The sequence below is a fragment of the Staurois parvus genome, unplaced genomic scaffold (assembly GCF_062004578.1).
Source record: "Staurois parvus isolate SC_StPar_1 unplaced genomic scaffold, SC_StPar_1.0 ptg000044l, whole genome shotgun sequence".
Taxonomy (NCBI): Eukaryota; Metazoa; Chordata; class Amphibia; order Anura; family Ranidae; genus Staurois; species Staurois parvus.
The window spans coordinates 5219020-5291108 of record NW_028317840.1 but is presented as its reverse complement, the minus strand read 5'-3'; positions in this window follow the sequence as shown (position 1 = coordinate 5291108).

The following is a 72089-nucleotide window of genomic DNA, read 5'->3' as shown; positions in this document are numbered from 1 at the left end:
TGCCTTGGCAAAATGTTTAAAAATTTACCAAAATCTGGATTAAGCCTGCCTTTAAATTACACAAAGCCACAGGTTTTCATTTTGCACCATAACGGCATTTAGCTGCTGGTATCCTAACAATCAAAGACATCATCGATTAATAAGGAGGACATCAGGCCCCTGCACAGCAACCATGTTTACCTCGCCCCTGCCCTGCTCATCAACACTGGGGTCACATTAACTGAGTGAGGGAGAAAATAAACATTGGAACATTAATCAGTACCAGTGTGCAAAGGTGTATTTGCTTTGGATAAATAAATCACATCTAATGTTGGATGTCCTAGTGTGTGGGTGTTACTGTGTTCTCTAAAACTATTAGTTTAATGTTTTAAATTTTAGAATGAGGTGCCTCAAGATTGTGCTTTGACTAAAAAAAGGTTGGAAAACACTGGTCTATGGTGTCTAATTTCATTGCTTCATAGAATTCAGACATAAAATGATCAGGTCCTGGGGTATTAGCATTAGGAAGGCTGCAAATTATGGAAAGTATTTTTGTTGTGGTATAAGGATTGTGTTATATGCCCAATTAGGCAGGAGACAACTGAGGCAAAAGGAGCTGTGATTAATGTTAGCCCCTTTTGTCGTGCATGAGGAGTTCTCAGTGTATAGACATTTGTAAAAGTCTTCAAGAAGGCCATTTATTTCTAGAGGGGTAATAACTTTCCTGAAGGGGAGACTAGTTTAAGTATAAATGTGGGAGCATGGATGCCCTTTGCTAAATGTGCTAACAGTTCCCCGTTTTATTCCAATATTTGTAGAACTGTTAATCACAGTAGAAGGATATGATACGTCTCTAACCACAGGTCAAAATTCAGCTGGGCCTTTCTGAGTTTAGCACTAGCATGGAAATATTGGTCTGATCTCTGTTAGCACTTGCAGGTAAATTTTTTTTGTAGTGGTTCAAGCAGTCCCTGACAGCCAGGTGCTCTTTTTCCCATGAATCGCACTAGATACCTATACATTTAGTGGCCAAAATATCCAACAAAAGGTACTCTAGTGAAGAGGCCTACAGGATTCTGGCCATGTAAGGTGAGAGTGAAGGGAAAGCCTCACTGACAGAACCAGGCTCAGAATACGAACCTGTAGACAGCAGCGACATCCTGAAAGATAGCTCAGACAATGGAGTAGAGGTCCCTGCTAAGGTCAGGCATACCAATCCCTGTTCCCTAGTTGCTGAGGAGGTACAATTGCATGATGTTTCTCCTATGCAGCAGAGCGCCAGAACTAGTGCTGCTCTACCTTTTGGTGAACTGGTTAGCACCAGCGGCCTAGTACATCCTGATCTTTTACATTTTACATACCAGCACTGCAGTGTCACTTGGTGATGTGGCGAGTCCCATAAGTGCAGTGCAAGCTGGTGCAGTGGCTAGCACAAGTAGTGCCCCACAGCCACCAGGAATTCAAATACAGGCCCGTAGAGTCCGTAGTGTCCTTCTGGATGTGCTTGTAAATCCTGATTGGCAGCCCACAAATTCTGCAGCACCTGTACTTCAATCATTCACTGCCCAACCCAGAATTGAGATGGAAACAGAAAATTTAACTACTCCCCTTGATTTTTTTGGATCTGTTTTTCACAGAAGATCTGTATGGATTGATTGTTGTTTCAAAGCTATTTACATGCACAACAGTTTATCACCACCAACCCAAATTCCTTGCAAGACCATTTGCATGAAAAGCTACCATCAAATGTACCATTGCACAAAAACATGGCAGTGTACCAGTGGACAAAAACATCTATAACTGTAAGAGAGTTCCTGCAAGAGGAATCGCGATCGGGAATGTGCATGCGCGAAGGAGATCCCGCAGAAGAATTGCCAGGCGCGCAGGAATGCACACGTGCACACGCACGGCGAAGATTGGTGCCAGACGGGCTATTTGAGGTGTGCCTCTGCCCAGATTCAGTGCTGACTGGTCTTCAGCTCCACCCTGTGTCCTGCTTGTTCCTGTGCGATTCCTTTGGTGCTGACCCGGCTTGTTCCTGACCCGACTCTGAGTACTCTCCTGCCCCCCAGTTCCTAACTTTGGCTCTGATCCTGACTTTGGCTTTTTCCCCCTGCGCCTGTACCGCGCTGCCCAACTGTTATGACCTTGACTACCCTACGATTCCGCTCCAGTCCTGTGTCCTGGCTACATACCTGGCGCTGTGGTGCATCTGGCAATCCACTGTACCTGCCTGGTCCATTTCTACAGTACCCAAATCAGAGGATTTCCTGCCTACCAAGGTCATCATCTGCAAGAGCCACAAGCAAACCTCTGGCGCTCCTGTCCCCCTGGTCCCTAGACTCCCTCTGTTCCAACCTCAGCGGGGTCAGGGCTAGTGACACAAGTGAGGCCGACCTCGTCAATTCAGTCTCCTATCAGGTTCGTGACAGTACCAGTCAGCCAATGATGGAGTCTGAAAGGGAGGCCTTACAACTGGGGGACATTCTCCAAGCTGTGACTTCTTTGTTCAACTTGATACTCGACCTACAAAGACATTTCAAACACCTGGAGAGTAAACTGCGAACCGACTCTAATGTCCTCCCAGATACAGTAACCTTTGGCACAGCTACTCAAACAGAGACCAGTATGTTCCTTGAAACCTATGTCCTACCGGAACCCCGGGTACCTATGCCTGAGTTCTTTACAGGAGATCGCCAGAAGTTCAGGACTTTTCGTAGCTCCTGTGAGTTATATTTTTCCCTACTCCCCAGGACTTTCTCCCCACCAAATACTAAAGTGGGGTTTGTCATCACCCTTCTTAGAAATGAACCCCAGTCCTGGGCATATCATCGTGAACAGCATGATCCGGCACTAATCTCTGTGGATTCATTCTTTTCAGCAATGGCACAGATCTATGCAGATCCCTTCTGGCGCCAAACTGCGGAATCTATGATCAGTAAGCTACATCAAGGCCAAAGGCCTGTGGAGGAATATGTCACTGACTTCCGTATCTGGATTTCCGATACTCAGTGGAACGAGTCTGCTCTCCGCTATCAGTTCCTCCTTGGTCTTTCTGACACCCTGAAGGATGAGCTGGCCCGAGTGGGGGTACCAACAAGATTGGAAATTCTGATAGACCTAACGATCCATATTGACCGTCGGATCCGGGAAAGGTCGAATGAAAAGACTAGTGGCAAACTTCTGTTATGCCCTGAAGTTGGGCCCGCTACGAATGTTGTCTCATCTGAATCACCCACCAATCCAGCTAGAAGGAGCTTTTGGAGACCACAGTTATCCGCAGCAGAACGCCTCCAATGGCAGAAGTTTAATCTCTGCCTCTATTGTGGTGAAGCACGACATTTCATGGCTACCTGCCCGATTAATCCTTACAAACCTTCTCCCAACTGCTTCTACATGATGCATCTGCAGGGAACAAGCTGAACGCACCTCTCTTTCAATCTGCAACTACAACTAGCCAAAAGGATTATCACGGTCCCGGCCATCATCGACTCAGGTGCCCTGTAGCTGCTTTATGGACTCTCATTTTGCTACTCAGAATCAGATTCCCCTCCGCAGTAAAACTCAAAGGCTTGCAGTTCATCTGGCAGACGGGTCTGGTATCAGTTCTGGTCCGGTAACACAAGAAACCTTGCCAATATTTTGCTATTCTCTCTCAGGACACCAAGAATTCCTATGTTTGGATATTATCACCTCCCCAATTTTTCCAGTTATCCTCGGTATGCCTTGGTTAAATCACACAACCCAACCATCAATTGGTTGTCTGGAGAGATCTCTTTCCCTTCGGAATATTGTCGGTCTCACTGCACTCTCAAATAGACAGGTGTGACAAATCCTCTTCTCAGTATCCACTCTGATCCTGAAACCATGAAGCTTGTCCCTACAGCATATCACGAGTATCTGGATGTGTTCAACAAAAAGAGTGCCAACACCCTTCCTCCACATCGCCCCTATGACTGTCCAATTGAGCTCCTGCCTGGTGCCGAAATTCCTTTCGGTAGAATTTACCCTCTATCCAAAGTCGAATTAAAGGTCCTCCGGGGGTATATAGACGAAAGCTTGGAAAAAGGGTTCATTCAGCCATCTACTTCACCAACAGGAGCCAGCATATTCTTTGTGGAAAAGAAGGATGGCACTTTGAGACCCTGTATAGACTATCGGGACTTGAACAAAATCACAGTCAAAAACCGTTATCCCCTGCCTTTGATCCCCAAATTATTTCAAAGGTTACGAGGAGCATGTTTTTTCTCAAAGTTAGATCTGAGGGGCGCTTACAATCTAGTGAGAATTCGGGAAGGGGACGAATGGAAGACAGCCTTCCGAACCAGATTCGGGCATTTTGAATATCTGGTAATGCCTTTTGGTCTTTGTAATGCCCCAGCAACCTTCCAACACCTAGTGAATGATGTATTTCGGGACTACCTGGACCTATTGTTGATCGTTTATCTGGATGACATCTTGGTTTTTTCATGTTCCATCGAAAGTCATCGTGACCATGTGAAGAAGACACTAGATAGACTACGCAGCATCACCTCTACGCAAAAGCCGAGAAATGCGAGTTCGAGAAACAATCTATCCAATTTCTTGGGCTGGTGATCACTCCTGAAGGCATCTCTATGGACCCTCAAAAGGTGTCCGCCATCTTAGAATGGCCTATCCCTGAAGATAGGAAAGCAGTGCAGCACTTCATAGGATTCCCGAACTTCTATAGGAAGTTTATCAAGGACTTCTCTGGAATCCTAGCACCAGTGACACAGCTCACCAGGCAACATATTCCCTTCAAATTGACTCCTGAGGCCTAAACAGCCTTTGAGCAGTTGAAGACCATGTTCACGACCGCACCCATCCTGAAACATCCAGACCCTGCTCTGGCCTTCATCCTTGAAGTTGATGCTTCGGAGAACGCGGTAGGAGCCATCTTGTCACAAAGGCAGGGGCCCAAATCTCTCCTGCATCCTGTTGCTTTCTTCTCTCGGAAAGTGAGTGTTTCTGAAAGGAATTATGATGTGGGAGACAGAGAGTTACTTGCCATCAAGGCAGCATTAGAAGAATGGCGCTACTTACTAGAGGGAGCAGCCTATCCTATTCTTATCTTTACTGACCACAAAAACCTAGAGTACCTGAGAAGAGCAAAACGACTCAGGCCACGACAAGCAAGATGGGCACTATCTTTCTCACGCTTCGTCTTCCATCTGACTTACCGTCCGGAATCAAAAAATGGTAAACCCGATGCACTCTCCCGCATGTTTCCTGACCCAGTTGTGCAGTCTGAACCTGACATGATCTTGCCTGCCAAGAACTTTCTACTTCTACAGACCGATCTCGTAACTCAGATAAAAGAAACCATGGACAAGTTTCCACCTCCCATAGATATGCAACTGCAATTTAAGGATGGCCTGTACTTCCACAAAGGACAGATCTTTGTGCCCGGAGAACTTCGAGCGCTCATTCTTCAGAGATACCACAACCATCCCTTAGCAGGTCACTTTGGGATTCGCAAAACATCTGATTTAGTCTCTCGCTGTTTTTTGTGGCCTAACGCAGTAAAGGATTGCCAGGATTATGTGAGATCTTGCACAGTCTGTCTGAGGAACAAATCTGATAGAGCCAAGACTTGGGGCCTGTTGGAATCCTTGCTCGTACCAGAAAAGCTTTGGAGCATGATTTCCATGGATTGTATTGTGGAACTCCCCCCATCTGAAGAATTCACCACTATTTTGGCAGTAGTTGATCGCCTGTCCAAGATGGTCCACTTCATTCCCTTGAAAGGGACTCCTTCTGCTACAGAAACTGCTTCCGCTTTCATCAAGGAGATCGTAAGGCTACATGGCGTTCCCTTGAATATCGTGTCTGATCGAGGGGTGCAATTTACATCCAAATTTTGGAAAGCTCTGTGTGAGGCATTAGAGATCAATTTACGCTTCTCCTCCGCTTATCGTCCACAGACAAATGGACAAACGGAAAGGACAGATCAAACTCTGGAGCAATATCTCCGATGCTTCTCATATTCACAGGACGACTGGGCATCACCCCTTCCTCTAGCGGAATTTGCATATAATAATTCCATCTATTCCGCCACCAAACAATCCCCCTTTTACTCTAATTACGGATACCATCCCTCCTTTCTTCCAGAAATACCAGTGGAGGCCACTGTTCCGGCGGTGCAAGAAAGGATGGAGTTCCTCGGGAGGAATGGCAAATTGTTACAAAAAACAATTTCTGAGGCTCAAGTGAGTAACAAAAAATTTTTTGATAGAAAGAGAAGGGGCAATTTGAAATTAAAACAAGGAAATAGAGTCTGGCTGTCCACGGCCAATCTGAAATTAAGTTGTCCATCAAAGAAGCTTGGTCCAAGATACCTGGGACCATTTACCATCAAGAGAAGGGTTAACCCTGTGGCATTTGAATTGGAGTTACCAGCTAACTTGAAGATCCCCCCCGTATTTCATTGTTCTCTATTAAAACTACATGTCCCAAGTGGGTTTCCCAACCGGAATTCAGAGGCACCTGCTCCACTGCTGGTGAAGGGAAATGAAGAGTACGAAATGGAGGCTATCTTGAATTATAGGAATGCGCGATCGCGCACATGCACGCACATGTGCACACGCACGGCAAAGATTGGCGCCAGGCGGGCTATTTAAGGTGCGCCTCTGCCCAGATTCAGCGCTGACGAGTCTTCAGCTTCCCCCTGTCTCCTGCTTGTTTCTGTGCGATTCCTTTGGTGCTGACCCGGCTTGTTCCTGACCCGACTCTGAGTACTCTTCTGCCCCCCGGTTCCTGACTTCGGCTCTGATCCTGTACCGCGCTGTCAGACTGTTATGACCTTGGCTATCCTACGACTCTGCTCCAGTCCTGTGTCCTGGCTACATACCTGCTGCTGCGGTGCATCTGGCAATCCACTGTACCTGCCTGGTCCATTTCTACAGTACCCAAATCAGACGATTTCCTGCCTACCAAGGTTATCACCTGCAAGAGCCGCAAACAAACCTATGGCGCTCTTGTCCCCCTGGTCCCTAGACTCCCTCTGTTCCAACCTCAGCGGGGTCAGGGCTAATGACACAAGTGAGGCCGACCTCGTCAATTCAGTCTCCTATCAGGTACGTGACAATAACATTGTCCAGTGCACAAAAACACATGCCACAGTGTACCAGTGTTTCAGCAACATCTGCAGTAGTGTCCCATTGCAATATCAACATATTTCAATGTCTCATTCCAACATCAACTTCTGTCGGTGTCCCTAGTGGACCATCTGTCACAGTGTACCAGTGGTAGTGTGATGAGATGCTTTTAGGGCAGAGGAGACATCTGGGGTCTACTAGACCCTAGATCTCTCCATAAAGAGTACCTATCACTGCCTATTGCAGTCACAAGTGAGGTTTACATTCCTGTGACAGCAATAAAAGTGATTACAATTTTTTAAAGAAACTGTGTAAAATAAATAAATAAATTGAATGTACCTGTGTTCCCCCATGCTCGTATGCAAAGGTGAACACAAGCATTGGTCTCATACGCATACATAAATGGCAATTGCACCACACATGTCAGGTATTGCCGTGAATATCAGAGCAAGAGCAATAAATCTAGCTCCAGACCTCCTCTGTAAATCTAAATTTGTAACCTGTAAAGGCTTATAAAGTGTCACCTATGGAGTTTTTTAAATACCGTAGTTTGGCAACATTGTAAAACTGTGTGTTAGTTTTAAAGAGTGACATGTTAGGTATCTATTTACTCAGGGCAAAACCAATATATTTTAACAAAACAATTTGGGTATTGTATTGTGTTTGTGTGGATTTAAATTCATCTTAGTGTATATTTTCACCAAAAATCATGTTAAACAAACTGATGCACAAATACTGTGTGACATAAAAAATAGCAAAACCCTCCATTTCATTCTCTAGGGCCTCTGCTAAAAGATATATACATACACACTGATTTTTACTTGTAAACAAAAAGTGTCAGAAAAAGGCATGGTCTTATAGTGGATACTGCTTGAAGGTGCTCCTTGGATGTTAGGCATCTCTATGTGGCTAAGCTGTGAAAAAGTCTTACAGGAGGAGTAGGAGAATGTGTTTTGGGGTGTAGTTGTGAGTATGCCTCTATGCCATGTGTGAGAAATAACTTGTTAATATGATATTTTTGTGGAAAAAAAGATTTATGTTCTTCACCTTCCAAATTGTGGAAAAAAATTACATTTTCAAAAAACTCCCCATGCCTCTTACTAAATAGCTTAGAATGTCTTATTTTTAAAATGGGTAATTTGGGGGGTATTTGTACTGTCCTGTCATATTAGGTCCTCAAGAAATGACTCAGTCAGTACATCAGGATTGATTTTCAATTATAGGTACCATAGTTTGTAGACTGTATAACTTCCACACAGACCAAATAATATGCACTGACTTGGGTTATTTTTACCAAAGAAATGTAGTGGTATACATTTTGGTCATTTTTTTATGAAGAAAAATTACTTATTTGCAAAATTTCACAACAAAAACTAAGAAAAATTATTTTACTGGGCTAACGTTATTCTGGATGATATTGGAGGGCAATGAAGGAGTCAAACAAAACTGCTGAATAAAGAGTACCACAAAAGATTTTTGACATTCTTATTTAACTACGGGGTCATGGATTTTTGGTGATTGCATTTGAAAGGTGAAGCAGGTGTAAACACAAGGGAAATGAAGCATGAAGGCACAAATTGAGAGTATAAAGAAGAGCACTTAGCACTGGATGGGACTTTGTAAAAAAGTGCATTGAATATTCACTGGACAGTGTAACACTGTTAGCATTGGGTTTTAGGGAGGGATATTGTAGCACAAATATTAATTTATCTTTATAGGTTTCGGGAAATTGTGGGCACAATTTTAATACTGTTGGTAATTACTGTGACAAGTACTTAACATTGGCATATCTATTATTATTATTATCTCGGAGGTATAGTATATTTGTATTTATTTTTTATTTGAGATCATTGGTTTAAGTGCTGCACAATTTGTATATACCAAGCAAAGATGCTTCAGCTCAAACAGCAGAAAGTTGTAATTTACTGTAGGTAGTAATAGTGATATCAAATTAATGGCTTCCAGCAGCAGCTGAAGGTTTGCCTTACTGTGTAGGATAAGACTCTATTTAGTTCACCTGTCCATGGTACTGGTAACATCAAAAGTTCTCACAAATCCTGTGTAGAGGAAAACACGAACCCCATCCCTGAATATTGCAGCATTATGTAAAATGTTTAAAACTTTGGTGTAAATCAGTGTTTCCTAATACATTGGTTTGTGTGGGTCACCTCTTGACTATATGTCCAAGTGCAAAATCTGAAGATCAATGGTGAGTGATAGCACACAGACTATTAATATACACTGCTCAAAAAAATTAAAGGAACGCTTTGAAAACACATCAGATTTCAATAGGGAAAATATCATGCTGGCTACCTATACTGATATGGACTTGGTAAAGTGCTAGGAATGTAAGGATGCCCCATCATTTGATGGAAATGAAAATTATCAACCTACAGAGGACTCAATTCAAAGACACCCCAAAAATCAAAGTGAAAAAATGATGCAGCAAGCTAATCCATTTTGCTGAAATTTCATTTCAGCAACTCAGAATGGTTTGTATGGCCCCCACATGCTTGTATACATGCCTTACAACATGGGGGCATGCTCCTAATGAGATGATGGATGGTGTCCTGGGGTATTTCCTCCCAGATCTGGACCAGGGCATCATTGAGCTCATGAACAGTCTGAGGTGCAACATGGCAGTGTTGGATGGACCGAAACATGATATCGCAGATGTGTTTTATTGGATTTAGGTAAGGTGAGCATGTGGGAAATTCAATGGTATCAATTCCTTCAGCCTCCAGGAATTGCCTGAATACTCTCACCACATGAGGTTGGGTATTGCCATGCACCAGGAGGAACCCAGGAGCCACTGCACTAGCATAGGGTCTGACAATGGGTCCAAGGACTTCATCCTGATACCTAATGGCAGTCAGAATGCCATTGTCTATCCTGTAGAAATCTGTGTGCCCCTCCATGGATATGCCTCCCCAGACCATCACTGACCCACCACCAAAATGGTCATGCTGAACGATGTTACAGGCAGCATAATATTCTCTACGGCTTCTCCAGTCCCTTTCATGTCTGTCATATGTGCTCAGGGTGAACCTGCTCTCATCTGTGCAAAACACGGCACCAGTGGCAGACCTGCCAATTCTAGTGTTCAGTGCCAATCAAGCTCTATGGTGCCAGGCAGTGAGCACAGGGCCCACTAAAGGATGTTGGGCCCTCAGGCCACCCTCATGAAGTCTGTTTCTGATTGTTCTGTCAGAGACATTCATACCAGTGGCCTACTGGAGGTCTTTTTAGTAGGACTCTGACAGTGCTCATCCTGTTCCTCCTTACACAAAGGAGCAGATACCGGTCCTGCTGATGGATTAAGGACCTTCTATGGCCCTGTCCAGCTCTCCTAGAGTAACTGCCTGTCTCCTGGAATCTCCTCTATGCTTTTGAGACTGTGCTGGGAGACACAGCAAACCGTCTTGCAATGGCACGTATTGATGTGCCATCCTGGAGGAGTTGGACTGCCTGTGCAACCTCTGTAGGGTCCAGGTATCGCCTCATGCTACCAGTAGTGACACTGACCCTAGCTAAATGCAAAACTAGTGAAAAACAGTCAGAAAAAATTAAAAGGGATAAAAAATGTCAGTGGCCTCCACCTGTAAAACCATTCCTATTTTGGGGATTGTCTCATTGTTGCCTATCTAATGCACCTGTTGTTAATTTTATTAACACCAAAGCAGCTGAAACTGATTAACAACCCCCTCTGCTACTTAACTGACCATGTCAATATCCCAGGAGTTTAATTGACTTGATGTTATACTCTGATTAAAAAGTGTTCCTTTATTTTTTTTGAGCAGTCTGTTATAGTACAGAAACCTATAGGAAGCTAGAGTGCATGAAAGGCTGGGTAGGAGGCAATTACTAAGACAGGATTGTGAGGAGAGGAGCTTAATTTTAATAATGCTTAAACACAACAAATGTGACTAGGAATCTGTAAATTATATCTGAAATTATTTTCCCACATAGTGATAGAAAAAGATTCTCTACTAAAAGTACATCAAAGTCATTACCTTGTGCACAGACCCTTCCTGTGACAAACACAGCAGTAACTATAGCAAATCATCTACAGCGGGATAAAGAAGATAATACCCTTAGAAATCATCTAAATGACAGTTAAAATTCTTGCTATTCAGCAACCTTATTCTGGCACAACCTAGTAAAATATGTTCAACTTTGCATGATATAAAACTTCCCCACACAGCTAAAAGGAAAGAGCACTGGTTTTAAGTTTCTGAGCAATTGAAACAGACAAACAAACCTTTAATGGAAAAAAATATTAAGGGTATTTTAGATGGCCTCATTTTTCAGTTCCTAACAATCCTGACCACACCTGGATAGTGTTAAATGGCAATAGCAACCTTTTATAATAAGAGTACAAAAATAAATCCTAAATAGCAGTTATAAGTAAATCAGCATTGGGTTCGGAGTCCTTGAAGGCACTTTCAAACAGGACAAGATCCATGTGTCTGCAGAAGCTAATTCAACACAATAGTGGTTCAGCTGCACAACACTGCCTCAAGAATAATTTCACAACCTAACCCCAGACAACTCTTGATACATAAAGAACCAGATCAATACATGTTTACCACACTGAAAAGAGAACACCATATTCAAGACAGGCTCCAGACTATTTTTGATCACACCAAACTGACCGCTTTTAAAGACCTCAACCCTCTCACTATCTGTAAATTCCGGGCTTGTTGTCCTATGTCCTCAATTACAGGTTGGGTGGAAAGATCTCACTACACTTGCAACTCTCCATCTCTTACTGAGCATCTAACCTACTAAAACTTCACCATGCAATTTCTATCACCCAATCAGAAAGGGTGATAGAAATAACCTCTCCTAACCTCTTAAATTGTCATTACCCGGCTTTTCCCCTTCCACCTGGTCTTATACTGTAGGTCTTGCATTTAAATCATTCTTTCCTTGGATCCAAGCCTTGTCTTTATTTCTGGAGACTGTATGTTGGTGGTACATAGTCTCTTCTGTGTAGGTACATACAGTAATTTACAATATAAAAAATAACAATATATCTGGCAGTCCTTTCTGGTCTGACTTTTAACAATAGGCAGAATGTGAATTTATGTCCTCCCATTATTATTCTAATTTAGTTCACCTGAAATATGTAGATGGAAGGGGTTAGCAATAATTGAAATTATGCTAATACATATAATAATACCACAGGGGAAATAAAGTTAACTGCTATCACCCTGTGTTATCCTTTACTTTAGCTACACCATGCTAAATCTTGTTTAACAAATAATAAGGAAACAAATTAAATGTGAACAGCAACATATATAATACAAAATAGGGAACTTAATTATGGTGGCATGTGCTACCATAATTAAACTGCCATTTTGTATTTAATATATTGCTGTAAAAGTGATACCTAGGTGTGATTTCCAGTAACCCAAATAACAATTTTTTTTGTCTCTATAAAACAGGTTTATGTAGGATTCACCAGACTTGAGCACCCTTGGTGAAGGAGCTAAGCTTACATAGTTTGGCAAAAAAACAAGCTAATATCTAATACTTTTTTGTGTGTTAGCTGTTTTATGAGCATTCTAAAAATTGTGTTTAAGATGTCTAGCAGTTTGCCCATTCAATCACAAGTATAGGCAAAACTAAGAGGCTGTGTTTGAGCATTTTGAAAGCATAGCTAACCCATGCTTTGCTTTTAATTTCTTCCTGTAGCAAATAAACAGTTAAGCTCAGATATCCCAAATAAGAATTGTTTTTGTATTTGTGAATGTATTGGCTTTTAAGTCTGAACTATTGCTCAGTGTCACATAGAATAACAGGGTCTATCACAGTAGTGAATGCCTGTTTTTGGCTTTTAGCACTGGAAGGTGGGTTGAGATATACAGTGGGGCAAAAAAAGTATTTAGTTAGCCACCAATTGTGCAAGTTCTCCCACTTAAAAAGATGAGAGAGGCCTGTAATTGGCATCATAGGTAGACCTCAACTATGAGAGACAAAATGAGAAAAAAAATCCAGACAATCACATTGGTTGATTTGGAAAGAATTTATTTGCAAATTATGGTGGAAAATAAGTATTTGGTCACCTACAAACAAGCAAGAGTTCTGGCTCTCACAGACCTGTACCTTCTTCTTTAAGAGGCTCCTCTGTCCTGCACTCATTACCTGTATCAATGGCACCTGTTTGAACTTGTATAAAAGACACCTGTCCACAACCTCAAACAGTCCAACTCCAAATTCCACTATGGTGAAGACCAAAGAGCTGTCAAAGGACACCAGAAACAAAATTGTAGACCTGCACCAGGCTGGGAAGACTGAATCTGCAATAGGCAAGCAGCTTGGTGTGAACAAATCAACTGTGGGAGCAATAATTAGAAAATGGAAGACATACAATACCACTGATAATCTCCCTCGATCTGGGGCTCCATGCAAGATCTCACCCCGTGGGGTCAAAATGATCACAAGAATGGTGAGCAAAAATCCCAGGACCACACGGGGGGACCTAGTGAATGACCTACAGAGAGCTGGGACCAACGTAACAAAGGCTACCATCAGTAACACACTACGCCGCCAGGGACTCAGATCCTGCAGTGCCAGACGTGTCCCCCTGCTTAAGCCAGTACATGTCCGGGCCCATCTGAAGTTTGCTAGAGAGCATTTGGATGATCCAGAAGAGCATTGGGAGAATGTCATATGGTCAGATGAAACCAAAATAGAACTGTTTGGTAGAAACACAACTCGTCGTGTTTTGAGGAGAGAGAATGCTGAGTTGCATCCAAAGAATACCATACCTACTGTGAAGCATGGGGGTGGCAACATCATGCTTTGGGGCTGTTTCTCCACAAAGGGACCAGGACGACTGATCCATGTACAGGACAGAATGAATGGGGCCATGTATCGTGAGATTTTGAGTGCAAACCTCCTTCCATCAGCAAGGGCATTGAAGATGAAACGTGGCTGGGTCTTCCAACATGACAATGATCCCAAACATACCACCCAGGCAACTAAGGAGTGGCTTCGTAAGAAGCATTTCAAGGTCCTAGAGTGGCCTAGCCAGTCTCCAGATCTCAACCCCATAAAAAACCTTTGGAGGGAGTTGAAAGTCCGTGTTGCCCAGCTACAGCCCCAAAACATCACTGCTCTAGAGGAGATCTGCATGGAGGAATGGGCCAACACACCAGCAACAGTGTGTGCCAACCTTGTGAAGACTTACAGGACCTCTGTCATTGCCAACAAAGGATATATAACAAAGTATTGAGATTAACTTTTGATATTGACCAAATACTTATTTTCCACCATAATTTGCAAATAAATTCTTTCCAAATCAGCCAATGTGATTGTCTAGATTTTTTTTCTCATTTTGTCTCTCATAGTTGAGGTCTACCTATGATGTCAATTACAGGCCTCTCTCATCTTTTTAAGTGGGAGAACTTGCACAATTGGTGGCTGACAAAATACTTTTTGCCCCACTGTATGTTTGTTGCAGCATATGTGTTATTTTAACTAAATGTAGGTCCTTTAGAAACCAAGGTTCCACAGTATAGAAAATGGACACCTTGAGCATTCACAGCTTATTATTCATTGGGGGCATCACAGAACTGCAGATGTTATCATTCACCTTCTTCCAAAAGTAAAATTATATTCACAGCTTAAAGGAAACCTTTGTTTTTCATATGCAGGGATAAGCAATGACTTTATTGTAATGCCCAGGCTAGCTAACACTAATAATCGTCTTTCCTTCTTTCCTTCACAATTTACAGATCTGTTTATCAATGGGAGCCAAGATAAATATTTTAGGGCATACTGAATCATATGACTCATTCTCCTTCCTTCCAAGTGACAATGCTAGTGCATGGCATTTGGATGCTCAGTCACATGAGTACAGAATCCTTAGCCCTGTGTAAGCGGTGACCAACTCGAAGCTTATACAGGACTTGTTCACTTTGCTTTTGGCAGTAAACAGTACATAAGTAAGTTAAAAATATAATGCTAGATGGGCTGGCTTTAATGTAAACCTGCCATGACTCAAGTTAAGGTGTAATTTTACATATTTTACTTTGCATATCTGAAGAGAATACATATGCTAAAAAAAATAACCTTCCAATGTAGCATCTGTAGCTTCTCTGTTGCTTCCCCTGCAGAAAGAACAAAACCTGCCCTCCAGTGGGCAAACACTAAATACCACTGTTCAGATCATATTGACATGGATAAATCTTTGGTTTCAGAAATAAACTGACCTATTATGTCTAAATACAGATTACCTGTGGATTTTTTCTAATAAATTATGATGCATATTGTCATGGGAACAGTCCTTCAAAAATGACTTTTTAAGCTTCCCTTCAGGGCTGTTGACTGGATTGCTTTTTAATGGACATGAATATAAATTAGATCATAATCCATATAGATGAGAATTGCATTTGAATTTCTGAATTTGTGTCTGCCGTCACATATTTACATGCTAAAAGTTATTTTCTCTGCCGAGAATCAATTTTATCCAAGTCAATGCAGACAAAAGTTGCGCTGAATAATCGAGCAGCCTATTCTTTTTGTTAAGTTCTGATCCCACTCTTATTCTTATTCCCAAATCCATTGGGATGCCATGACAAACTAGAATAGAAATTTTGAATAGAGTTGAGCTGAATAAAGATACTCTGGGTTAGTGGAACAAAAAGTATAATACAAAGGGAAACGTGAGCACTACCTACAAACACTAATGTAACTGGTGTGAACTATTACTTACTGCATTGCAATCCAAAAGTATATTTAAACTTATCTAGAGTTATTAAAAGAACATAGCATTCACTTGACAAGCTAGAATCGACATCTGTTATAAAAAAAATTAGTGCTTCCTAAACATAACGTCTTATTCATGTTAAAGCAGATTTGAAGTCCTGCTGTAAAAACCTGTGAGCAGGCAGGCTGTTTTGGCAGAAAAGACATGCATTGTCTCTTCTGCAGTAAAATATCCCTGCCTGCCTGCTCAATGTCTCCTTCGGCACTGTAAACTTAGCTGCACATGCGCAGCTCAGATTACAATGCTGGGCTCTCCAAGCGCTGGCATAACAGCCTCCTTTGCATGCACAGAAGTGACGTCATCCCCTGCTGGTCAATGAAGAGGCCCAAAGACTAGCACTCAGAAGAAGATGCCAGCGCAGGACCATTGGACAGGCAGGCATGGAGACTTTAACTCTTTGTTCATCAGAAATTATTTACATGTTTCCAGTTTTGTATAATTTTAGTGATCTAAAACCAATCACTAAAATTTCATATATGCTTTAACATGTTAATGTTAACCCTATTGAGTTCCTGCATTCTTAGCTCATCACATGTGCCTCTTCTGGAAGCTACAAGTAGCTTTACCAACACACATTGTACAGGTATGGTCCCTGTAGGCACTATCAGGAATCTGGTCCAGAGACATTATGTGTGGCCGATACTGGAGTGTGTGCAAGTGGACAGAAATTTGCTAGAGGCTGGAAGCACCAGCATCAGCACTAAGATACAAAAAAAGGATAAAAAAAAGGAAATGACAAAAGTGTTTTATGGGAAAAAAGGACATGGAAATTGTTTATGATGCACAGTACATTAACAATCTAATTGCCATTCTGCCATTTGCAACTGAACCCTTCTCTCTGTAGTTTCCAGGTTTTTCCAGTGCTTCCAACAAAGAGAAAATAACTTTAAGCATGTAAATATGTGACGGCAGACATAAATTCAGAAATTCAAATGCAATTCTCATCTATATGGATTATGATCTAATTTATATTCATTTTTTTTAACTACTTAAGCTCTTTCGATGCGTGTAGTACATACAGCATTTCATGTTATTAAAACAAGTTCATGGCCACAGCAGCAGCTGTGAGCTTGTGTCTCTTTTGTACAGCTGGCTGTCAGCTTTTATGTAAAAGTGATCAGGCGCTGTAGAGTTGCCTGATCAACTTTAATGGATTTGCAACTGAACCCTTCTCTCTGTAGTTTCCAGGTTTTTCCAGTCCTTCCAATAAAGAGTAGTGACAAAGAATAACCTTCATTCCCAGGTGTCCTTTGCAGAAGTGTGAACAGGAATTGCTCAGCTCTGACCACATACAGTTCAGAGTCGTCAAAGTTCTGGGTAAACAGATATTAGAGCACAAGTCTATGAAAGGGGATTAAGGCACCATAGCGGGGACACTGTGAAACTGCACTCACTAATGCCTAAAACATAGGCAGGAGCCACAGACTTAAAAGTGAGTAAGCACTTGCACAATTAACTTTTTGTAATCCATGGCCATACTTTTACACTGTTGTCACTAGAGCACTTTGGATACAAATTCTGTGTGCAGCAATTCTGAGCTGGTACCGCAGAGCATGTACCAGTCTCCACCAACTCAACAGCTCCACCATCTCACTCCCAGTGATAATGTTTGTATGTTGCTATTGGACACAGGAAATGCACTTCTCCTTAACTTCATGCTTATTCTCCTCCCGAGACCCCGCATTATCCATGACTCTCAGGCTAGGTCCTAAGTACTCTGTGCCGTGAGTTCAGTCAAGTAGGTGGGGAACAGGTCGCTAGTGAAGGGGCCAAAAATAACACTCTTTCACTACTAGAGCATCTATCACCCTTGCTATGTCACCCATTTCCTGGCTGGATGGCTGCTTTAGAAAGTGACACAAGTACAGTAGTCTTTAGCAACAACAATATAGCCTCCTTAGGACAGATCTCTGCTCATTAAACCCCTGTACTGTATCCTTTCTAACCTTTCCAGTCCCATGTTATAAGTCCTGTTCTTTTGTTACACCTTACATGCACCCCTTTAGAGACTTCAGAAAAGGCAATTTAGATGAACCATAAATATATTTTACTAAGGTAATTGTAGGTAATAAGTAAACAAGTCTCAAAGACGTCTTCCATACATTCTCCTATATAAAGTTCTGTAGTGTCCGAAAGTAGTGCCCCATGAGGTAGTCATATCTTAGACAGTCTATATTAGGCAATAAATCCACAAGAGGTAGCAATAATCCATAACAGAGTCCAGCTTAAAGTAGTACAAGTCCATAGATTCCAGACCCCAGTGGGAACCCCAACTAGACTCCCCCCAAGGGATGGTTCAGACCAACAGCATAACAGCTACATGTTGTCAGTATTTCCCCTGGAGATCTTCTTAGGGTACTAATAAGCCCTTATTTGTATGGTATGACCAGCATGGGGTGGTAACCTTCTTGAAAACCTGTACAGCAGCATTATCCCTTTCGTTTCAGGAGCTACCAGCTCAGCAGGTCAACCTAAAGATGCAGTGCAACAATTCTACATTGCAACAATTAGGTTTGACACATAAACATTGTTGACCTAATTAACCTTGGAGCACAAATGTGGTAGCCAAAAAACCTTTAACACACAGAACATTTTAGAAACACCTGCTTACAATCCTGTGCTCAATCGCCTGGAGTAGAGTGCAGGGGAAATATTTGGGATCTAATAGACCAATGAAGTCGCCATACAAAAAAAAACAATCATCTGCCCACTGCTATCACACAGGGCATTACCATTTGAGAAAGAAGGAAAGAAGGAAGGAAAGAAAGAAAGAAAGAAAGAAAGAATAGATTAATAAAATAAATAAAAATACTGAAAACATTTTAAAGCAGACCTATCTTCTCATGTACACACATGCAAATGCAAATACAAGTGTAAACCACACAGATATATGTAAATAATTGTGATACACGTTATGTATTACCACGCAAGCTGGAGTGAAAGCAATAATTCTAGGTCCCTCACTTACATGTAACTGTGAGCTGATGAATTGTGAAGAAATTTAATGTTGACCTTCACTCTCTGAATAAACATGAACTATTTTTAATTCTTATGCTGCTAGTCATAGTAAATAGATACAAAACTATTTCATATGTACTTGTTTTAACCTTTTTTTAAAATATTTCTACAGTTACTTCCTGGTTTCTTGCCTAGGCAAATTAGCTCATACATTCCAGGAGTCTTTAGGAGGGGAGGTGGGACTTTCTCAGCTAAGCACACTCTTGTTTGCATGCCTGAGCTAATGGTGGATGGATTCCTGGAAGCAAATGCTACATGAATCATCTGCCCTTACTCAAGATGACCAAGGCCAGAAATGCTAGGGGGTGTGTTTCAAAGTCATTAGTAAAATAAAACATGGACACATGGAGGAATGGGTGAGTTTGCTTTAAATATCAACAATTAATTAAATAGCATTTTTGGTTTGTGGTGCTCTGATGCAGTGTAGTTCAGCTTTAAAGCACTGGGTACTGATAATTTTTGGTACTATAATTTTGAGTATTTTGTGGACATACACAGTTTTGAGGCTTGACATATTTGTACAAAAAATTGGGGATTATATTGTGTCTGTGTCTATTAAAATTAATTTTAGTGTATCTTTACTGAAAATATAGATTTGATAAACAATTGTAAAAACATAACTTGACACAGTTACATAGTTAGTCTGGCTGCAAAAAGACAAAATTCCATCCAGTTCAACCATAAAAAAAAAAGTTGTAATCCTATACCCACAGTTGATCCAGGGGAAGGCAAAAAAAACCCCAGCAAAGCATGATCCAATTTGCTCCTGCCAGGGAACAAATTTCTTCCTGATCCCCTGAGAGGCAATCAGATATTTCCTGGATCAACTTTACCTTTAAATAGTAACCAGTTATATTCTGTGTATCCAAGAAAGAATCCAGGCTTTTTTTAAGCAAGCCACTGAGCTGGCCAGAAACATAAAAAATGGCAACTACCATATTTAGATTCTACAGGGCCTCTGTGTTCAGAAAATAAATAATATTATTTGAGTTTTATGTAATTTTGTATCAAAAGTAGCCATGATCACATCTTGTTGTGTAACATTATAAAACCTTTATACTTAGATTGTATGCCTAGCCAGAACTTTTTTATAGAACCTTTATTGCTTTCCATCACTCTTGATAAAAGTTACAAGACTGCTGATGAGAAAAGGCTCTGACCTGAGCTAAATATTACAGAGGACCCCAGAGGAAGCATGGCTGCAGAGGAGGTTTGTGTCCAGAGGAGAGATCCTGGTTCCAGGCTGTGTGGCAGATCTACTTAAAGGGGCTCCCTACAGATTCATATTCAGCCTAATGCACATATTTTATGTGCATCTAGTGAGTGCGCATTTTATACAGTCTCCCTCACGGATTGAATCACACGGATTTACTGGAAGTCACTAAAGTATTATATGCTGATGGAGCACAAATTTGCTGACCTGATCACGTCAAGCCTGCACTATCTTTGAACACTATTTTGGTTAATAGACTATTCATATAATCACGTTCTTGTTTGGCGATTGATATAGCACTGCATTCACTTATATTTATGTTATAACTGTGATTATTAATACTGTTTTCTGAGGATACTTTTATTGATTATGAAAAATTTCTTTCAATATTTTTAGCGCTGCACCATTTCTATATTTATTGATGTTTACTAGGTTTTAGGGTTCCTACGTTGGCGCAGCTTGTGACACTTTTAATTTATTTATTTTATTGCAAGCGCTCGCTGTATCTTCACCATTTTTTACACCCAATGTTTGCCACTAGGCTTGCTGTATTACTACTCTCCTTGGCGTGCCCAAAGGTGTCCCAGGTGTTTTACAATGCTACGCAACAAATCTACCACAGAAAGAAAGAACTGTAGTCAAGGGACCAGGACAATTTGAGCCAACGGGGTGTAAATCTACTGAGGGTCATTGCATATTTGTAAACAAAAAAACCTTTATTGAAAAATAAATATCATAATGATACAATTGTCAAACAAAATCAAAAGCACTCTACCCTCCCCCATAATTAGAAAGGCAACATTGTCTTACACATAACCAGGTGCCTGACCACATGCATATATTCAGTCATAATAAATAGGCAAGCCTAAACATAAACATCAAAAGTGATTAATAATGCATGAGTCCAATGTAATAGGCTAAGCCAAAACATAAATAAAGTTTTACAATCCTAGCAATGCCCCTGGCCGTGAAGTTACTTCCCTAGTCATACAGTGTGTCAGTGCTTTAGCCTAGCAATTGGATGCTAGAACTGAGCACTCTCATATAAGAGGAGATCACGTGCACCAGGTATTGTCACCGGTGTGATGGGGGAAGGAGCACTGGCAAGGTAAGAATGAGTGGCTTGGGGGAAGGTAGTATACAAAGATATTGTTGCTTTGCCCTGAACGGGCAAGGTGACAGCATCCATTTCAGCAGAGGTCTTTTGTCTGTTTGCAATTCAATTTGTTTTTGCTTATGATGGGAACCCAAAGAAATTATACAGTTTTAATATACAGTACAACAAAAGTAACACATGGAGAGCTTCATCTATTCATTCTAAGTACTAGATCTATTTCCACTGCAGCCAACAATCAGAATGAAATAAAATTATGTTATTTTTTCTGTTTATCAGTTGGCTGTCCTGGCATAAGACACTTCCTATCCTCGAGTGGCTAAACCCACTCACTCCACTGTATCCATGGAGGAAACTGTGGTTGTTATCCAGACTGGACTTCAAACATATCTGCCGTTGTTCATTTATATTACATGGGAGTGATGGGATTAGTTGTTTATACAAGAAAGACAACATCATTTTTTTGCTTCAAATTAATCTTGCAGGAATCTAGTTATATGTTATGCCTGATAAGACACAACTAGAGCATGCTACCTGTGAAGGTCAATGGATTTAAAATACATTAACTGCTATTAGATGCAGAAATCATCATGAGACAACCCTTTTTTGCCTAAGATGGAAAATGGTTGAATGGATGCTTGTAATGAATTTTTGAATGAATGGTTGTAATTAATTTTACTGTACATACTTAATGATGATCAACAAACTAACAATCAAATTCAATGTTAAATCAAAATGAGTTTGCTTACAGCTATTATAGGGTTCATTCAGTGTGATCTTTTTCTTTCAGGGAACATATTTTACAGTATGAACACATGTATCTGAAATAATACTGACAACCTCAGCATATCTGGAACTACAGATCTAACTCTTTATCACAGCATAAGTAGCTAATGGCCATGGCATAGTATCTTTATATCAGAGGTCGCTGCCAAAAATCAGCACTATCCAGGCACTGTGCCAGCATGAGCATCCAACTGAAAAAAAACATATTATCTTACACATAACAAAATCATTTACCTTAAGAAAATAAAATAGTAATGCACTTTATGTGCAATTATACCACTTTGCGTTTATACAAACAAGTAATCCACATCAACTACATACTGCAACAAAAAAACCTATAAACATTAGAAAATGCAAGATAAATAGAGTAATACTTTTACATCAGATCTGCAATTTAAAAAATTATTATTATCTGTGATTTATATTGCACCATCACATTCTGTAATATTTTACAGGAGTAAATAAGCTTACATTGATGTCAATATAGAATATTAAATTAATCAAGACAGGTGGCATGGCTAAGATGTGATCCCAAGGAGATGTGTGGTTACAGAATTCCATATCTAGCCTCATCTGCTGACATCCTAATGCTAACCTGCTTGGCTCTTGTTTGCCTCATTATTATCCTCAGTGTGCTTACTCTGTTCACCAGAGCCAGATGTTATCCATCAAGAAGAAAACTCCCTATACACCAGCTAGTGTTTCCTATGCCTTATCTTATGGGCCATCTTGGAGATCCAGACAGAGAGTTATAATAGTACTGACACTCAAAGGACCTCTAGGGTGACTGATGACTTACAGCCTATGCGGGATTACATCCTGGCAGTTATTACTACCTGCATCTAAATAGTTTTATGCAGACTTTAGCTTTATTAGACATTATTAGGATATGTTTTGGACCCACTTGACTGAAGCTGAGAGCTGTATTTACCAGGTGGCTGGACATGGTTAATACTGACTTCAGAGAACTACCCATCTTAAAACAGTAGGGCCAATGAATTCTCTGCCATTCTTCAGTGTCTTTCTGCCACATCAGCTTGCATTATTCCCTCGCTCACCATTGTAACATTGGGGCAAAGGAAGGATGGTGGGTGGTGTTTACAAGAGGATGCCCCCTTCTGCCCCTGTACATTTATTGGCAGGCTGGTGAGGAAAGGAAACTGCATACTCCACAAACTAATGCCGGAATTACAGCTGCAACTGCAGCCATGATGCTGGTCTAATCATTTCTACCTGAGCCAGTTAACATATGGCCTAAGGCCTTCACATTACAATACATGTCTAGCCATTAAATAGAAAATGTATTTACAAATCTTACTGTCATTACTTATTCATCATGATATACTATTCATGTTCAAAAAATGTAAATATTATTAATCTGTTTTTTAAGTGATTCTGGCTGTTGTTGTCTGCCCTGGCTACTAACATCACTCTTGAGGTGCTCCACACCACAGAATCTCACTACAATGCAGCAATTACTAAGACAAGGGCTGTTATTAAGTGTACCTTTGGGGTCCTTAAAAGCAGATTCCACTGTATCTCACTATCTGGTGGTTTTCTGCGCTATGGCCCAGAAAACTGTGATAATGTGTTTTTGGCCTGCTGTGTCCTTCATAACTTAGCCCACCGTGAAGGATTGCTTCTTGATATTGAGCTTCAAGACAATGATGAGGACCCTGTTCCACCAATCCCTAAATCCTACCATGGTGAGTGTGACCATAAAGTCCAACAGTGCCTCATACAAAGTTATTTTTCAAGGTACGCATCAACTCTTACTCTAGAAATCTTACCATGTTGTTTACTCTGTTTTTGGAGAAGAGGCTGTGGTTGTTAGAATGGAACACAAGAAGTGGCCCCATTTCAAGCTGTCTGTAACCCTTTCACTTCAACACAAGCTGATTGTTTTAGTAACTTCTGTTGAAGCCTTAAGCCCTTGGTTGTACATACACTATTTTGCCAAAAGTATTGGCCTAGCCCTCCAAATCATTGGACTCAGGTGTTCCAATCATCTCCATGGCCACAGGTGTATAAAATCAAGAACCTAGGTTTGCTTCTACAAACATTTGTGCAAGAATGGGTCACTCTCAGGTGCTGAGTGAATTCAAGCATGGTACCATGATAGGTTTCCACCTGTGCAATAAGTGCAATAAGTCCATCCGTGACATTTCCTTTCTAATAAATACTCCACACTCAACTGTTAGTGGTATTATAACAAAGTGGAAGCAACTGGGAACAACAGCAACTCAGCCATGAAGTGTTAGGCCACTTAAAATGAAAGAGCGGGGTCAGCGCATGCTGAAGCTCGCAATGTGCAGAAGTCACCAACTCTCTGCAGAATCAATAGCTAAAGACATCCAAACTTCATGTGGCCTTCAGATTAGCACAACAACAGAGCATAGAGAGCTTCATGGAATGGGTTTCCATGGCCGAGCAGCTGCATCCAAGCCTTACATCACCAAGTGCAATGCAAAGCGTTATATGCAGTGGTGTAAGGCACACCACCAACGGACTCTAGAGCAGTGGAGATGTGTTCTCTGGAGTGATGAATCATGCTTTTCTGTCTGGCAATCTGATGGACATGTCTGGGTTTGGTGGTTGCCAAGAGAATGGTACTTGCCTGACTGCATTGTGCCAAGTGTAAGGTTTGGTGGAGGGGGGATTATGGTGCGGGGTTGTTTTTCAGGGGTTGGGCCTGGCCCCTTAATTTCAGGGAAGGGAATTCTTAAGGCGTCAGCATACAAAGACATTTTAAACAATTTCATGCTCCCAACTTTGTGGGAACAGTTTGGGGATGGCCTCTTCCGACATGTTCCAACATGACTATTCACCAGTACACAAAACAAGGTCCATAAAGACATGGATGAGCGAGTTTGGGGTTTAAGGAACTTGACTGGCCTGCACAGAGTCCTGACCTCAACCCAATAGAACACCTTTGGAATGAATTAAAGTGGATATTGAGAGCCAGTCTTTCCAGTATCAGTGCCCGACCTCACAAATGCTCTTCTGGAAGAATGGTCAAACATTCCCATAGACACACTCCTAAACCTAGTGGACAGCCTTCCCAGAAAAGTTGAAGCTGTTATAGCTGGAAAGGGTAGGCCAACTCTATATTGAACTATATATATATATATATATATATATATATATACACTGATATATATATATACTGACTAAGACTGGGATGCCATTAAAGTTCATGTGGGTGTAAAGGGAGAGCCCCAATACTTTTGGCAATATAGTATATGTCCCATGTACACCACACAAAAGCATTCTTGTATGTTTGCTTACAAAAACCTTCATTGAAAGAAATTAATAAAAACATAAAATCAATATGCTGTTCAATAATATTATTATTAGTCCAATCAACCATTGTTAGACCAGAACTGTGCAAATCCACTGTATTTACAGGTTTTGAGGTATACTGTATGTCAAAGAAATTTAGGTGTCCCATCTCACTTTTGATACACTTAATGATGAGGAGATGTTTAAGATCAAAGAACTAGGCTCAACATTGTCAGTAAGGACAATGGTGGGGATGTACTAAAACTGGAGCACATACAATCTGGCACAGCTGTGCCTAGTAACCAATCAGTTACAAGGTGTTATTGTCAAAGCTTTATGGAACAAGTTCATTTTAGAAGCTGATTTGTTAGTATGAACAGCTGCACCAGATTCTCTGGTCTCCAGATTTAGTAAATAGCACCCAATGCCCATTCACCAACAAGACAAAGTACACATGTACAAAGATATTGCACTGACTTTGACAAATAGAACATCCAAAGTGTAACTAAGGGCAAAACTCGATTTTTCATTTTGGATACAGTAAAGGAGTGTTAGAACCCCTATCAAGTTGTTTTCAAATTGGCATCAACAATGACATTAGGTTGCTGTTCTGGAGAAGTTATCTTCATTCTTGTTAGATGGAATGAAGGCTATATCAGGAACATCTGCTGGCTCAGAATAAAGTAGGAGGGTTCCTTCTTGTGTGTGATGTTGTGCAAGAGAACAGATACTAATTAAGTCAAAGGTGGCCCTTCTCCTTCTCTTCTTGAAAACTCACCCAAGTCAATGATAATTTCAGCTCTGTGCAAAGATGCTCCATTGTGAATGAGATGGAGTTCCTCCTGACAACATACAATAGGGCGACAAGGGAGGACCCAGCATCAACATTAATCATGAATAACTAACATATTGTATATTTGCTAACACAGTGCACTTACCTTTTTTGTTGAGTAAGGTATCAAAACCTTTGCGCAGTCCTGTCACAGTCTTCATGGATGAAGGACATCAGCATTTGTTCATAGTCCAACACATGAACAGACGTTCCTAAGCCACCACCAGTTTTTTCCTAGAAGAAAGGAGATCAAGAAAACAAGTTAGACATATACTGTAGGGCAGGGGTGGGCAACTGTGGCCCTCCAACTGTTGGTGAACTACAAGTCCTATCATGCCTCTGCCTTTGGGAGTCAGGCTTGTAACTGTCAGTTTTGCAATGCCTCATGGGACTTTTAGTTCTACAACAGCTGGGGGGCCACAGTTGCCCACCCCTGCTGTAGGATATACATTAGAAACAATTAGGTGAAATTTACTTGACAGAAATTCCAGACATTTGTAATCATGTTTTCAAATATCAGTATTCACAATCAGACTAACCTTTCCTTCCTGTCCAATATAATTTTCTTCTTGATGTTGCCCTTGATGTCTTGGTACCTCTTTTTCACATGATCCTCAGTATGGGGTGTTACTCCCACTGAATTGACAGCTGTTGCAATTTTGTTCTACGGTTTTCTTTTCCAAGTTTGATTTGTTTTAAGCGTGTGGTGACCCAGCAACTTGTTATGCACAGTAACCAGATTTTCTACCAACACCACATTTTCTGCATATGTGAACTTCATATTGCATTGTCGATCATCGGATTGTTTCCTCTTTTTGTTAGGGATAATGGATATTTGCGTCACACTGCTGCCACTCAAACTATCCTGCTGTTTGTTTTTCTTTGGTCTTGATAGAGGTGTCTTCCTGCAACCGGCACTGTTGTCACTTCCTCACCACAGGGTACCTAAGTTTGGTCTGCAGCCTCATCATCCATTTCTGTACTGCTATATATGTAATTCACTTGATCAGGAGTTAAATGCTATTTTCTCTTTTCAGTAGTGGTCCTTTGTAAATATCTTTCTTCATCACCAGCCAAAACATATCTGCTGAGAGATTTACATGACATTACTAACATGTTCACTTGTTTGATTTTAGCATTCTCAGTGGTTTAGACTAAACTTGTTTTTTTTACTTCCAGATGAAGAAGACTTTGTGGGCGACCTGCTGATTCTTGGATTGGTTTCTTCTCTCACATCATTGTGTTTGCGGCACTATGAAAAACACAAAGATACGTTTAAGTTGCTAAGGATTTCACTTTACTTTTGAGATGTAAAAATACCATCTATTGCTTACCATAAACTTTCTGATTTTAACAAACCCATCCTTCCTGCATCTTTTTTGGGGAATGCATCCTTCAGCTACAATAGAATCCCAACGTTTTGCACAGTTAGGTGCAGAATTGTAAAGTATGTAAATGCTTTCACAAAAATATGGTAGGGCACTTACTTTTGGAATTTACTATTCTTAGAATATCCTGAAAAAGTTCATTTATTTCAGTAATGCAACTTAAAAGATGAAACTAATATATGAGATAGACTCACTACATGCAAAGCAAGATAGTTAAAGCCGTGATTTGTCATAATTGTGATGATTATGGCTTACAGCTCATGAAAACCCCAAATCCACAATCTCAGAAAATTTGAATATTGTGAAAAGGTGCAATATTCTAGGCTCAAAGTGTCCCACTCTAATCAGCTAAGTAAGCCATAACACCTGCAAAGGGTTCCTGAGCCTTTAAATGGTCTCTCAGTCTGGTTCAGTAGGAATCACAATCATGGGAAAGACTGCTGACCTGACAGTTGTGCAGAAAACCATCATTGACACCTCCATAAGGAGGGAAAGCCTCAAAAGGTAATTGCAAAAGAAGTTGGATGTTCCCAAAGTGCTGTATCAAAGCACATTAATAGAAAGTTATGTGGAAGGGAAAAGTGTGGAAGAAAAAGGTGCACAAGCAGCAGGGATGACCACAGCCTGGAGAGGATTGTCAGGAAAAGACCATTCAAAAGTGTTGGGGACTTTCACAAGGAGTGGACTGAGGCTGGAGTCAGCACATCTAGAGCCAACACACACAGACGGATCCTGGACATGGGCTTCAAATGTCGTACTCCTCTTGTCAAGCAGCTCCTGAACAACAAACAACGTCAGAAGCGTCTTACCTGGGCTAAAGAAAAGTCCTCTTTTCTGATGAGAGCAACTTTTGCATCTCATTTGGAAACCAAGGACCCAGAGTATGGAGAAAGAATGGAGAGGCACACACTGCAAGATGCTTGAAGTCCAGTGTGAAGTTTCCACAGTCTGTGTTGATTTGGGGAGCCATGTCATCTGCTGGTGTTGGTCCACTGTGCTTCATTAAGGGTCAACGCAGCCGTCTACCAGGAGATTTTGGAACACTTCATGCTTCCTTCCGCAGACGAGCTTTATGGGGATGCTGACTTCATTTTCCAGCAGGACTTGGCACCTGCCCACATTGCCAAAAGCACCAAAACCTGGTTCAATGACCATGGGATTACTGTGCTTGATTGGCCAGCAAACTCGCCTCACCTGAACCCCATAGAGAATCTATGGGGCATTGCCAAGAGAAAGATAAGAGACATGAGACCGAACAATGCAGAAGAGCTGAAGGCCACTATTGAAGCATCCTGGTCTTCCATAACACCTCAGCAGTGCCACAGGCTGATAGCTTCCATGCCACGACGCATTGAGGCAGTAATTGCTGCAAAAGGGGCCCAAACCAAGTACTGAGTACATATGCATGCTTATACTTTTCAGAGGTCCGATATTGTTCTATGTACAATCCTTGTTTTATTGATTGCATGTAATATTCTAATTTTCTGAGATTGTGGATTTGGGGTTTTCATGAGCTGTAAGCCATAATAATCACAATTATGAAAAATCACATCTTGAAATATCTTGCTTTGCATGTAATGAGTCTATCTCATATATTAGTTTCACCTTTTAAGTTGCATTACTGAAATAAATGAACTTTTGCACGATATTCTAGTTTTTTGAGTTTCACCTGTATATTTGGGGTTTCTAGGAAGGAAAGAAAGTGAACATGCTTATTTTAACTTGAAATTACTTCAAACAACACTAGACACATATTTGACACAAACTATTAACTTTAAATGTGAGAACATTTAAAGTCACTCTGTTTAGGATTTGAAAGAAGCGATCATGACTTAACTCCTGAACATTCCTTATTGTCCTCTCTTGCTCCTGGCTCAACTAAAAATGCACCATCTATTGGACACAATAGAAACATGTTGGTAACAAAATATGAATATATGCATATGCACAGTAGGTTTTATTAATAAATACATACCTAAATTTGAACATGGATGCTTTAAGGATGCAGCAGGTGACTTCTGTTCCATGTTCCCACACTGTTTAAAAGGAAATAATATAATGCTTAGAAGGAACAGATAAACCATCTCAAGCACATTTAAGAACAATGTGTAAAACAATTTCCAGTTGTTGAATTGAAATGTATGTTGACAGTAAAGAGAACAAAAAAATATAAGCATGTATATATCTACCTCTGCTATTGCAAAATCTGCCTCAAAGCTGGATGTTTGGAGCTGTAAAAAAATAAAAAAATCTTGGGATGGGGGAACAGTCACAGATGGGGTGCTGCTTTTGCGTAAATGCTGCTATCTCCTCTCCACTCTTAACTACAAAAACGCAGAGACTCCTGCTTTCACTGGGTAAATGCTGCTATCTCCTCTCCACTCTTAACTACAAAAACGCATAGACTCATGTTAATTTCAGAACAAATAGTGTATATATATTTCTGTCTATGTTGATTAGTTCTCACCTCTAGTTGCACTCTTTTTATGACTGTAGTCTGTGTCTGGTCTGTTTGAGAAACATCCCCTCCATGTATGTGATCCTTATCAGTTCCTAATTGGGGCGGAAAAGAGTGCTCATTTGACCATCTCCCTATAAATTTAGATCAGCTCATGGGGGGAATCACAGATGGGGGCACAGTCACAGATGGGGTGCTGTTTTTGCATGAGTGCTGCGTTGATGGAGTGCTAAGATGCAGTTAACACAGCAGTTGAACTAAAGCAGGATAACTCAAGCAACAGGAAGATACAACAAGAAACTCTACTGCCTGCTGGACGGACTGCAAGCAAACACCCTGGGAAACATCTCTTACAAGTCTGAGTCCCACTCCGTGTACATTTTTAATATGTCCCCTCTACTCCTCCTTTTCATATTACTTTCCTGCGTTCCCAAAACCTCACCTCTTTACCCCTCTGCTGCACCCCAAAACTTGTACATCTCACCCTCACTGCTACCATCTCCTTACTACTGCTCTCATCACCTCCTGCAGATACTTCACTCTCCTGCTGACCCAAACACCAGGACTGGAAGGCATGTGCACTTATGTACCTCCCGCTCCCATGTTACTTTCCTCACCCTTCTTCTTCTCCTAACCTCTGGGGATATCTCCCCAAACCCTGGTCTTCCAGTATTTCACCCCCACACCAGGCATCCTCTTTCTTCCGGGAATAGCCGCAATCCCCTCAATTTAACATCGGTCCCCCTGCTCCCAAAAACCACCCTCCCTTTTTCATGTGCGCTCTGGAATGCCAGCTCTCTCTGTAATAAGCTCACCTCTGTCCATGACCTTTTTGTCTCCCGCTCCCTTAACCTACTAGCAATTACAGAAACTTGGCTCCAAGCAGCAGATTCTGCTTCTCCTGCAGCACTGTCCTATGGAAGCCTCATCTGGACCCACTCACCCAGACCCAGTGGTTGTAAAGGTGGTGGGGTTGGTTTGCTTCTATCCCCACCACCTTTCAAGTCCTCCCTAACTCTCTCTCTCTATCCTTCTCTTCTTTCGAGATTCACTGCATCCAGCTGTTTTCTCCCATTTCTCTGAGGATTGCAGTGATCTATCGGCCTCCTGGATCGGTGTCCCGCTTTCTTGATGATTTCTCCACCTGGCTACCCTACTTTCTCTCCTCTGAACTACCCACTATCATTCTCAGAAATTTTAACATCCCTATTAATGTCAACAACCCGGCTACATCCCAACTCTTCAACCTAACCTCATCTTTTGCATTAGCACAGTGTATACAATCCTCCACTCCCTCTGATGGGAATACATTAGACCTTGTATTCTCCCATCTTTGCACTCCCTACAACCTCACAAACACCCCTTTCCTCTCTCTGATCACAATCTCATCACCTTCACAGTCTCCTTGTCTTCAAACACCTATCCCTTCAAGCAGCAAACAATTACCCGCAGAAACCTTCACAACTTGAACCCTGCTCCTTTCCACTATGCAACTGACCAACTCTATGACAGAATCTCTCCCCTGTCCTGCCCTGACCTGGCCACTACTGTCTACAACAGTTTGCTTTCATCCACATTAGACTCACTTGCTCCTCTAACAACACGAAGCATCAGGCCCCGACCATTAAAACCTTGGCAGACTGACGACACCAGAAATCTTAAACAACATAGTCGTGCGCTGGAGTGATTGTGGCTAAAAAAAACAAATCTCAACAAGCATTCACCCTAAATAAATCTACTTTCTTAACATACAATTCCTCCCTCCATGCTGCCAAACAAGCCTACTTTGTCACTTTTATTAATACCTTGTCATCCAGTCCTCGTCGTCTCTTCTCTACTTTCTCCACCTCCACCCAGTACCCTTCTCTTCTCCATCTACACCTCCTCCCTTGGTCACTTGATAAACTCCCATGGCTTTAAGTACCATCTCTATGCTGATGACACACAAATCTATCTTTCTACCCCTCACCCCTTCAGTCTCCTCTCGCATTACTAACCTACTTAGTGACATATCGGCATGGATGTCACTCCACTTCCTCAAACTCAATCTTTCCAAAACTGAGCTCTTAGTATTCCCCCAAGCCCGTGCCCCCTTCCCTGACTTCTCCATCAAGATCAATAACACAATTATCATTCACTCCCCTCATGCCAGGGTACTAGGTGTAATCCTAGACTCCCATCTGTCCTTTCACCCCCAAATCCAATCACTGTCGAAATCTTGTAGACTTCACCTCTGCAACATCTCCAAGATACGCAGTTTCTAACCTTGGAAACCAGTAAGTAACCTATTCACTTCCTTGTTATATCTCACCTTGACTATTGTAACTCCCTCCTCATTGGCCTACCGAATTGCAGGCTATCCCCTCTTCAGTCTATCATGAATGCTGCTGCCAGACTTATCCACCTTACCAACCGTTCTGTATCTACCACCCCTCTCTGCCAATCCCTCCACTGGCTTCCCATTGCCCAACGGATAAAATTCAAAACATTAACAATAATGTATAAAGCCATTTATAACTCTGCCCCAAATTACATCAATGATCTTGTCTCTAAATATCACCCAAACCGCACTCTCCGCTCCTCGCAAGACCTCCTGCTCTCTAGCTCCCTTGTCTCCTCCTCCCATGCTCATCTCCAGGATTTTTCCAGAGCTTCCCCCATCATCTGGATCTCTCTACCCCAATTTATCAGATTATCACCTACTCTGCTCACTTTTAAGCGATCTCTGAAAACCTATCTCTTAAGGGAAGCCTATCCTGCCCTCAGCTAATAATGGAATCTTCTACTCTTCCAACCAGTCCATCCCCCACAGTTACTACCTTTTGTACCACTAGCCCCTCCCTCCTAGATTGTAAGCTCCAAGGAGCAGGGCCCTCCTATCCAGGGGCGTACTGACCATTTAGAAACTCGGGCACTGCCCGAGGGCCCGGGGTCATTAGGGGCCCCCATGAGATGCCCCTGGTACCTTTTTCATAGGCTTTTTTGAGTTTGGGCAAGGACACAGGGGCCCCATGATCCCCTATTGCCCGGGGGCCCCATGAGTTGTCAGTCCGCCTCTGCTCCTATCCCTCTTGTATTGAACTGTACTGTTGCTGTATTGTCTCCCATTATATTGTAAAGTGCTGAGCAAACTGTTGGCGCTATATATATCCTGTATAATAATAATAATAATTGGTAAGATTAAATGTAGTTTGTGCTTATCTAGGTTTCCTTTTTTAGACCATATGAAACAATTGCACAGCAAACATGTTGTGGCATGTTTCATAATTCCAAACAAATGGGAAAGAAAGGCTGGACATTTACATTGGGCATTTTGGGGCAAACAAGCATGAGCCATGTGTTCAGCAAGAATGGAAAGACACTGCAGAAATGTAAAGGTAAAGATGGGTATAAACAAGCAGAAATGAGGTATAAATGTCTTACACAAGCGACAAGCCTTGTGTGCAGCAAGCATAGAAGGGCATGCAGAGCTCGCAAGCCAAAAACAGGTATGAACATGCAGAAATGAGACATAAATGTTCCATAGAGACGAAAGTTCCACATGTAACAGAAATGATGCCATAAGTTCCACAAGTAAAGAGAGGCATGTGCTACAAACAATGCATGAAACTGCTTAACTGCAAAGAGAAATGAGGATGTTCAACGGATTAAAGATGTTTTACCATGTGCTCCACTAAATCCAGGATGTATAGCTTTTCTTCTGCTGAGCTGTCCTCTGCAATCGCTCACTTGTGCCAAGGCCCTGAGAAGCACCAGAAAAGAAATACCTCCCGCTGGAAATGACGACATGTGGTAAATTACCGCACAGTTTCATTAAAAAACGAACAACAGATTGCAAAAGATAGCAGGACCAACCCCCAAAAATTCTTCAAATATGTTAATAGTAAAAAGGTTTGGTTTGAGCATGTAAGCCCTTTACAAAATAATCTAGAGTAGGTGACCGGGGACAAAGAGAAGGCAAATTTATTAACCACTTGCCATCCGCCTGCTGTTTATAAACGGCAGGACGGTGGCACTCCAGGGGCGGGTTGCCGTTCATAAATGGCACCCGCCATTTCAAGCTGTGCGCGCTCCCTGGGAGCGCGCAGCACCGCAATCCAGTGCCCGCTGTGTTCTCCAGACACAGTGAAACACCGATCGTCGGACGGGACCTCTGTACGAGGTCCCGATCATGTGATCACTGATAGGCCAATCAGTGATCACATATGCAAAGTAGTAAGCAAGATGTCACTTGTGACATCATTGCTTACTACGTGTGAAATCTGTGAATGATCACAGAGGTCACATGGTACAAGGCTATTCACAACAGCCTTGTCGCATGTGACAAGCTGTGACCAATCACAGCTCACTCAGTATTTCTCAATGGCTGCAAGAATGCAGACAGAGAGAAAGAGAAATGATTGCTTTTACATCCTATATGGGTGTAAAAGCAATCAGTGTAAAAAAAAAAAAAAATCTTCATCACCCCCCACAAGTAGTACAGTGTCACCATGGTGACACTGTACTGCTAGGGTGACAGTATGTAAAAAAAAACAAAAAAAACCCCATAAATAATAATATAAAAAATAAAATAAAAGTGTAAAAAAATGTTTAAAAATTATAATTTTTGGTTATAAACTAATTTGGCTTATTTTTTTATTTTTTTTTATTAAAAAGATAACGGAATACATTTCGGCCAAGATTTATGATGAAAGATTATTTATTTGAAAAATTTTATAAGAAAAACACTTTTCCTCAAAATTTTTGGACTTTTTCATTTACATAGCGAAAAAAATAAAAATCCCAGCGGTGAATAAATACCAACAAAATAAAGCTTTATCTGTCTCAAAAAAATGGTAAAAAATTCATATGGGTACAGTGTTGCATGACCACGCAATTGTCATTCAAAGTGTGATAGCGCTGAAAGCTGAAAATTGCCCTGGACAGGGAGGAGGTAAAAGTGTCCGGACAGGAAGTGGTTAAATACCTTCTTTAGCTCTGTGTATACAAAGGAGCCTGGGGGAGCTCTTGTCCATAATGGGCATGGTATTGACACAGCTCCAGATGATCCACATTGGCTCACAATTGATATTATCCAAAAATATTTAGACAGAATAAAGTTGAATAAAGCACCAGGACCGGATGGCATACACCCATGGGTCCTTATAGAATTGAGCTCTGTCATTTCAAAGCCATTGTTTCTAATGTTTAGGGACTTTTTAATGACTGGCATAGCACCACTGGATTGGCGTAAGGCCAATGTGGTGCCAATATTTAAAAAGGGGTCAAAATCTTTACCAAGTATATATAGACCTGTTAGTTTAACTGCTATAGTATAGAAGATACTGGAGAGTTTAATAAAAGACCACATAGATGAGTTCTTGCTGGAAAAAAATATTTTAAGCAACTTGCAGCATAGATTCATGAAAGACAGAAGTTGTCAATTAAATCTAATTTATTTTTATATAAATAATGTCCTTACAGGATGCCTCCAACTTACAAGCCGACCTCACTGCACTGTTTAATTGGGCAACTATGTGGCAAATGAGGTTTAATGTTGATAAATATAAGGTTATGCACTGGGGGGCTAAGAATATGCATGCATCATACATACTAGGGGGGTACAACTGGGGGAATCAATGGTGGAGAAGGATCTGGGAGTTCTGATAGATCACAAGCTTAATAATGGCATGCAATGCCAAGCTGCGGTTTCTAAAGAGAGCAAAATCCTCTCTTGTATTAAGAAGTATAGACCCCAGAGAGAGAGATATCATTTTACCCCTGTACAAATCATTAGTAAGACATCATCTGGAATATGCAGTTCAGTTTTGGGCACCAATTCACAAATAGAACATTGGGGAACTGGAGAAAGTACAGAGAAGGGCAACCAAACTGATAAGAAGCATGGAGGAGCTCAGCTATGAGGAAAGATTAGAGGAACTGAATGTATTCTCTCTTGAGAAGAGGAGATTAGGGGGGATATGATCAACATGTATAAATACATCAGTGGTTCATATAGTGAACTCGGTGTAGAGTTATTCACCCTGAGGTCATCACAGAGGACAAGGGGGCACTCTTTACGTCTAGAGGAAAAGAAATTTAATCTCCAAACATGGAAAGGTTTCTTTACAGTGAGAGCTGTGAAAATGTGGAATAGACTCCCTCAAGAGTTGGTTCTGGTCAGCTCAGTGGATTGCTTTATAAAGGCCTGGATTCTTTCTTAGATACACAGAATATAACTGGATACTAACATTTATAGGTAAAGTTGATCCAGGGAATATCTGATTGCCTCTCGGGGGATCAGGAAGGAATTTTTTCCCCTGCAGGAGTAAATAAGATCATGCTTTTCTGGATTTTTTTGCCTTCTGGATCAACTGTGGGTATAGGATTATAAATTTTTTTTTTAATATGGTTGAACTGGATGGACTTTTGTCTTTTATAGCCAGACTAATTATGTAATAATGTAAATTAGTTAAATACCACAAACCTCCAAAAAATACTGCATGCAGTATTTTGGAAGCATTTTTTAGTGACTCTCAAAATGTTTTTTGAAAAACACTAAGCTGTATTTTACCAGTTTTTAAAGCAGTAGATACTGCTTTGTGAATACACAGTCTCAGTTAATCCAGCAGGCTGTGTATAATAAACAGGGAGAAAACAAGTTCTTTTTACACACCACACAGTGTGCGTCAGCCTTACTTGGCTTAGCTTGAACTGTTCAACATGCTTCATGGAGCCTGACACCTTCTAATCACCTGGAAACTGCAAGTAATAGTCCTCATTTTAGAGCTTACCATGTTGTGCTTTTAGAATTTCATTACGTTGGGAGCTTTTTTTCCAACACCACTGCTATCAGTGTTAGAGCCACACAATGAGACGGGCTGCTAGTACATTGGACCTTATAATACCACCTCATACCCTAGTTGGGGATCTTGCAAAAGTAGTGATATCCTGAGGAGGGTTAAGGCTTATTGGATGATTTGTTATTCTGTTTAGGGTACAGACTTGTTCTGTACAATTACTGTTTTGTTCTGTTATGTGTTGGGTAGAGAGGGAGTTCACTACTAGGAATGTTATATTTCCTACTTTTGTTATGACTTGCAGCATCTCTCAAAACCTAATTACTCTTCTTTTGAGATGGAGGCCCTCTTCTATGTGGAGTAGCATGTCGGAACACATCTCACTGATGTATTAGAACAATAGCAGAAAAGTTTTGAATAAAGCAACAAAAATGGTCTCACTCAAACACAGGCGCCAGAACAATAGCCTCCTTTGATATTGATAAAGCCTTCATTGCAGTGGAAGGGCTATATCTTTGGGAGACAATGAAGAAAATAGTTTTTCCATGTCACTTTATTAAATTGTGGAAAATCTTATATACTGAACCTTTGGCTGAAATATTCATACTACTGAATGGGTGGACAAGTCTCACTTCTCCTCCCTTTGCCAGGGAATTCAGCAGGGTTGCCTTCTCTCCCCAAACGTATTCAATATTGCTATGGAGCCTATTGTGGAGGCTCAGAGTGATGCTGACCTGGCTGGAGAAGAGGGTCTGCCCTGTATGCAGACGATGCCTTCTTATTTGAGAAATATGTGAAGCTTTCCATGCAGGGGTCACTTTTGGATTCACACCATCTTCTCTGGGAACTCTGGCCTGTTTGTCAATTTGAACAGATCTCTTCTCTTTATGATTGATGCTACAGACTCTACAGATCACACCCTAACATTGCAGTGCATGATACAGTTCAAATATATTGGTATTGTGGTGTCCTCTAAACCAAGGGTCACCAAACCCTGTTCCATGAACAGATTCCGGTCCATGCCCTTCTTGAAGTTGGGCCACACAAGCTGCACTAAAGGACCTGAGCAAGTAGAGACCAGAGCTTCATCGCTCACATCATCACCTGAATCAACGCTGTTGGGCCTTCCTCCATGAGATTCTCAAATCTCATAGGAGCAGAACTCTGTAATCAACTGCTCATGTGCTGGTTTCCTTGCAAGGTTATAGTGCTGGGGAGAGGCTTTACTATTATTAGTAAGTTCTTTCTCCACACAAATCCCTTACAATTCCTTACAAAGTGACAAGCTGCATCTGGTAGCTGTAGTGGCAGGCTAGTAACAAGCTGCATCTGGTGGCTGTGGTGGTAACCCACCCTCAACAGTAGGTTAGCCTTAAATGTATGCAATTGGAACAATAGCTTCACTCCAGTCCTTTCCTGAAGGCAACCTTGACTATCCAAAACCACACTCTTTTGGCTACTATTATTGAACTCCACAAAATCAAGCCAAAATGTAAATCAAATATCACAGATCTTGATGGTAAGGACTGAGCTGGTGTTTGGGATATGTCTTTCCATCAGCTAGTGTACATGGGAGACAGATTAATATCAAGCTCATTTATTGAGTACTCTTCATGCATCAAACTGAAACCTACTGTTTCAAACTCCTGCTGACATTGCAGACAAATGGGTGAATAATTCTTCCATATCTTCTGGATTTGCCCTAAAACCTCAATTTTATGTAAGGAAGGGATTGATTATATCATGATTGTCACTGGCATTACCCTTACAATGTCTCCTAAGACCTGCCTGCTTGGCTTGATGATGCATTGTTTTCACTAATTCCTGCACTTTGGCTACCTTGTTGTCTTCTAATAGCTTGGCTTGATGGAATACTCTTCCCTAAACAGCTTAACAGATATTTCTCAATCTACAACATTTCTATGTGCATAAATCCATTGTCAGGGGAAAAAGCTGACCCCCCCCCCCCCACACACTTATCTTTGCTCTGGTAAAAAAGCTAGTGAACTCTGACTTTATTTCTCATTTATCAGGATATCTACACAAACGAAGATCATGCTCATGAGTTTACTAATGTGTTGGCAGTGTGGCTGGACAACCCTTCCATAGCTACTGAATTCATACTTCCTTAATCCACTGGGATTGTGAACCACTATGCCCATTTCACAGTCCTCCTGAATCAAGGTGGAGAGAGGTCCTGTTCTTTAGAGTTTGTAATCTGCAATGTAGTAGATAGTGCCACTAAGATATGCATAAGGAACATCCATGACATTTCAATCCAAACCTCATTTTAGCTAATATGTTTTTATGATTTGTATCTTAAGATGTAAATGGCATAAGCTCCTATTTTTTCACTGGCATTGCCCACAAAATGCAAAGTGTTTGTATTTTCTTTTTCCAGAAAACATCAGTGTGTCAGAAATGACCATCAGCTATTCCCAGTGCATTAGAAAAAGAGCCATCTCTTTTGCATGTAAGGATGAACAGACCGTTCTGAGTCAAAGTTTGCTGCAGATTAGGGCACTTTGTGGTGAATGCCCACTGCTGATAAGGTATCTTTGAAAGGCTAGATTTATACTTTTTTCCTCCTGGGCCAATTGTCTTATGCTGCTCCTTCTCTACCTAAGCATCCTTCAAGCCTAATTATCACATTAACAGGTTTGGATAATACGTCATGTACGTTTGTGGATTTCTGTCTGATCCATTACCTATCACAAATGGGACCAGACAGGGTTCCCCTTTGTTTCCACTCTTCTTTATTCTGTGGTTAGAGCTCCTCATAGACAGAATTACAGCAAATCCAGACATATGAGGACTCCCAGTTGGAGATACCCAATATATGATCTCCTACGAGGATGATCTCTTTTCTCTCACCTCTCATACACCTCTCTTACTAGCCTTCTGAAGAAATTAGACCTCTATGGAGACCTTACCTCCTTTAAAATTGATGTACAAAAATCTGAGGCCATGACTGTAGCCATCTGTAGCCAATCACTCTGGGACTCTCCAAACCAACTTCAAGTTCCACTGGGCAACTAAAGCTCTGAATTTACTTGGTACTCACATTCTATTGGATTTCCATCACATTTTTTAGCTCAACTTTCCTCCTCTCCTTCACAGGATCTTTCAACTTCTCCAGTAATGGAACACTGGCCCCTTTTTCTGGTTCAGCCGCAGCAACATACTTAAAATGATAATCCTCCTGAAATTCCTCTACTTACTCATGACCCTGTGTATACACATCCCTCCATACTTCCTTAAATCAGTGAACTCCATTTTTTCTAAATTCATGTGGCCCATAAACATCCCAGACTTAAATCGAGCATGTTGGCACTCCCCAAAAGGTACGGTGGTCTGGTATTCCTTGACATCTACAGGTACCACGTCACAACACATCTTACACAACTAGTAGAATGGCACAAATGCAGAGAACTGAAAGAATTGGACCCTCTGGAATGATCCATACCTAGCATTCTTCTGAGCCATCTACTCTGGTGCTTCCCTCACATTCCAACATCCTTGAAAGTCCATCCTTTTCTCAGCCCCATGATCGCTTGCTCAGCCAGGGCACTTCAGAAGCTCGGACTCGCCCTGGGACTGTCCCCTCCATACCCAATTTTAGGTAATCCATTGTTTTCTTCAGGTATAAACACAGGCCCCTTCAGAAACCTCTGGGAATTTTTTCAGTCCTCCCACTTTTTGTCCGACACCCACCCAATGGCCTTCCTTGGAAGCCCTTTGTGACAGACTCGGGCCCCCTCCAATTAGACTTTTGCCCCCATTTCTTAACCAAGTGGGAGGAACATCTCCATCTTACTCTTTCCCCACAAAAAAGTGAATGGACTACTTCTAGCCCAAAAATCCTCCATCTATACACGAATCCAAGACACCAACTTTAAAATCCTTACAAGGTGGTACAGAATCCCTGCAAAATTACACAAACAATTCCCCAACTCTATGGGTTTGTGCTGGAGGTGTAAAAATGCTACAGGTACAGTTTTGCACATTTTTTGGTCTTCTTTTCGCCACCTCTTAAATGCAGCAAAAGTCTACATGCCTTTGAAACGGAAGAACCCTGACCCTCCTTCCATTGTCCTCTGGCTTTGAATAATAAAGGATATAAATCACATAGAGGACTTGGTCCTCTCAGCCCAAAATAAACATGAGACATACAATAACACCTGGTTCCACTGGAATTACTACATCTTCTCTGATGAAGGGAAGGCTAAACTAGCTGGGGACCTGATTACCCTGATAGGGGACTCTACACTCAACCAATATGATGCCCCCAAGGGTGAGGTGATTCTTTGTTGTACCCCTTTCTGCTCCTGCCCTCCCCCAACCCTTTTTTTCTCTTTTCCTTTCTTCTCCCTTTATTCCCCACTACCACTAATATGACCTACTCTTTGTAACAATTTAAAACAAACATTCAGTTGCACAGTGTCAGATTTGTTATAGATCTTGCTAACCTCACCAATGAATAAGGAGGTTTCTACTCTCCCCTACAGCGTGTTGTGCATATCTTGTGAAATTGAGTTTTCAATCTTTCAGATCCCATACTGAACCTTATCTTTATAGATGTAACCTTCTATAATTGTATATACATGCTCTTGTGTGGTTATAAATAAAGAATTAACAAAAAAAGATTGACCACTTTGTATCAGTACACCTAGAACCAATGACTTTAAGAGTAGTGATAGGACAGGGATGGAGCTGACATCAATCACCTTGTTTTTGTTTATATTTGGTCAATGGCACTGCTCCCACACACTTCTCACACAGCAAATTCAAAACCCTCTCCTGCAGATATCAGTGCCTTTGGTCAGCCTCCACCAGTGGCAGAGCACACTGTTGTGCCACCTGCTGTGATATCACTCCCTGCACTGTGGCTAAAGTGCAGGAGAGGAGTTCAGTGTACTTTCAGCTGTTTTGTGTTATTTAAGGCAGTTTTTATTATAGTAAACAATTAATATGCATCTATTTGGCCAACATTTTGCCTACAATTACAAACACAATAATCTGTTAGTGTTGTAAACAATACAATATGCATTTGCCTTTTTAAAAGAGTTAACAGAGGAGAAGTTTTTCATTCCATGGGTCTTAGTTTAATGTGTGTCCTAATGTAAATGCAGGTCGAGCCTGTGCATGCAAATCTATATATACTGTATATACAATACATACTGTACACACTGTACATACTCCCACCAAAACATACATATGTATGATAACTATATACATATACGTCTGACAGCATATCCTACATGGGTAAGCTCATGAGCATTCCCTATAGGGGTCTCAGGACTTTTTCCATGGCTCTCTGAAAGGTGGACAGGGCCCCATGCAAACCACATGGCATTGTGGCATATTGTAGCAATCCATCATGGCTGGCAAATGGAATATATTTTTTACCCTCTTTGAAGAACATAATCTGAAACTCTTTGTAAAAATGAGAGTGGTGATGTACCAAATTGAACCTAACCTTTCAATTATTTTGTCCATTGCAATTTTGGATACTCATTCAGCATAGAGCCTTAGTTTCCCAAAAATTATTTTGGAACCACCAATTTGAACTGGGTACTAGGACTATAAAGCATGACCAACTACTGAAGAACTCCTAAATAAAATATCTGCAAAAAATCCAAGGACTTGGGATCTTCCTGAATTATCTGTTCTATCATCAAAGTCTCTCTTTCCTTTCACGGTTTTATCAGGTTAACATGCCAGATTTTAGAGTTAACCAGCTTCCTACCCTTTCAATTACCTTAAAAGGCCCCTGCCAGCTTGCTAGGAATTTGCTCTTTAATGTTCAATCACAAAGATCATCAAGTTAAAACTCTCTTTGAGCCTGTTTTGCAGCATGCAAATGCTACCTGACTGAAGGCATCACGTGTGCCATTCAGTTCTGCATTTGTGCAATGTGTTCTACTACACTCTTACAGGTCTATTTAATTACTGTTCATCCAGTATTCTATGGGGGTGTCTCCTATAAAGCAAATCAAAGGAAGATAACCCCATGAATATGCAAAAACAGGAAAATCCAAAATCCTTATGAAAGCTTTTATTGGTAATACAGGACTGACATAAAAGTTTGCTGATCCAAAACACAGGCCCTTACAAAAGGTCAGTACCTTTAAATTATGGAAGGAAAAGGATGTGGAGAGATAAGTGGGAAAACACCGCATATCTAATACATTTCTCTAAAAAAAAAAGATCCACATCCCATCTTAAATTCATGCCAGCCGGCTTCTATTGCCCAGGGTGAAAATCCACCAAACCTTTCTTTCTTATAGCTCAGGGGTGGACTGACCATTAGGGAACTTGGGCACTGCCCGAGAGCCCGGGGTCAGTAGGGGGCCCCATGAGATGCCCCTGGTACCTTTCATAGGCTTTTTTAGGGGGGTTTGAGTGTGGGCGAGGACACAGGGGCCACATGATCCCCTATTGCCCGAGGGCCCCACGAGTTGTCAGTCCACCCCTGTTATAGCTTATGGTGGAAATCACCATTACAGGGAAATTTCTTAACTCTTTCTAACCCACAGAAAGTAAAGAATTGCATATCACCTGCGTGTACATGTTTGAAATGTTTGGAAATCTGATATATATTTCTTTCCTCCATATGGCTGGCCCCATCCTAATGCGAAGAGACCTGGATGTGCATCCAACATACTGTATCATGCATGTGGTGCACTCAATAATATATATAACATTTTAAGTCCCACAATTAATAAATTGTTGGATTTTATACTCCTTTCCAGTAGATCGGGAAAATTACTGTTTTGTGATTTCTGCTGTGTTTACTGCAAAATCTGCACGTCCTAAGACCACAACAGAAAGAACCAACAGTACTAAGCCAAGTATTGTTTAAGGGAGAAGAAATAAACAAGCTTGGGGATAATATATCACTCAAAGTTACTGCACGCCTGCTGGAAAATCTTCATCCATCAGATATAATAGGCAAAAGAACTTTATCTGCTGACAGGACTTTAGATGATAGACAGGAGTTTTATCCCCTAAAATAGCTTTCATCACCTACCCAAGCTCCATAAAAAGGAAACTCCAATTGCCCTCCAGTATATATCCCTTCTGACTAGTACATATCCCTCCCCAACCTCTGCCTTAACCATTAGGAGCCATGACAATAGACCCAGGAAAGAGCATAAGCCTTTTGATGCTGTGTTAGTGCTCCACCACAAATCTAAGATCCTGAACCAACAGAAACTGCCAGATCACTGTAGCATACACACCTTATTCTGGATCATCCATGTTAAAGGAGCATGGTCTGAAATAAACCTAAACTTTCTTTCTAATAGATAAAATCAGAGTGAATCCAGAGCCCATTGTGTGGCCAAACAGCTGTACTCCACAATATCATTGTTTTTTTTCAGCCACAGTCAACTTTTGGCTGACAAAAACACGGTATGCTTTTCTCCATGGATGACCTGAACAACAAATTCTTTAGAGAAATCATGAACTGCACATGACAATGGATTTCCAGAGTGCTATGTGTTTTCTGAAGTAGTAGCAGCAGTATTAATGTAATTTCAATTAATACTATCACTCATTGTGAGTTCAGAAAGCAACCTTATGCAAGGAGGGAAGTGCAGGAGATTATTCAGTGCCTGACCCATGCATTAGTGTGTGCTCATTTTAGCTTCTGCAGTTACTGTATATTATAGCCTTGTGTCTATCATGCCCTTATTCATTTAATTTCAAATTGTTACTAAAAATAATAAAAATAGTTGTTTAAAGCAGGTGGTGTTAAAACATATCTGCCATGGATGTCAAATGTTCTAGCTACACTATATTGTTTATTGCCTTATTTAAAACTTTCTACAACTCACTGATCATGGAATACACTATGAGCAGGGGCGGACTGACCATTTGGAAACTCGGGCACTGCCCGAGGGCCTGGGGTCAGTAGGGGGCCCCATGAGATGCCCCTGGTACCTTTTTCATAGGCTTTTTTGAGTTTGGGCAAGGACACAGGGGCCCCATGATCCCCTATTGCCCGGGGGCCCCATGAGTTGTCAGTCCACCCCTGACCATGAGCAATAGCTATACATTTTTATCAGGGGTTTCCTGAGACCTGAAAAATATTTCAAGCTTCCTCCTTGACAAAAAGTTGGAGGAAGGCTGCCCTAAACTACTACATAAAGAGATGAGCAATCAAATCAGGATGGACATACAGCCCGTCCATCCTGTACTGTGACATACAGAGTGGCAATACACTTACCTCTAATAAATAACAGTGCTATAGTGCTACAGCCACCCATCAGATATTCAGATCTTCTTGGAAAGATGAAAATGTGAATCTGCATAGTTAGCATATTATTTTCTGGTTACTGGGCAACAATATTTTTCTTAATGTTAACTGTTTAATATCTAATGACTTTAATGCAATTTACATTTTTTACATTCAGTTGATAAGAGCAATATGAACATTTTAGGTTTGATTTTTTATCAGATTTAAAAATCTATTTTACTGATGTGTCATTATGGCGATTAAAAAAATAAAATAAAACTTAAAAAATATATACTATTACTGACATTCCAAAAGACAGTTTTGGATATTTACATTTTCTCATCACAAGCTTTGTGAAGTGCCTCACCTGTTATAAATAGAGATGAGCGAATCGAACTTGGCGAAGTGGAATTCGTTTTGAATATTAGGAACATTTCGATTCGCGACGAATCCGAAGATTAGCAGACTTCGGATGCGCGAATCGAAATTTTTCCAAAAATGGCTGCGACATGTGCGGCGACGGAGCGGGGATCTCTGGGAAGGCGCGCAGACAAGGCGCGCTGACCCATAATGCATTCATTCATGACATGTGATCGCATTAGCCAATCAGCAGCCAGCCAGCCAGCACTGTGTAATGGTCGAGCTATAAATTGCGGCCATTTTAGAATTCTCCATTTGCCTCCAGTCATTCAAGAGAGGCAGACCTGGCTGTATTGAGGGAGAGAGTTAGGGACACAGAAACGTTACTTAGGGCCAGAGAAACGTTACTTAGGGACACAGAATCGTTACTTAGGGACACAGAAACATTACTTAGCGACACAGAAACGTTACTTAGGGACACAGAAACGTTACTTGGGGCCACAGAAACGTTACTTAGGGCCACAGAAATGTTACTTAGGGCGACAGAATCGTTACTTAGGGCCACAGAAACGTTACTTAGGGCCACAGAAACGTTACTTAGGGCCACAGAATCGTTACTTAGGGACACAGAAACGTTACTTAGGGCCACAGAAATGTTACTTAGGGCCACAGAATCGTTACTTAGAGCCACAGAAACGTTACTTAGGGCCACAGAAACGTTACTTAGGGCCACAGAATCGTTACTTAGGGCCACAGAAACGTTACTTAGGGCCACAGAAACGTTACTTAGGGCGACAGAATCGTTACTTAGGGCCACAGAAACGTTACTTAGGGCCACAGAATTGTTACTTAGGGACACAGAACCGTTACTTAGGGACACAGAAACGTTACTTAGGGACACAGAATTGTTACTCAGGGACAGACACAGAATTGTTACTGAGGGACACAGAATTGTTACTGAGGGACACAGAATTGTTACTCAGGGACAGACACAGAATTGTTACTCAGGGAAAGACACAGAATTGTTACTCAGGGACAGACACAGAATTGTTACTCAGGGACAGACACAGAATTGTTACTCAGGGACAGACACAGAATTGTTACTCAGGGACAGACACAGAATTGTTACTCAGGGACAGACACAGAATTGTTATTCAGGGACAGACACAGAATTGTTACTGAGGGACAAGGAATTGTTACTGAGGGACACAGAATTGTTACTCAGGGACACAGAATTTTTACTCAGGGACACAGAATTGTTACACAGGGACACAGAATTGTTACTCAGGGACAGACACAGAATTGTTACTGAGGGACACAGAATTGTTACTGAGGGACACAGAATTGTTACTCAGGGACAGACACAGAATTGTTACTCAGGGAAAGACACAGAATTGTTACTGAGGGACACAGAATTGTTACTGAGGGACACAGAATTGTTACTCAGGGACAGACACAGAATTGTTACTGAGGGACACAGAATTGTTACTGAGGGACACAGAATTGTTACTCAGGGACACAGAATTGTTACTGAGGGACACAGAATTGTTACTCAGGGACAGACACAGAATTGTTACTGAGGGACACAGAATTGTTACTGAGGGACACAGAATTGTTACTCAGGGACAGACACAGAATTGTTACTGAGGGACACAGAATTGTTACTCAGGGACACAGAATTGTTACTGAGGGACACAGAATTGTTACTCAGGGACACAGAATTGTTACTCAGGGACAGACACAGAATTGTTACTGAGGGACACAGAATTGTTACTGAGGGACACAGAATTGTTACTGAGGGACACAGAATTGTTACTCAGGGACAGACACAGAATTGTTACTGAGGGACACAGAATTGTTACTCAGGGACACAGAATTGGTACTCAGGGACACAGAATTGTTACTCAGGGACAGACACAGAATTGTTACTGAGGGACACAGAATTGTTACTGAGGGACACAGAATTGTTACTCAGGGACAGACACAGAATTGTTACTCAGGGACAGACACAGAATTGTTACTGAGGGACACAGAATTGTTACTGAGGGACACAGAATTGTTACTCAGGGACAGACACAGAATTGTTACTGAGGGACACAGAATTGTTACTCAGGGACACAGAATTGTTACTCAGGGACACATAATTGTTACTCAGGGACAGACACAGAATTGTTACTCAGGTACAGACACAGAATTGTTACTGAGGGACACAGAATTGTTACTCAGGGACACAGAATTGTTACTGATGGACACAGAATTGTTACTCAGGGACACAGAATTGTTACTCAGGGACAGACACAGAATTGTTACTGAGGGACACAGAATTGTTACTGAGGGACACAGAATTGTTACTGAGGGACACAGAATTGTTACTGAGGGACAGACACAGAATTGTTACTGAGGGACACAGAATTGTTACTCAGGGACACAGAATTGTTACTCAGGGACACATAATTGTTACTCAGGGACAGACACAGAATTGTTACTGAGGGACACAGAATTGTTACTGAGGGACACAGAATTGTTACTCAGGTACAGACACAGAATTGTTACTGAGGGACACAGAATTGTTACTCAGGGACACAGAATTGTTACTCAGGGACAGACACAGAATTGTTACTGAGGGACACAGAATTGTTACTGAGGGACACAGAATTGTTACTGAGGGACACAGAATTGTTACTCAGGGACAGACACAGAATTGTTACTGAGGGACACAGAATTGTTACTCAGGGACACAGAATTGTTACTCAGGGACACAGAATTGTTACTGAGGGACACAGAATTGTTACTCAGGGACACAGAATTGTTACTCAGGGACAGACACAGAATTGTTACTGAGGGACACAGAATTGTTACTCAGGGACACAGAATTGTTACTGAGGGACACAGAATTGTTACTCAGGGACACAGAATTGTTACTCAGGGACAGACACAGAATTGTTACTGAGGGACACAGAATTGTTACTCAGGGACACAGAATTGTTACTCAGGGACACAGAATTGTTACTCAGGGACAGACACAGAATTGTTACTGAGGGACACAGAATTGTTACTGAGGGACACAGAATTGTTACTCAGGGACAGACACAGAATTGTTACTCAGGGACAGACACAGAATTGTTACTGAGGGACACAGAATTGTTACTGAGGGACACAGAATTGTTACTCAGGGACAGACACAGAATTGTTACTGAGGGACACATAATTGTTACTCAGGGACACAGAATTGTTACTCAGGGACACATAATTGTTACTCAGGGACAGACACAGAATTGTTACTGAGGGACACAGAATTGTTACTGAGGGACACAGAATTGTTACTCAGGGACACAGAATTGTTACTCAGGGACACAGAATTGTTACTCAGGGACACAGAATTGTTACTCAGGGACAGACACAGAATTGTTACTGAGGGACACAGAGTTGTTACTGAGGGACACAGAATTGTTACTCAGGGACAGACACAGAATTGTTACTGAGGGACACAGAATTGTTACTCAGGGACACAGAATTGTTACTGAGGGACACAGAATTGTTACTCAGGGACACAGAATTGTTACTCAGGGACAGACACAGAATTGTTACTGAGGGACACAGAATTGTTACTGAGGGACACAGAATTGTTACTCAGGGACACAGAATTGTTACTCAGGGACAGACACAGAATTGTTACTGAGGGACACAGAATTGTTACTGAGGGACACAGAATTGTTACTGAGGGACACAGAATTGTTACTCAGGGACACAGAATTGTTACTCAGGGACAGACACAGAATTGTTACTGAGGGACACAGAATTGTTACTCAGGGACACAGAATTGTTACTCAGGGACACAGAATTGTTACTCAGGGACAGACACAGAATTGTTACTGAGGGAAACAGAATTGTTACTGAGGGACACAGAATTGTTACTGAGGGACACAGAATTGTTACTCAGGGACAGACACAGAATTGTTACTCAGGGACAGACACAGAATTGTTACTGAGGGACACAGAATTGTTACTGAGGGACACAGAATTGTTACTCAGGGACAGACACAGAATTGTTACTGAGGGACACAGAATTGTTACTGAGGGACACAGAATTGTTACTCAGGGACACATAATTGTTACTCAGGGACAGACACAGAATTGTTACTGAGGGACACAGAATTGTTACTGAGGGACACAGAATTGTTACTCAGGTACAGACACAGAATTGTTACTGAGGGACACAGAATTGTTACTCAGGGACACAGAATTGTTACTGATGGACACAGAATTGTTACTCAGGGACACAGAATTGTTACTCAGGGACAGACACAGAATTGTTACTGAGGGACACAGAATTGTTACTGAGGGACACAGAATTGTTACTGAGGGACACAGAATTGTTACTGAGGGACACAGAATTGTTACTCAGGGACACAGAATTGTTACTCAGGGACACAGAATTGTTACTCAGGGATACAGAATTGTTACTCAGGGACAGACACAGAATTGTTACTGAGGGACACAGAATTGTTACTGAGGGACACAGAATTGTTACTGAGGGACACAGAATTGTTACTCAGGGACAGACACAGAATTGTTACTCAGGGACAGACACAGAATTGTTACTGAGGGACACAGAATTGTTACTGAGGGACACAGAATTGTTACTGAGGGACACAGAATTTTTACTCAGGGACACAGAATTGTAACTCAGGGACAGACACAGAATTGTTACTCAGGGACACAGAATTGTTACTCAGAGACACAGAATCGTTGAATTAAAGAGTATGTCAGACAACATGCAGAGGAGTGGCAGAGGAGGCAATGTTTTAGGAGCGAGCAGACGTGGCAGCAGAGGAAGGGGTCGAGGCAGCACTAGTCGCAGCCAGAGGCCAGTGCTCCCGGTGTCATCCAGCGGTCGTGTCTCCACCGACAACCCTGCCGTCATCGATTCGTTGGCTCGGTCGTCTTCCTCTTCCCAGGTCACCTCTTACACCTACAGCCAACGGTCGGTGGGTACGTCAGACACAACCGTTAGTTGGCATGGCCCGGGAGCAAGCCCACTGAAATCACATGTCCTCTACCTGCCCCTGTCCTTTGGTGTTCCCTCACCAAGCGAAGTATCGCATGCTGTGGGCTCAGCCCCACTGTACAGTGAGGAAGAGCTAACAGAGGGCGGTCAGGAACGGGGGGAGACATCCGCCTCTTCAGCAGCCAGGCGAAGAAGTACTGGCGAGGAGAGTGGCTCGGTAGCCGGTCTAGAGACAGGTCTCTCTCCTGACCCACACGCAGCCGAGGGGGCTAGTAGTGAGGCGGAGACCCTAATTGATGATGATGAGGCTGATCGCACTTGGCAGCCTCGTCGTCATCAGGCTATTGTTTCCGCATCATCAGGAGAAGAGGGTGGCAGCTTGGCAGCGAGCAAAACAGTCGGTGGGTTGCCCAGGAGGCAGCAGGGTCGCAGCAGTGTCAGTGGAGGCAAACGGCCACGGAGTAGAGCACCAGCTCCACTGCAGCCTACCACCACGGCCAGTAGTGGTGCCGGTGTGCACGGAGGAAGTAGCAGTCAGCCAGTGAGGAGTATCGGGGGCAAAGTTTCCTACTCGGCGGTGTGGCAATTTTTCGTCAAGCCGCCCAAGGAAGTAAACGTAGCCGTATGTCAACTATGTGGCCAGAAAGTCAAGCGTGGCCAGGGGGCCCATGTTGGGACTACAGCGTATGCAGCGTCGCCATTTGGTGGCCTGGGAAAACCGTGATAAAGATACGGCGGTTCTGCCTGCCCCAGCCCCCGCTCCATCACCCGCTCCGTTACTTGCTCCGTCACCCGACGTCAATCGCCCTCTATCAGCAAGTCAAGGCTCCAACACCTCTGCTGAGGGGAGTTGTCGCTCGTTGGCATCTTCCGCTCGTTCAGATGCTCCTTCTCCTGCTACTCCTCTTCACGGATTCCGTCAGCAGTCTTTCTTGGAATCCGTTTCCAAGAGACAACAGTTTGCGAGCACGCACCCGACGGTGCAAAAGCTGAACGTCCTCCTGTCCAAGTTGCTGGTGCTGCAGTCCCTCCCTTTCCAAGTGGTGGACTCAGCACCTTTCCGAGAAATGATGGCTTGTGCCGCGCCGCGGTGGAGAGTGCCAAGCCGTCATTTCTTCGCCAAAAAGGCAGTGCCAGCCCTGCATTCACATGTAGAAGAGATGGTGGGCCAGTCTTTGAGCATGTCGGTCTCTGCCAAAGTGCACGGCAGCGCCGACGTGTGGAGCTGTAACTACGGTAAGGGACAGTACATGTCATTTACGGCCCACTGGGTGAACGTGGTGCCGGCACAGCCGCAGCAGCAACTTGGACAGGTCACGCCGCTTTTGCCTCCACGTTTGCACGTCCTTGGTCCACAAAAAATGTCCGCCTCTACCACCTCTTCTTCCGCCGTGTCCTCAGCCGCCACCCCCGTGCCAAGTCCCATTACCCGACCGGCATATCACATGTGCAGGGCGCAACGGTGTCACGCTGTGCTGCACCTGGTATGCCTTGGCGAACGTAGTCACACAGGGGAGGAACTTCTCAGTGTAATGAACAGAGAAATCGACAGATGGCTGTCTCCGCGCAAACTGAAAATCGGAACCATGTTGACCGACAACGGAAAGAACATGGTGTCTGCTCTGCGTCAAGGAAGGTTGTGCCATGCGCCATGCATGGCTCATGTGTTCAATCTGGTTGTCAAGCGGTTCCTAAAATCCACCATCCCAGTGCAAGACATCCTTAAAATGTCACGTAAACTTTGCATGCATTTCAGCCATTCCTACACCGCAAAGCACACCCTCCTTGAGCTGCAGCGGCAGAACGGAATTGCACAGCATCGCCTGATCTGCGACGTTGCAACAAGGTGGAATTCAACCCTACACATGTTAGACCGCCTTTACGAACAGCGAAAGGCCATCACCGATTTCCTGATGTTACAAGCGGATAAAGGTACTCCCCTGTGCAACTTCGATGCCAGCCATTGGCAGCTCATGCGTGACACCTGCCGCTTGCTCAGGCCCTTTGAGGAGGCCACGCTATTCGTGAGTCGGCAGGACTATGGGATGAACGACGTCATTCCTCTGTTGCACGTCCTGGAACAAATGCTGTTAACAATGGCTGGTCAGGGTGCGGTAGACGTGGCGCACAGATCTCAACGCCACATGACCCCTGTGGGGGCAGGACAGGAAGAAGAGGAGGAGGTAGAGGAGGATATTTGTGCTCAGGAATTATTGAGTGAAATGGGTGGTTTTTCCACTCAGTGGACAGGAGTGGAGGAGCAGGAGCATCTGGTAGAGGAGGAGGAGGAGGAGACAGAGGACCCAGACGCACCGTGGCAGTATGCTGTGGAGATGGAGGCAGGGAGTCCCTCGCATTCCTTGGCACAAATGGCCCATAGCATGCTCGGTTGCTTGCGTAGCGACAGCCGAATAATAACCATCAGACAGAGGGATGACTTTTGGCTGTCCACCTTGTTGGACCCTCGCTACCGTTCAAAAATGGTGGCCTTTTTCACACCTGCTGAGAGGGAGGCCAAAATAACATACTATAAAAACCACCTATGTAGTCAGTTGGTCTCTGCCTTTCTGCTCCAACGTCCATCCTCAGACACTGTGGGCCCTGTGCGCTCGCGTTCCGCTGCCATGGCAGCAGGGGAGGGGTGGGGTGGTAGGAGCAGTGGCAGCTCCACCAGCAGCGGCTGCCTCAGTCTGCAGTCGATGATGAGTAGCTTTCTTCACCAGCGCAGTGAGGAAACTACTAACCAGCCGCAGCAGCAGCAGCAGCATCAGGTGGACCTGGAGCAGGACCTCAAACAACAGGCTTGGGCCTACTTGGACAGCACCCTGCCAACCGAGGTAGACAATCCCCTTGACTACTGGGCAACGAAACTTGACCTTTGGCCCCAACTAGCTGAATTTGCCCTTGAAAGGCTGTCATGCCCGGCCAGTAGCGTGGCATCGGAGCGCGTGTTTAGTGCGGCAGGAGGTATTGTAACTCCGCGGAGGACACTACTGTCCACCAAAAGTGTGGAGAGACTCACGTTTGTGAAAATGAATCAGGCGTGGATTAGTCTGGATTGCAAACCACCAGTTCCTGACACAACTGACTAAATCCGCCATAAATCATGGCCCAAACATGTGCCACTTTCAGGTCTCCTCACACTGCTGGTGTGTTCCATTTTTTGTCATAGGGTGCTGGCAGATTACGGGCCTCCCATTGCTGCTGCCAGGCCCGTAATCTGCCATGGGCCCCTGTACCGCCTCCTCATGCTGCTGTCAGGTCGACAGTGTCTCATGGGTCCCTGTACGGCCTCCCATTGCTGCTGTCTCCATCGCCACACTCTGCCATGTGCCACTTTCAGGTCTCCTCACACTGCTGGTGTGTTCCATTTTTTGTCATAGGGTGCTGGCAGATTACGGGCCTCCCATTGCTGCTGCCAGGCCCGTAATCTGCCATGGGCCCCTGTCCCTCCTCTACATGCTGCTGCCAGGTCCAGAGTCTCTCATGGGTCCCTGTACGGCCTCCCATTGCTGCTGTCTCCATCGCCACACTCTGCCATGTGCCACTTTCAGGTCTCCTCACACTGCTGGTGTGTTCCATTTTGTCATAGGGTGCTGGCAGATTACGGGCCTCCCATTGCTGCTGCCAGGCCCGTAATCTGCCATGGGCCCCCGTACCGCCTCCTCATGCTGCTGCCAGGTCCACAGTGTCTCATGGGTCCCTGTACGGCCCCCCATTGCTGCTGTCTCCATCGCCACACTCTGCCATGTGCCACTTTCAGGTCTCCTCACACTGCTGGTGTGTTCCATTTTTTGTCATAGGGTGCTGGCAGATTACGGGCCTCCCATTGCTTCTGCCAGGCCTGTAATCTGCCATGGGCCCCTGTACCGCCTCTTCATGCTGCTGCCAGGTCCTCAGTGTCTCATGGGTCCCTGTACGGCCTCCCATTGCTGCTGTCTCCATCGCCACACTCTGCCATGTGCCACTTTCAGGTCTCCTCACACTGCTGGTGTGTTCCATTTTGTCATAGGGTGCTGGCAGATTACGGGCCTCCCATTGCTGCTGCCAGGCCCGTTATCTGCCATGGGCCCCCGTACCGCCTCCTCATGCTGCTGCCAGGTCCAGAGTCTCTCATGGGTCCCTTTACGGCCTCCCATTGCTGCTGTCTCCATCGCCACACTCTGCCATGTGCCACTTTCAGGTCTCCTCACACTGCTGGTGTGTTCCATTTTGTCATAGGGTGCTGGCAGATTACGGGCCTCCCATTGCTGCTGCCAGGCCCGTAATCTGCCATGGGCCCCCGTACCGCCTCCTCATGCTGCTGCCAGGTCCAGAGTCTCTCATGGGTCCCTGTACGGCCTCCCATTGCTGCTGTCTCCATCGCCACACTCTGCCATGTGCCACTTCCAGGTCTCCTCACACTGCTGGTGTGTTCCATTTTTTGTCATAGGGTGCTGGCAGATTACGGGCCTCCCATTGGTGCTGCCAGGCCCCTAATCTGCCATGGGCCCCTGTACCGCCTCCTCATGCTGCTGCCAGGTCCACAGTGTCTCATGGGTCCCTGTACGGCCTCCCATTGCTGCTGTCTCCATCGCCACACTCTGCCATGTGCCACTTTCAGGTCTCCTCACACTGCTGGTGGGTTCCATTTTTTGTCATAGGGTGCTGGCAGATTACGGGCCTCCCATTGCTGCTGCCAGGCCCGTAATCTGCCATGGGCCCCTGTACCGCCTCTTCATGCTGCTGCCAGGTCCAGAGTCTCTCATGGGTCCCTGTACGGCCTCCCATTGCTGCTGTCTCCATCGCCACACTCTGCCATGTGCCACTTTCAGGTCTCCTCACACTGCTGGTGTGTTCCATTTTTTGTCATAGGGTGCTGGCAGATTACGGGCCTCCCATTGCTGCTGCCAGGCCTGTAATCTTCCATGGGCCCCTGTACCGCCTCTTCATGCTGCTGCCAGGTCCAGAGTGTCTCATGGGTCCCTGTACGGCCTCCCATTGCTGCTGTCTCCATCGCCACACTCTGCCATGTGCCACTTTCAGGTCTCCTCACACTGCTGGTGTGTTCCATTTTGTCATAGGGTGCTGGCAGATTACGGGCCTCCCATTGCTGCTGCCAGGCCCGTAATCTGCCATGGGCCCCCGTACCGCCTCCTCATGCTGCTGCCAGGTCCAGAGTCTCTCATGGGTCCCTGTACGGCCTCCCATTGCTGCTGTCTCCATCGCCACACTCTGCCATGTGCCACTTTCAGGTCTCCTCACACTGCTGGTGTGTTCCATTTTTTGTCATAGGGTGCTGGCAGATTACGGGCCTCCCATTGCTGCTGCCAGGCCCGTAATCTGCCATGGGCCCCCGTACCGCCTCCTCATGCTGCTGCCAGGTCCAGAGTCTCTCATGGGTCCCTGTACGGCCTCCCATTGCTGCTGTCTCCATCGCCACACTCTGCCATGTGCCACTTTCAGGTCTCCTCACACTGCTGGTGTGTTCCATTTTTTGTCATAGGGTGCTGGCAGATTACGGGCCTCCCATTCCTGCTGCCAGGCCCGTAATCTGCCATGGGCCCCTGTACCGCCTCCTCATGCTGCTGCCAGGTCCACAGTGTCTCATGGGTCCCTGTACGGCCTCCCATTGCTGCTGTCTCCATCGCCACACTCTGCCATGTGCCACTTTCAGGTCTCCTCACACTGCTGGTGTGTTCCATTTTTTGTCATAGGGTGCTGGCAGATTACGGGCCTCCCATTGCTTCTGCCAGGCCTGTAATCTGCCATGGGCCCCTGTACCGCCTCTTCATGCTGCTGCCAGGTCCACAGTGTCTCATGGGTCCCTGTACGACCTCCCATTGCTGCTGTCTCCATCGCCACACTCTGCCATGTGCCACTTTCAGGTCTCCTCACACTGCTGGTGTGTTCCATTTTTTGTCATAGGGTGCTGGCAGATTACGGGCCTCCCATTGCTGCTGCCAGGCCCGTAATCTGCCATGGGCCCCTGTACCGCCTCTTCATGCTGCTGCCAGGTCCAGAGTCTCTCATGGGTCCCTGTACGACCTCCCATTGCTGCTGTCTCCATCGCCACACTCTGCCATGTGCCACTTTCAGGTCTCCTCACACTGCTGGTGTGTTCCATTTTTTGTCATAGGGTGCTGGCAGATTACGGGCCTCCCATTGCTGCTGCCAGGCCCGTAATCTGCCATGGGCCCCCGTACCGACTCCTCATGCTGTGACGTTGCAACAAGGTGGAATTCAACCCTACATATGTTAGACCGTCTTTACGAACAGCGAAAGGCCATCACAGATTCCTGATGTTACAAGCGGATAAAGGTACTCCCCTGTGTAACTTAGATGTCAGCCATTGGCAGCTCATGCGTGACACCTGCCGCTTGCTCAGGCCCTTTGAGGAGGCCACGCTATTCGTGAGTCGGCAGGACTATGGGATGAACGACGTCATTCCTCTGTTGCACGTCCTGGAACAAATGCTGTTAACAATGGCTGGTCAGGGTGCTGTAGACGTGGCGCACAGATCTCAACGCCACATGACCCCTGTGGGGGCAGGACAGGAAGAAGAGGAGGAGGTAGAGGAGGACATTGGTGCTCAGGAATTATTGAGTGAAATGGGTGGTTTTTCCACTCAGCGGACAGGAGTGGAGGAGCAGGAGCATCTGGTAGAGGAGGAGGAGACAGAGGACCCAGACGCACCGTGGCAGTATACTGTGGAGATGGAGGCAGGGAGTCCCTCGCATTCCTTGGCACAAATGGCCCATAGCATGCTCGGTTGCTTGCGTAGCGACAGCCGAATAATAACCATCAGACAGAGGGATGACTTTTGGCTGTCCACTTTGTTGGACCCTCGCTACCGTTCAAAAATGGTGGCCTTTTTCACACCTGCTGAGAGGGAGGCCAAAATAACGTACTATAAAAACCACCTATGTAGTCAGTTGGTCTCTGCCTTTCTGCGCCAACGTCCATCCTCAGACACTGTGGGCCCTGTGCGCTCGCGTTCCGCTGCCATGGCAGCAGGGGAGGGGTGGGGTGGTAGGAGCAGTGGCAGCTCCACCAGCAGCGGCTGCCTCAGTCTGCAGTTGATGATGAGTAGCTTTCTTCACCAGCGCAGTGAGGAAACTACTAACCAGCCGCAGCAGCAGCAGCAGCATCAGGTGGACCTGGAGCAGGACCTCAAACAACAGGCTTGGGCCTACTTGGACAGCACCCTGCCAACCGAGGTAGACAATCCCCTTGACTACTGGGCAACGAAACTTGACCTTTGGCCCCAACTAGCTGAATTTGCCCTTGAAAGGCTGTCATGCCCGGCCAGTAGCGTGGCATCGGAGTGCGTTTAGTGCGGCAGGAGGTATTGTAACTCCGCGGAGGACACGACTGTCCACCCAAAGTGTGGAGAGACTCACGTTTGTGAAAATGAATCAGGCGTGGATTAGTCTGGATTTCAAACCATCAGTTCCTGACACAACTGACTAAATCCGCCATGAATCATGCCCCAAACATGTGCCACTTTCAGGTCTCCTCACACTGCTGGTGTGTTCCATTTTTTGTCATAGGGTGCTGGCAGATTACGGGCCTCCCATTGCTGCTGCCAGGCCCGTAATCTGCCATGGGCCCCCGTACCGCCTCCTCATGCTGCTGCCAGGTCCAGAGTCTCTCATGGGTCCCTGTACGTCCTCCCATTGCTGCTGTCTCCATCGCCACACTCTGCCATGTGCCACTTTCAGGTCTCCTCACACTGCTGGTGGGTTCCATTTTTGTCATAGGGTGCTGTATGGCCTCCCATTGCTGCTGCCTCCACCGCCACACTGTGGCTCCACACTCTGGTTTTGGCCCCGTGACTGCCCAAATGAGTGAAGTGTGCGGTGATTCTAAGATCGACGGCACTCATCTGCATGTCATACTGACTGACAGTATTATTTCTCTTCCCCAGCAGACTCCAAGGGCATTTAAATTAAAGGTACAGTGTTCTGCACTAATATGAAGGCTCTCTGAAGCCTAGAAACACCCTTTTATAAGTTAAATTCGCAGCGAATATATTCGCATCGAATCAAATTTATTCCTCAAATTCGCCGAATCAGCCGAATCGAATTTTTGAATACTTCGCTCATCTCTAGTTATAAACAAACAAATGTACTATGTCATGTTTTACTCTACTCTGTGGTATATATAAATGCATGGCGTTTAATCCTTAAAAAGCTAATCTAGAAAGGTGACCCCAAACAGTGAGTAGTTCAGCAAATATTGCAGCTTTGCAAAATCAGAAGGTTTTCTGTAGTCCACTGCAGTCAGCTATCATTCAGCTCCTCAAAGGGTTTACTGGCAGTGTACTGTACATCCTGAAGCATGTGTTCTGTAATTTGCCATGTCTCTGCCTTCTTTACCTGCTAATAATGTACCTTTAGTAATTGTTATTGCAATTTTGTAATTTTCCCTGTATATAATGCCTTCTGGATATTTAGTTTAATTCAGACTTTTTTCCACTCCTGTATACCGAGCAAATTATGCTGTTTTAAACTGTGTTTAATGTGTTCCTTATACATATTTATCTACAGCTACAAACATTTATAAAGCTCACAAAGACGAAAAAATTTACTTTTTATGCACATTTTTTCTAAAATGTCTCCATATTTTTTTTTTTAAGTACAGTCAGTATCTTCTCTTTACTAAACATGTGCATTTTTAATCTGTGCATTACATATAAGGTTTTTTGTTGCCTTATGAATAATGGTCATGTAGAAATTATACTAAAAAATAATTAAACAACAATGTGTGCATATTTTTAAGATAGTACTCCCTCATTGTATATGGTAAAGTGTTAAAGTAGTCCAGTCAATACCATGGATAACAAACTCTGCTTTGATAAAAAGAAAAAAGGTAAATACTTACTTTTTCCACCACCTACTCTGCTGCATGCTGCTCTGATTCATAGGATTCATAACTTAAACTGTAACTCCACTTTTGTTGAGAAAAATATTCCCCTCTTGGTGATCAATGTACATTGCAAGGATTTTAATAAAGTTTGTTGCAGATTCCTACCTATTTCTGCTCTATGAACAGCTCTTTGTTAGATCATGTCTTGTGCAGGACTGGTTCTGAATGGGAGTGACTCATTCATTATGTATCACCCTCCTAGTTACCTAGGTGGAGATTTAGCTTCAGTTGTTAGACTTGGGTTGAGCAGCAGCCCAGGTGCAACAGTCAGTGGGAGGTTACATTTGGGTCAGAGCGGAGAGGGTCTGCAGGCCAGCCCCTCTGGAATTTCTCCCTGCTATAGCATTTTGAGAAAGGTTTAGAAGCAGTGGGTGGATCTGAAGAATGACTGGCTTGTACTCTTAGGGGATCCTGACCAATCCTCATCAGGAGGCTTGGCAAGGGACCAGGACAACCTTTAAGAGTAGCTAAGCCTGCTCAGCAGCAGGAGAGTTGGAGGAGAGTTCGGGTGGAAGATGGAGAAGTAGGCTGAAGTGCAGGAACCTGGGAAGGGGCCCAGATGGGAGAGGGGATCACCTATAGGCAGAGGAGCTGGACAGGAAGAAAGTTTGCACCCTCACCGGCCCCTGGTGAGGGTGCAATAGTGGCACAGGAGAATGACAAGTGAGTAAACCTACACCCCCTGGGCCAGATAGGGGAGGGAGCACTCTAGTGGGAAACCAGATTAGCAAACCTGTTGGGACTTTCTTTCTTTTAAAGTGTAAGGACTGGATCCCCTGTCCAGAGATTTCCATAAAGCAACCAGATTGATATATTTAGGGTCTGGAGAGGTGCACTAGGAAATGCTGGCTAGCTCTCCAACAAAGATTAGGTTGCAGTAGACTTGTAAATAGTTTCTGGAAGTCGTCCTCAGTTCATCGGTTCCATTGGGCATCCCATATACCCCTTTCCCCATCCAAGTTGATATTCCCCCAGTAAAATATCAAAAACAAGCTCAAGGACTTATTTCTGACTCCTGGATGTAAGTCGTTGTGAAAATGTATGTTGCCTGGCTGTGCAGGGCTATAGCGGGACCCAAAACATCTAAGAGGGTAGTGCTACAATTATAAGCAACTGACGCACTTCCAGGATTCTGATGAGAAAAATTGCAGTGTCAGCATTCCTTTAGACATGATCAACCCATAGAAATTACCTCACAAAAAATGACATTCTTGTTGCAGAGGATGCCTAGAATCTGACTTATATCTTAGTGCAGAGTTCTTTACATGAGCACAAAATGACATTTCTGGGGCATTCTGTACACCAACCATGTACAGAACACCTTTGGGTTGCCACATCACATTGAATTTATAGAAAAATTACAGCAGCTGCAGATTGAAGAAGTAAGTTTTGCTAACATTACATTACAATATGGATTCTGTATCAATTGTATATGCTGCATTTTTTTTACTTGCTGTATTTCTTTCCATGAAAGTGCACTTACCCTTATGTCTTTACAGAAAACAAGACTTATGACAGTGAGGATCTTGTATATCTTCCACCCTGCTTACCGATTTCTGCAACTCTGTCCCCCTTCCAACATTCACCATTCTTCCAGTACTAGATTACCCTAACTCCTCTGTCATCCCAGGACCATCTCTTCAGATGATGTAGAATGATGTATGGCTGTGGAGGAGATCAGGGAACAGCCATTACCCAATATCTGCCACTGAGAAAGAATTTATTTTTCGACATACTCCCCTGCTACATTTACATACGTATCCCAGTGTTTAACTAACGCTGGAAAGCTTTGGCATAGAATGATTTGTCAGTATGCCTGAACCACCTGTAGAATTTATTTTTCGACATACTCCCCTGCTACATTTACATACGTATCCCAGTGTTTAACTAACGCTGGAAAGCTTTGGCATAGAATGATTTGTCAGTATGCCTGAACCATCCTAGGACAGAATGCTTCACTTTATCATCATTGTGTTCAATGTTCCCACAAAAAGATTTGTCCCTTGTGCAATTTCACAACAGGTTATGCGTTGATTATCCAGGATCAGGCATTCCACGAATGTTCACAGGAATGACTGCTTTGCCCTAGGAACCACCATGGTCAGGATCGTCACTGATGGGCATATGGCCATCTTTGAAAAGTTTACACCATTCAAATGTCTTACCGTGTCTCAGCATCGTACTGTTTGAAGTCTCCTGTAGATATCTGTGGGTTTTACATCTTCATTCACAAGAAACTTTACCACCACACGCTGTTCCATGCATGCAATAACACTGTTGTCTGCCATCTTGATTAACAGTCTCTGGACTTTCCCGCCACATGTGTGCTGCCTGTCAGTAATAGGACACACTTGCCACTTACTATTGCATGCAATACTGCCATGCTTTTTATACCTGTAAAATTAAAATTCACAATTTTACTTGAGCAGTACAGATGGGCTGTGATTGGCTCTGTCTGTACCATGTGATCACTTTGACCAATCACAGAGATCAACACAATAGCACACAATGGATGGCATGAATGAAAGCCATCCATTGTGTACAATTGTCACGGGATCTGCTGTGATTGGTCACAGCAATCACATGGCACTGGCCAGTACACTGATCAGTCAATTGCTGTGTCCAGACAACTCAAGGCGCTTTCCTGGAGGAGGTCATATGACATCCACCCATACCGGGGAATGCCCTGCCTGTCTGTCATCTGTCTATAGGCAAGGTGAGAACTGGTTAATGCTCAAAGCAAACTCACCCATCCAGCCATATCTCCATGTTTTATTTTGTTTAAAAATCACTTTGAAAACTGCCTATAGCATTTCTAGCCACAGCCACCTTGAATAAGGGCAGAGGATTTATGTAGCATTTACTTGCTGGCGTTCATCTGCCCTATATTTCGGGCATGTAGGCAGAAGGGTGTGCTTAGCTGAGAAAGTCCCTCCTCATATCCTCCAAATGAAAGAAAAAAAAAAGGTCCATGAAGACTCATAAGATGTATAAAATCATTTTAGCCTAGGCAAGAAACCAGGAAGCAATTGATGAAATGTTTAAAAAAAAAAAAAAAAGAAAACGTTAAAAGTCTAAAACAACTAAATATTCACTAATTCTAGCTGCATATGAATGATAATTAGTTAATAGACAGTAGATTGAGAAAGTTTAGTTCCATATTAAAGTGCAGTAATGTCAAACTCAGATTGCAGCACTGGCCAGAATAGTATAAATACCAATAGCAGCAAAAATGTAAGGTATTACAGAATGTGATTGGCTGAGGTGTAGATTGTGATGTTATTTACCTGCCTCTCTGCCCCAACCAATCAGAGAAAGCTTTGCATTCATTTATAGAATACAAAGCTTCCCATCAATGGCTGAACAGTGCTCAGCCCGGCTCTATTTTGTTCCAGGAATGGGATATGGGAATTCTCTGTCCCACTGCTGTAACACAGTACTGTATACTGTATATATATATATATATATATATACAGTTTATACAGCATCCCCAGAAAGTGCTCCTGTTGGTGCAGGAAATACTTGGCCCAAATGAACTATTTAAAGGGACATTAGAGGTTTTAGATTTAAGCTTTTAAACTTTTAGGCTTTAAAACCATTCCACATGCTCTGTTGGTCATTGGTAAAAAGTGAATCGGAATTGTGAGATCATAGTTAGCCTTGCCCTCCTTATACTTACAACAAGGCATCTTTCTACTGCTCTGAGCAGAAAAACTGCTGCTCTTCAAAAAATTGGCAATACCTGAATTCAAAATCATGGGCATTCAGCAAAATGCAAAACTTAGCATTTTTCTAGGGTTTCTGGATGGGGTAGATTGTAATTGTTCTAGTTATATTAACATCCTCCACACACTTGCTAATAAAGCCCATAATAGCATACTCCTCCAAGTTCAAACCTCAGACACGTGTAGTTGCGTCTCTAACCCTTTTACTGCCAGACACATGTTTAACCCTTTGACGCCGACATCACACAAATATGCGGCCTCACAGAAATAGGCTTTTTTCCGTAGGGCATATTTGCATACCTGTCTTTGTGCCAGGAGCACGCCGCACAGCACACTCCCAGCACAAAGACCGGGTTGTCACTGAGAGCCCTGGGTCCCATTCTAATGATCGGGAACAGGGACTCCCGATTGCGGGCCACATGGTCGCTGTGATAGCCTCTGATTGGCTATCACAGTAATCAGTAACTGTGAAGCCCTTGGCTTTTTTCCTTTCTAAAATGGAAAAGAGAAATACATTGTAACTCTTTCTCTCTCTCTCTCTCTCCTTGCAGAGAGAAAAAAAAAAGCAACTGTAAAGAAAAGATGAATAAATAAATATTAAAAAATAAAGAAAAATACCTAGATCAAGGTTTAATCTAGTTTAGTGCCATGGATAGTGTTTGGGTCAAGATTAGGGTCAAAGGTCAGGATTTGTTTTTATTTAATTGTGAATTTCAATTGTGAATTTTAATTCAGTATCCGTTAGTGTCAGTGAATAAATAAATAAATAAAATATTGTTTCTGGGCTGTAGTACAGGTACAAACAACAAATAACATACACATATATAGTACCAATGTGATCGTCAAGAGCTGTACATTTTATTTTGGGTTGTTCTTTGGTGTTAGGTTATGGTAGTAACAAGAAACACACAGATAAATTTAAAAAAAAAAATCTTTGTTTTACTATTTTGGGCCTGTTTTCCATTGATTATAAAAAAATCAGGAGAAATCCATTACCATTACCACCAAATGAAAGCCCAATTTGTCCTGAAAAAAACAAGGTATAATTCACCTGGATGTACAAAGTAGTTGTGATGTGTACGGTTTTACTAATACATGTCAAAGTTGTAAAATTTTACTTAGGCTTTAACATTTGTTTTACCCTTAGACGTGAAGGGGTTAAAAAAATAATTTTAGGCCTGAAGATCGGTTAAACTCCCAAACATTATATTGTACAAGTTCTGAAAGTAAATAACCTGGAGAATAAAATAGCAGTAGTTCCATAATGTATTTTGCAGAGCAATACCTTACCTAAGTTTTTTCTTTTTTTTTGCAAAATACTGTATACAAGATGAGGTTGTGCTGGGTAAATAGGCACCCAATATGTCAAGCTTTAAATTTTCACATGCTTGCAAAATGACAACCAACCTTTGTTAATATAAATACAAAGCCCGCGTTCTCAAGTTCCCCCCAAAAATGATTATGATCTTTTAATAAAAGCAATATCCCAATGATTTGGAAAGCAGAGTCCAGCATGTTGTTATTTTACCAAGTTTCCAGTGGAAGAAAGACACAACAGCTCCTCAATTCGAGAACAGGCTCAGTCTAAACTGATTTAAACTGAACTTTTGTCATCTAGTCAATGAACATTGTTCCCAAAGAGCTATGGTCCTGTTAGTTCTAAGCTTAGCCTACAAACCAACCCATTTGCCGCTCTTTTGCTTCTGTGCACACTGTTCCCTCTTGCCTCTAAGCCATTGTAGCCTGTTGTGCATGAGGTAGGCAAATTATTAAAAATATGAAGGCATTCTGCTGGATTGTACCTTCTTGGCACAGTTACATGCTTCATACAACGTACATCCAGGGGCGGACTGACCATTTGAAAACACGGGCACTGCCCGAGGGCCCGGGGTCAGTAGGGTGCCCCATGAGATGCCCCTGGTACCTTTTTCATAGGCTTTTTTGAGTTTGGGCAAGGACACAGGGGCCCCATGATCCCCTATTGCTCGGGGGCCCCATGAGTTGTCAGTCCGCCCCTGCCTACATCCTTTATTAGGATCCAGAAAAGCCACTGCACTGCTGTGCTCCATTACACTGAAAAATAGCACTAACTGTATATAAATTAGTATAGCCACTAATTATGTAAAGTAGACATATACATCACTGCAGCATACAATGTCATTGAAACAATTAAAAGAGAAAAAAAATCTTAAAACCTTTGTATCAGCATTAGGCATGTTTATTAGATTGCATGTTTCAGTGTCAGATGTAGTCCAATGTAACAAGTAGAGATGAGCGAATCGAACTTGGCGAAGTGGAATTCGTTTCGAATATTAGGAAAAATTTGATTCGCACCGAATCCGAATTTTAGCAAACTTCGGATGCACGAATCAAATTTTTCCCGATCAGCCGGCAAAAAGTGTCACTGCAGAGAGCTCCGCTATTTCTGACAGTTCTCTGACAGCTCCTTCACATTTACAGCGGTTGAAACATTGTATCTATTTGTTTCCATTTAGGATACAGATGTTTTTATTCGGAAATAAATAGATACAATGTTTCAACCGCTGTAAATGTGAAGGAACTGTCAGAGAACTGTCAGAAATAGCGGAGCTCTCTGCAGATACACTTTTTGCTGTACTGGAATTCTTCTTCTTTTCATTCTTCTTCTTCTTTTCATTCTTCTTCTTTTCATTCTTCTTTTCATTCTTCTCATTCTTCTTTTCATTCTTCTTTTCATTCTTCTTCTCATTCTTCTTTTTATTCTTCTTCTTCTTTTCATTCTTCTTCTTCTTCTTTTCATTCTTCTTCTTCTTCTTTTCATTCTTCTTTTCATTCTTCTTCTTCTTCTTTTCATTCTTCTTCTTCTTCTTTTCATTCTTCTTTTCATTCTTCTTCTTTTCATTCTTCTTCTTCTTCTTTTCATTCTTCTTCTTCTTCTTCTTTTCATTCTTCTTCTTCTTCTTCTTTTCATTCTTCTTCTTCTTCTTTTCATTCTTCTTCTTTTCATTCTTCTTTTCATTCTTCTTCTTTTCATTCTTCTTCTTCTTCTTTTCGTTCTTCTTTTCATTCTTCTTCTTCTTCTTCTTCTTCGTCGTGCCCCGTGACTGCCCAAATGAGTGAAGTGTGCGGTGATTCTCAGATCGACGGCACTCATCTGCATGTCATACTGACTGACAGTATTATTTCTCTTCCCCAGCAGACTCCAAGGGCATTTAAATTAAAGGTACAGTGTTCTGCACTAATATAAAGGCTCTCTGAAGCCTAGAAACCCTTTTAATAAGTTAAATTTGCATCGAATCGAATTTCTTCCGCAAATTCGGCGAATCAGCCGAATCGAATTTTTGAATACTTCGCTCATCTCTAGTAACAAGCATTGGTTGACAGCACCAATGTGTTTTGTGGGGGCATTGGTTCACACCCAGTGCATGCCTTATATCTCTAATTATTAATACTACACTGTATATTATGAATAGCTTCTCCATTTCTCTTATACTATGGACTATTTGATGAGGACTTTTTGATATGAAACCACTTGCCTTACCTGCCAGAAATGACCTGACAAATATTGGATTTTCTACATGTGAGCATACAGTCTATTACATGAAATATTGTGTTCTGTTACTTATAATTGTTCTTTTAATAAATATGTACAATCATATGTACACGTTTAATTTCAATTATTAATAACCACTACTAACCTTTCTCATGCTGACCTTTTTTGCTCCATGTATTGTTGCAATTTGTCCACAGCTGTTTTGTTTTTGAGAGATTGATTAAAGCTCCTTTTGAGAGATGGACATGTAACAGAAAGTATTTTGAGCCATTATCTCTGCTACACAACATATTGTAACACAAAAGATTATGCTAAGCTTCTGCATAGATATTTGGGAAGCAAGCTATAAAATAACTTTGTGGACAAGCTAGTAATCCTTTAGGGCTAAGATTGTCTATGTGCTCCATTCATATGTAAATTATATTTCTTCCTTTTCTTTTATTAAGGTCATGTATATATTTTTTCTCTTTTAAAGTGATTGTAAGATTCTTAAAAATATTGTATTTTGATTTCATACTGCAACATTGGACGTGTTCAGGTTGTATAATCATCATGTACCTAAAGCCAAAACCTTTTTTTTTTAAATTTGTTAGCAGGTAGAGCCCATGAAAGGTTTTTAGCTCTGTCTATGTTCCAGATAGGAAAATTCACCCATTGTCAGCAGCAATGAAAGTGATGAAAAAATTCATAATGTTGAGCTGTCTGCAGAATGGGAACAAAGAGGAATCTTCTAATGGGGACTCTTGTTCCAAAATCAACTGAATAAGAGGACATTTCCCTCTGGAAAGGTTTCCTTTAACTTCCTGCTACATCTGATAAGGTTTTTGGACACATAGAACCATTAAAATCTAAGTTCATCTTCCTGAACATGTTACATGTTACACCCGTATTTAGGGTGTGACATGTTCAGCATACAACCTCTCTCCCCCTAATCCCTCCTCCCTGTAACAGCGGGCGGAAGATCTTCTCTCACACCCACTCTCAAAATTTGAAAACAGTGTGGCTGTGCCGGGCCCCACCCACATGACCGCATAAATCAATCACAGTTTCCTGTGAATGAATAGACTATAGGTACTGTCAGACATTGCATCTGATGACTTTAAGTTCTCAATGAACTGGCACTAGTGAGCACTCTCATAGCTCATTGATCTTCCTGCTCTCAAGTAACTGCCTGCCCATATGAGGTACAGGCAGACAGCTATCCTGAAAGTCTGCAAGAGTCCACAATCTATGGATTGGGGGTGCAATGCTCTGCAGGATCCTTAGAAAACCTGCAAAAAAATGTGCATTTATATTTTACATTTTTTTAAAGGTGAACATATCCTTTAAATCCTTGTGCTACAGTTATATGTTCTTGGTCACAAAAGTAACAATTCAACAACAGTCTAATTTGTCTGGGAAGGTTCTGATTCATACATGTTTTGGCACAACTAGTAGCAGGTAGTAACATCCAAAAGACCCAACACACAAACAAATTAATTTGGAATGTATGTGCAATGTAGTGAGGAATGCCAAAACCTCAATATTGGGAATACAAAACAGCCTTTCAACAAATAAATAGCCCAACATATAAGAGCAAATTGTGCAATTTAGGACTCAGCATCTTTTCCACACCTTAAAGAAAAGGGAAATTCTTTGGAGGACAGTGAGGTGCACATTTTACACACAGAGGACAACTGATTAGCAATAGGTATAAAGGAGGCCTATTGTCTAACTATTGTCACACTGGAACAAGCATGGGCAGAAACCTTTGACACCATCTGTCAAACTCACATCTTCAGTCATGAAAAGTGTATGATTAACACCTATGCAGACTGCCTGCTATGGAGAAATGGATTATAGTTATAACTAGAACAGTTCTTGGAAAATCAACATGATGAGGAATGTTCCTGTCACTCATTACAACTGAAGAAATGGATTAGATAAAACATGAAATGTCTTCAACAGGCCCATTGAATGAGACTAATCTCTTCTAGCTTTCAGTCCAATCAGTGTGCCCTACAGCTGCAGGTACTTCAGAAACTGCCAAGCTCCAAATTAATGATTAGTTTACTTCTTTCACTGATCCAGCAATGAGACCAACTAACAGAAAAGTAATAATGCTTTTATAATCCCAAAGAGCAATAAATCAATGATATACTTGATTAAATTAGCAGTAAAACCCACCTATGAATTAGGCCCTGATCAAAAGGGGCAATGAGCTGTGTATCCCATGCAGGACTGTCTTTTACTGGCTTGGGAATGCCAGCAGTGGCACATGGCTACAAGGAAACAGCCACTGTTTCCCAAAATGACATCCGTGCAAGTGCAGGTGTGTGTCCCCGAACTCACCCTGACTGCATTTGGGGCCATGCGCCTGCACCCACATGGATGTCACATTAGGACACAGCAGCTGTGTGCAGACATGAGCAGCTCCCAAAGCACATCCATGAGACTACTAGCACAGGGATACACACAACAACTGTGCAACCCCATGATAGCAACATATGGCCCTGCAAGGGCCAAGCTACTAATTGCCCCGTGTTCATACCATAATTGGAATAATTCCAAAAGCTGAACATGACTCAGTTAGTTATCTGTGACACCTAATCCATCAAATTATTACAAAATAGATAATCCTTGAAATACTATTAAGTTTGACTTCTTTACTCGAAATTTTCCAATTTGCTTCAAGTAAGAAAATAATTTCACTTTTATAAAATGCTGGGACTGTGACTGCTACAACTTCAGAAATGTTTTACAATGTCATTATTTGTCACTCTAAAACAACACACAAGCACACGTTAACAACAGCTTTTTTTTTCAATTCATTTATTTTGAATGCATTGACACAGACCCCACAGTACTCTTGTGTAGCACCCTCCTAGTCAGGTGCTAGGATTTATATAGTTAGGTTAAGGGCTGCCAATAAGGGGGTAGATCCAGGCCTCCTGTAGGGGGCCCAGCCCCTTCTCTTTGACAGGGGGGCCTGGCTATCCCCAGTTTATCATTTATTAGTGATACAGCCCCAAAGCATCATCAGAAGTGCTGGCAGTGTGACCTCCTCCTGTAAGTGACAGTGCATTGTTCTCTGTGGAGGAGAGGAGTGCTGTGTACTGGGCAGGGATAAGAGGAGGAGAGGGGCACTCTGTACTGGGCAGGGAGAAGAGAATTCTGCACTGAGGGAGGGGGGAGGGGGCAGAAACTGGGGGGCTGAGCTCTGTGGGGGATAGGGGGGAGAGAATTGTACACTGGCATGTGAAATATGCACACATGCACTCTGTGTGATGACCGCCTTACCCCTGCACTCTAAATGCAGCGTGCACCTTACCCCTGTACTCTGAATGCAACGCGCATCTTACCCCTGCACTCTGAATGCACCGCACAGCGCACCTTTGCACTCTTAATATGCAGTGCACCCCTGTACTCTGAATATGCAATGCAACCCTGCACTCTGAATACATAGCGCACCCCTGCACTCTGAATATGTAGCACAACTCTGCACTCTGTATGTAGTGCACCCCTGCACTCTGTACACTGCCCACTCTGTACATAGCACATTCCTGGACCTTGGCCCCTGTTTACTGCACATTCTGTACATAGCACAACCCCGAACTCTGCACACTCTTGTACCCTGCACTCTGTACAGTGTGCACTCCCAAACCCTGCACTCTGTACACTGTACACTCCTCAGTCCAGCAATCTGTTCATAGCACACCGCTGAATTCTGCACTTTGTTCATAGCATAGTCCTCAATTCTGAACGCTGTTTTCAGCACTCTGTTAAAACCTTTCACTCCAACTGTAACACACTTCTCAACTCTGCACTCTGTACATTGGGCACCGCTGAATTCTGCACTTTTTTGGGTAATACACTGCTGAATCCTGCACTCTGTATGTTGCTCATTACTGGACTCTGCATTGTGTATGTAGGACACTGGGGGGTGTTGTTGATGATGTTAATGGCGAGTGGTGCCATGGAGGCGTAATAGTTTATGCACCTATTTTCTGAGAAAAATCCCTGTAGCCTCATTTACACTTGTATTTGTAACTGTATTTGTAACTGCTCCCCCTTCTACTGGATGCATTTGAAAACAAAGCTGCATTTTGATTGAGACAGAGGAGGGACCAGGGGTGTGGCCAAGGGTGGGGCCATGGGGTCGAAGGGGGCCTCGTCTGGTAGTCTGTATGGGGCCCCATGATTTCTAAGAACAGCTGTGGTTAGGTTAAGCATAGCTGTGTTTCTCTGCTTACTAGTGTAGTGATTTTTGGACTATTTATTAAGAAAAATGATATTACCCAAAAGAAATTATAAGCTGACTGTCATGGGTTAAAATCAGGGACGGACTGACAACTCATGGGGCCCCCCGGGCAATAGGGGATCATGGGGCCCCTTTGTCCTCTCCAACACCCAAAAAAGCCTATGAAAAAGCCAATGAAAGGTACCAAGGGCATCTCATGGGACCCCCTACTGAGCACGGCCCTCGGACAGTGCCCGAGTGCTCAAATGGTCAGTCCGCCCCTGGTTAAAATAGTTGGTTAATTTCAGGTGACCTTCCAGAAAGCTACCATAAACAATGAGTGGAAGAGACCTGTTTAAAATACAATAAGATTAAACACCACTATTTGAGTTTTTCGCAGATGCTCAAACAAAGTACCATAAATTGACAATGGTGGGACTAAAACCTTATTTACTCTTTATTACAAGAACTTGCAGATGTGTGTTATCTAAACAAGCACCATTGTCTATGGAAAGCCAGGAGATACCTCCTTTGCAGGTCTCAAGGAAATTCAATTATACTGAGTCAAACATCTCACTAAACTCCAACTGGATGTGTACTCAAATTATCACACAATAGTGCTAGTAACTAGACGCTTCCTATGTCATCTCTCCTTGAACTTTGCCCTCAGCTCATAAGGAAAAACTTGGTTCATTTAAGATACAAAGAAACGTGTGGCATATATCAACTGAAATATTATCAAAGGTATATACCCAAACACCAAGATCTATTTAACAAAGTTGGGTACTGCACATCGCTCAACTGAAGATCATGAAGTTATAAAATATAAGATGGTTTGTGAGTTGGGTAATTTACATATCTCCAAAGAAAATTATCACTCCCAATACAGCTCATATCAGAAATATGAGACACCAAATATATTCACATATTTCTATGGTCCTTATTCAAGAGTTAGTGGGGAAATCATTTATAGCTGAATAGGACCCATATATTTTATCCATGAAGATATACTGTTTATATCAAAGGGTGAGTCATCATTAAGTTCACCAGTTCATTTGTGATACCTGACTGTCCCCGGTGGACAGGTAAGGAACTTCTAAAGGTACACAAACTTCTTAACCATCCAATCAATAAGCCCGTTGGGAGGTCCTTCGGAACAAAGGACTTGTATGGTATAAAAATGCCACACACTTCAAATTGAAAATCACTGCTGGAATCACTACTTGATCACTTCATGACTTCTGAAACTACTTCTGAAACAACTTCTTAACTACTCTACTACTACTATATACTGCACTATACTCACTTGCTTCCTGCTACCTGCAGCCATCTTGCTGAGAACTTCCA